This window comes from Apium graveolens, chromosome 1 (assembly GCF_009905375.1).
Source record: "Apium graveolens cultivar Ventura chromosome 1, ASM990537v1, whole genome shotgun sequence".
Taxonomy (NCBI): Eukaryota; Viridiplantae; Streptophyta; class Magnoliopsida; order Apiales; family Apiaceae; genus Apium; species Apium graveolens.
This window is the reverse complement of record NC_133647.1, coordinates 6,626,561-6,698,649: the sequence shown is the minus strand read 5'-3', so window position 1 is coordinate 6,698,649 and position 72,089 is coordinate 6,626,561. Positions and strand designations below refer to the sequence as shown.

The 72,089-nt window shown below is 35.4% G+C and overlaps 6 protein-coding genes and 1 long non-coding RNA gene across 7 annotated transcripts in view; 3 read left to right on the top strand and 4 right to left on the bottom strand.

Annotated features, from left to right (window-relative positions):
- The first annotated feature begins 4,978 nt into the window (after nucleotides 1-4,978).
- LOC141679425 (uncharacterized) lies at nucleotides 4,979-6,855 on the top strand. Its single transcript, XM_074486103.1, has 8 exons — nucleotides 4,979-5,140; nucleotides 5,222-5,443; nucleotides 5,592-5,866; nucleotides 5,958-6,128; nucleotides 6,234-6,335; nucleotides 6,427-6,493; nucleotides 6,580-6,678; nucleotides 6,766-6,855. Exons 1-8 carry the CDS (start codon nucleotides 4,979-4,981, stop codon nucleotides 6,853-6,855), a joined length of 1,188 nt encoding a protein of 395 aa, XP_074342204.1.
- Nucleotides 6,856-10,519: 3,664 nt separating this feature from the next.
- LOC141719070 (uncharacterized) lies at nucleotides 10,520-12,123 on the bottom strand. Its single transcript, XR_012574016.1, has 4 exons — nucleotides 11,982-12,123; nucleotides 11,418-11,496; nucleotides 11,090-11,168; nucleotides 10,520-10,733 (listed from the first exon to the last, which is right to left on the bottom strand). It is a non-coding gene; the product is annotated as an uncharacterized LOC141719070 (long non-coding RNA).
- A 113-nt stretch (nucleotides 12,124-12,236) lies between these two features.
- LOC141719066 (vesicle-associated protein 1-1-like) lies at nucleotides 12,237-18,399 on the bottom strand. The gene is made up of 6 exons (XM_074521450.1): nucleotides 18,197-18,399; nucleotides 17,920-18,065; nucleotides 17,319-17,825; nucleotides 16,308-16,423; nucleotides 16,137-16,223; nucleotides 12,237-12,305 (listed from the first exon to the last, which is right to left on the bottom strand). The coding sequence occupies exons 3-6, from the start codon at nucleotides 17,386-17,388 to the stop codon at nucleotides 12,297-12,299; spliced, it is 282 nt and encodes a 93-aa protein (XP_074377551.1). The 5' UTR covers nucleotides 17,389-17,825; nucleotides 17,920-18,065; nucleotides 18,197-18,399; the 3' UTR covers nucleotides 12,237-12,296.
- A 26,005-nt stretch (nucleotides 18,400-44,404) lies between these two features.
- Nucleotides 44,405-45,876, bottom strand: LOC141719060 (uncharacterized). The gene is made up of 6 exons (XM_074521445.1): nucleotides 45,820-45,876; nucleotides 45,386-45,490; nucleotides 45,220-45,298; nucleotides 45,044-45,148; nucleotides 44,869-44,959; nucleotides 44,405-44,638 (listed from the first exon to the last, which is right to left on the bottom strand). Exons 2-6 carry the CDS (start codon nucleotides 45,478-45,480, stop codon nucleotides 44,607-44,609), a joined length of 402 nt encoding a protein of 133 aa, XP_074377546.1. The 5' UTR covers nucleotides 45,481-45,490; nucleotides 45,820-45,876; the 3' UTR covers nucleotides 44,405-44,606.
- Nucleotides 45,877-47,378: 1,502 nt separating this feature from the next.
- LOC141677892 (pentatricopeptide repeat-containing protein At5g13270, chloroplastic-like) lies at nucleotides 47,379-48,575 on the bottom strand. The gene has a single exon (XM_074484393.1). The coding sequence runs from the start codon at nucleotides 48,573-48,575 to the stop codon at nucleotides 47,379-47,381; it is 1,197 nt and encodes a 398-aa protein (XP_074340494.1).
- Nucleotides 48,576-70,323: 21,748 nt separating this feature from the next.
- LOC141676202 (uncharacterized) lies at nucleotides 70,324-70,986 on the top strand. Its single transcript, XM_074482288.1, has one exon. It carries the CDS (start codon nucleotides 70,324-70,326, stop codon nucleotides 70,984-70,986), a length of 663 nt encoding a protein of 220 aa, XP_074338389.1.
- Nucleotides 70,987-71,883: 897 nt separating this feature from the next.
- The window catches only part of LOC141674945 (uncharacterized), a 6,509-nt gene continuing 6,303 nt past the window's right edge, over nucleotides 71,884-72,089 (top strand). Inside the window, exon 1 of the mRNA XM_074481930.1 lies at nucleotides 71,884-71,986. Coding sequence (XP_074338031.1) covers nucleotides 71,884-71,986 — 103 coding nt within the window. The remainder of the gene's footprint in view (nucleotides 71,987-72,089) is intronic.

Genomic DNA, 72,089 nt, shown 5'->3' with positions numbered 1-72,089 from the left:
AATTCTCAACCAAAATCATAAGGGGACATATCTACGATCATGGTTTTAGTTTGGGGTATGTTGATTGGATTTGGCATGAAGAAAAATCTACTAGGAGTACTAGGTCTTCTATAGGTAGTACACGTCCTGCTTCAAACCAACCTATAGAGCACTTTGTTGCATCAGAAACTGTTGAAGTTTGTGAAGCGGCTTTTAATTTGGGTAATTACGATAAGGATTCATATTATTTTCAGAGGTTTGTTGTTGATGCGGAACAACCGTTTTTTGAAGGCAGCGAGTGCACAAAGTTATAGTCAATGTTAAAATTACACAACTGGAAAGCTAGGTTTGGTATTAGCGACACTGCCTTTACCGAGCTGCTCTCTTCAGTTGGCTCGATCCTTCCCAAAGATAATGTGTTGCCTCCTAACGCATATGAAGCGAAGAAAACTTTATCCGATTTAGGTCTAGTGTATATAAAAATTCATTCATGTCCCAATGATTGTATACTGTATAGGGGCATACATTCTGATACTTCTCAGTGTCCTCATTGCAAGCTGTCATGTTGGAAAGTACGGAAGAATGGCCAACTTAGGGTCAATGTTCTAGCCAAGGTCATGTGGTATTTTCCTATAATTCGAAGATTTAAACGGTTATTTAAATCTCCCTCTACTGCTGAACTCATGACTTGGCATGCAAATTAGCGAATAAATGATGACAAGATGCGACATCCGGCCGACCCTCCTTCTTTGAGGAATATCGATTACCGGTGGCCTGCCTTTGGTAGTGAATCTAGGAATATTAGGTTGGCTTTATCAGCGGATGGTATCAACCCGCATACTAATGGGTTAGTCAATCGATATACATGCTGGCCAGTAGTGTTGGTAATGTACAATCTTCCTCCGTGGTTATGCATGAAAAGGAAGTTCATGATGTTGTCAGTTTTAGTTCCTGGTCCACATGAGCCGGGAAATAACATCGACGTTTATTTACAACCGTTGATTGATGATCTGAAAAAACTTTGGGAAGAAGGTGAACCAAACGTTTATGAAGCCTATAGTAAATCATATTTCACTCTAAAAGCAATTTTATTGTGGACTATAAATGATTTTCCAGCATATGGAAACTTGTCAGGCTGCGTGAATAAGGGTTATAAGAGTTGTCCAATTTATGGTGACGATACTGTGGCTAAATATTTAAGTCACAGTAGGAAGATGTGCTTCCAAGGTCATCGCCGTTAATTGCCTAGGCAGCACCCTTATAGGAGGCAGAAGGCGGCCTTTAACGGACAACAAGAGTTGGGGAACGCATGTCAACCCCTTTCCGGAGAAGAAGTGTTAGCGCGTCAGGAACGAATTGATTTTTGTTTTGGAAAAGAGGTGAAGAAGTCGAAGAAGGTGGAATGTCCATGGAAGAAAAAATCTGTTTTTTTTAGTTAGAATATTGGAAATATCATCATGTTCGCCACTGTCTCGATGTTATGCACATCGAGAAAAATGTGTGTGATAATCTGCTTGGGACGTTATTAAATATACGAAAGTCAAAAGATAGTGAGGCGGCACGTCGTGATATGATTGATATGGGTGTTAGACATGATTTAGCTCCTCAAGTAGGACAAAAGAAGACCTATCTGCCTCCTTCCCCTTTTACTTTGTCGAAGGTTGAAAAAAAGAAAGTGTTGAACTCATTCTTGTCTATGAAACTTCCTTCTGGACATGGATCAAACATAAAAAATTGTGTATCCATGTCTGATTTGAAGATATACGGGCTTAAGTCCCATGACTGCCATATCCTTCTCCAACAACTCCTCCCTATTGCCATTCGATCCGTTCTCCCGAAAAATGTTAGGGTCACAATCATACGACTGTGCTTCTTTTTTAATACTTTATGCAGCAAAGTTGTCGATGTCTCGAAACTCGATAAATTGCAGTCAGATGTAATAATAACCTTATGCGATCTAGAAAAAATATTCCCTTCATCATTTTTTGATGTAATGTTACATCTTATTGTCCACTTGGTCCTAGAAGTGCGTTTATGTGGACCGGTATTTTATAGATGGATGTATGCCTTCGAATGATTCTATAAAGTGCTAAAGAGCAATGTACGAAACTGATATTATCCTGAAGGTTGTATGGAAGAAAGCTACCTTAAAGAAGAATCAGTAGAATTCTGCACAAAATTTATGAGCCAGACTTGTACAACTATCGGCATTCTAGTTGAGCAAGGCAAGCAATCTGGTCCATTATCTGCCGCGATAATAAAGGTCGTGGAAGAAAATGAGCGAGATGAGGCTCATCTGCATGTCCTTCAAAACAATGATGAAGTATATCCCTATATCGTGTACGTTTATTTTATTAACTTGTCCTATTTGTTTGAAGATGTAATTTTTGTTGGTTATTTCTAATATTTATGCATATTCTCAGAATGCACAAGGAGTATTTGGATGAAATTTACCGAGGGAAGAAAAAAAGTGTTCATTGGCTCATGGGAGAGCACAATCGGCTATTTGCCGATTGGTTTGAAAAAAAGTAGGTTTTGTGTATTGTCTACTTAAATAGTTGTTAGTTGTAGTTTGCAACTGATGGATTTTTTTATTATATAATATTATGTATAGGTAAGTAGTGAAATGAAGGGAAATCCCGATGCTATTTCAGAGACGATACGATGGCTCGCTGGAAAACCATCATTTTCTGTTTTAACTTATCAAGGTTTTTAAGTCAATGGAGTCCGATACTTTATGAAAGACCGAGATGATGCGCGGGTTGTTCAAAACATTGGAGTTTCTGTGGTTGCTAAGGCAGTCCAGGTGTCCAGTGCGAAAGATTTAAACCCCATTGAGAGTGATATGACCTTTTATGGCATAATCTTGGAAGTATAGGAGTTGGATTACCATGAGTTCAAAGCTCCACTCTTCTTGTGTAAATGGGCAGAGAATGATAAAGGCATAAAGATCGACGATCTTGGCTTCACACTTGTGGATTTCAATCAAAAAGGCCATAAGAAGGATAAATATGTATCTGTTGACCAAGTCAACCATGTGTTTTACATTAAAGATCTGGTTGATCCTACTTGGTCGATCGTGTTAACTTCCACAACTAGAGACTATCAAGAGTTATATAACGACGATGATTTGGGTGACGCGATCATGGAACATCCTCCCTTCTGCTCTAACATCCCTGTTTCTGATGTGACCAATGAAGACGTTGCGCATAGTATTAGGCCTAATGTTGAGGGAATTTGGGTTAAAAAATGATCCTGTTAATTTAGCTATCTGTACTTTTTGCTTGTTATAATTTAATCAGCATATTTAATTTTCCTTTGTAATTTTTTTGAGTAAATGAATTATAGTGACTAATGCATTTTTTTTTGTAATTTTTCTTTTATAATTTTTTTGTATTTTGTTTTTGTATTTGTTTTGAAATTTTCCAGTTGTAATTTTGAATGCATTTTTATTCATGCATATGTAATTTTGAATGTATTTTAATTCATGTAGAGTTTCATTTATTCAGTGACTAATTATTTCTTGTTTTATTATTCAGAATGAAGGACAAAAATGGCAAAGAAACAGAGAACCAACAAAAGCAAATCTAAAAAAGTTAAAGAGGTCGAAGAACATTGTGATCAGGAGGTTGAAGAGCACTGTGATCAGGATGGACAAGCACCAATTGAACCTCAAACTGAAAAGCAACAGTCTGAACAAGAAACAACAACTAATTCTAATTCTGCGAAAAGAAGGTTGGGAGCTGCATGAGGTGTTTCCTCTCTTAAAAAAGTATTGGTAAGGAAGGCCCAGGGCAAGAGATTTAAAATCAAATACAATGAGTTTGGAGTTCTTGTCGGAGATACTAGGTGTACCTTACAGTCCTACATAGGGCACCTGGCAAGAACTATGATTCCTATCGACATTGACAGCTGGCCAAATGTGGATCGGGAATTGAAAGATAAATTATGGCTTGATATTAAGGTATTAAATTATAGTTGACACACACAACTTATTTTTAGTACTACTATCTAAGCCTTATAAACTTGTGTATTTTATTGTCCATAGGGTACATTTAAAGTTGCTCCGGAAAGTGAGGCTATGGTGCTTAAGTCTGCAGGAGAGAAGTGGAGACAGTTTAAAACTTATTTAACAACTAAACACGTGATGCCATAAGCTGAAAAAAAGAAGAAACTGAAGAGGCCTCCAAAAAATTATCGGTTTGTGGGTCAAGAAGCTTGGAAGAGATTTATCGCGCAGAGGAGAGGTGATAAGTGGCTGGTATGGATGCATTTTCTTTGCCAGTATACCCTTTTTGGATTTAGAATATTTACTTGGATATAATTATTCGTTGTATGATGCAGAAACTACGCACCCTGCAGAGCGAAAGAGTGCATAATCGAAAATATCATCATCGTTTGTCAAGGAAGGGTTACATTGGTTTACAAGAGGATGAAGTAAGAACCTAGCTATAATTTTTTCTCATCTTCAACAAATAAAGCACCTTTTAATTTGTTCTCATCTTAAACAGATAAAGAAAGGCAAACTGAAGCCCGAGGAGAAACCAGATCGGGCAATATTTTGGAAAAAGGCTCGAAAGTCAAAGCTAGATGATGAGGAACTTGATGAAGATAAAGAAGCAGTATTTTCCAGAATTGTAAGTAAAAATTATGAAAAAAATTGCATTTAATCGAGAAAAACAGATTATAATGAGAAATCTGTTTATTCCTTCATTATTCATAATATGTCCCTAAGATCTGATGTGTATTCTTATCTGCATTAGGATGAGTTACTCGAAAAGAAGGAGAAGGGTGAATTCGTACCATCTGGAACTGATGATGTGTTGACTACGGCACTCGGAACTCCTGAGCATTCAGGCAGGATTCGAGGAGTTGGAGGTTTTGTCACCCCAAAAATGTTCTTTAATCTGCCGAAAGAGAGAAACCTGCAATTACCAAGGCGGAGTTTTTGGCCCGTGATAGAGTGCTACAGGAGGAGTTGGTAAGAACAAGGCAGGAAATGGCTGAGCTCAAGTCATTGTTTACAGGATCTAATCAGCAGTCTCCGAATTTTTCGGAGAGAGCAAGTTGCCAACCAGTTGAAGGAGAACCAAAAGCAAAAGAAATATTGGTGAATGATGATTGTCTTGCTTATGATCTACCCCCTCCATCAGAAAAGAAGGTATATTTCACAAATATTATTGTAATTATACAGTTCTTCAAATTGTAGAGTAATTATATAATTTACTCCTTAAAATTATAGGGTCCACAAATTTATGAGCTTTCGGTGGATAGCATCGAAAATAAGGTTGCTTTTGGTACTATTTTCGAAGATGATGAAATGAATGTTTCGGTTCATGGAGTGCCCCTGAAGCCTGGACATGCTCGTGTGTCGGTTGATGGACATATCCAACCAGATGCTTTAGTTCCTGTGCCTATACCTGGTGAAATTGAACATGTTCGTGAAGCCGTTGGTTCACACTTGGCATGACCTCGAAATTTAATCAGCCTAAGGATAATTGTGGTATTTACATGTGCTTGTTGGTTGCTAAAGTTTTATAAAAGTTGAAAAATAGGGGTTAATTAGGTGAATAAATGTCTATTTATATTCTTTCATTTTTTTGTTGAAAAAGAAAAGAGATGTGTCGCAGTCAAAGAACAAGGGTGAGGTGCATAAAATTCAACAAGAGTTCACTCACGTCAAGGTCAGCAAGAAAGTGCCACGCCAATACAAGGTATTGTACAAACATGCTACGACATTTATGAAAGCCAGCGGGGAATCGATCCCTATTCCATATGATTCCGATGTGTTTGGAGTTGAGAAGACAATATATATATTGTATGAGAATTTAAAAGCATTGTTAGAGTTTGACATGATTGGACAAGCTGCGATATCTGCGTATATGGCGTAAGTAATTTATTTTCGTGGTTATAGGTTCTGTTTGAATTATCGCACAACTGGTCTGCTAGTAATTTTAATTTCTCCCACATATATATAGGCACTTGCATAGTACAATTAAGAGCGTTCGCAATAATGATGATCTGGTCCTGTATGGATTTTTTGATCCTGGCGCCAACTTTAATTTGAATGCTGATTTTCAACGAAATGTTGGTAGTCGATTGAAAGAGGGTAATCAAAATCACATATTCTTCCTGCCACATAATCATCAGTAAGTATTTTTAAATACATATTGTAATCTATTAATTTAATTTTCTTTTAGGTTTTTAGGCTATTTTTAAAAATATCTAACTTGTGTAAATTTATAATAATACAGTTGTCACTGGATTCTGGTCGTAATATGGGATGGCGACATTTACATTCTCAATCCTTTGCCTCATCCAACTCATTTTGATGATTTAGAAAAAGCATTATCAGAGTAACATTATTCCTTTTATTTTTTAGGTTGTTTTCATTTATTTCTTGTATTCGAAATATGACTCTTGACACCGTGTCATTATAATATGCAGGACAATAAAACAAGTTAATTCTCAAACAGGAAGGGGTAACAAAGCTCCTAAAATCAAGAATCTTGTAGTAAGTAATTTATATTATAATTTTTATAGTACGACAGTAATCTTGATTTAATTAGTTTGTAAAGCCAGTTTTTTTTATCTTAACAGGGATTCCCGAAACAGCATGGTGGGGTTGAATGTGGTTATGTGGTCATGAGGTACATGAAGGAAATTATTGAGGACAGGGAAATTTCTTTTACTTCTAAGGTCCGTACATTCATTTTTGTATGACTGAATGTGGCATTTTAGATGTATTTTTTAATGATTTCCCTTTTCGGTTTACTCAATTTTTAGTGGGCGACCAAGACTCGCAAGTCTTACACTCTAGATGAGCTAGACCAGGTTCGCTGTGATGTTATCGACTTTATTCAAGACAAAATATAGATTGTAAATTTCCTTGCCTCGCTACTGTAAATTCTGGTTTCATAATGTACTTGATGATCGAATTTGTAAGATGCATGTTTGACAATGTGTTAGAACTATTTTCGCTATATATTTGTTGTTGGTTGGTTAATGTAGATGTTCTGAATTTTCTAGTAGATGTTTTAGGTTGTTGATTGGATAAAAACTGTTGTTGGTTGAATCTGGGTTAATTGTTAGTTGATGGGGTGAAAATTGTTGGTTGGTTGGATGGAAAATTGTTGGTTGATTGGATTTTACCATATGGAGTTTTCTGGTTCATGCAAAAACAGAGATGCTCAGTTTAATTATAATAGAAACAGACATCACATTGTTATTAGAACCGATGTTAAAAAACCATAAATAACATCAGTTTACACATATAAAAGCAATGTCTTAAAATCACAAAGACATTAGAAAAATAAAATATTCGATGTTAATAAAGGAATATTAGCACATGAAACATGGTAATAACATCAATTTAAAAATAAACACCCGATGTCTATTTATCATACTAACATCGGTTTATTAGAAAACAACCGATGTCTATTATCAACATTGACATCAGGTACTTAGAAAATGATCGATGTCTATTATCAATATTGACATCGGGTACTTAGAAAATGATCGATGTCTAATAAGATATAGACATCGGTTTTTTATTTTTAACCGATGTTATTTTATAAATATTGATTGTGTGTTATAATTTAAAACAGGCCTAACCGTCTTAATATTACATTTCTGAACTTGACATTAAACAATTATATAACATCAATGTGAATTAGACATCAGAAATTTTTCAGAAACGATGTGTAATATTACATAGACATCGGTTTTTAACCGATGTCTATGAGAAAATACATTTAGCATCAGTCGCGAAGACATCATACATTTTTTACATAGACATCGGTTAAAAACCGATGTCTAAGGTCTTTTTTCAAGTAGTGTTTTAAGGATTCCAATATAAAAAAAAAAGAATTGATAGCTTGTACTTCTGTTGTATCTATTATCATTTTAACGATCAACTTCTCCCATAATGATATCTATGCTACCTAGTATTGTCATAATATCGGCCAATTTCATTCTTTTAACTAATTGAGGAAGGATTTGCAAATTGATAAAACCCGGTGGTCGGATTTTCCATCTTCAAGGAAAAACACCTTTATCTCCTATCAGGAAAAATTCCTAATTCTCCTTTTGGGGCTTCGACTCTCACATAAAGTTCTTGTTTTGACAATTCAAAAGTAGGAGAAGGTTTTTTACTGATAAATTGATAGTCAAAATCATTCCATTCGGGATCCCATACTTTATCAAAGCGCCGAATTTCTAAATTCTCATAGCCCCCCCCCCCCCCCGAATTCCTTCAAAAGCCTGTTGAATAATTTTTATTGATTCTGTCATTTCACTGATTCGTACTAAATAACGAGCTAATGAATCCCCTTCTCTTTGCCATTGAACTCCCCAATCAAATTCATCGTAAGACTCATAATGATCAACCTTTCGAAGATCCCATTGTATGATGGAAGCTCGTAGCATTGGTCCCGGTAAACCCCAATTTATTGCCTCCTCTCCGCCAATAATGCCTACTCCTTCAACTCGCTCTAAAAAAATAGTATTACGTGTAATAAGCCTTTGATATTCAGTAACTCTTGTTAAAAAATAATCACAAAAATCCAAACATTTATCTACCCAGCCATGAGGTAAATCAGCAGCGACTCCTCCAATACGAAAAAAATTATGCATCATTCGCATACTGGTAACAACTTTGAATAGGTCATATATCAATTCTCTTTCTCGAAAAATATAGAAGAAAGGGGTCTGTGTGCCAATATCTGCCATAAAAGGGCCAAGCCATAACAAATGCGACGCTATACGACTTAACTCTAACATAATGACTCTGATATAGCTGGCCCTTTTAGGCACTTGAATATTGCCTAACTGCTCTAGTGCATTTACAGTTATTGCTTTAGTGAACATAGTAGCTAAATAATCCCAACGTGTTACATAAGGTAAATATTATATAATGGTTCAGTTTTCCGTAATTTTTTCCATTCCTCTATGTAAATATCCCAATATCGATTCACAGTCAATAACATCTTCACCGTCTAGAGTAACAATGTGTCGAAGAACACCGTGCATTGATGGTTGTTGAGGGCCCATATTGACTATCATAAGGTCATTTGATACCCAATTTGGGCCCCACACTTTAGTAACGTGGCATGCTGACGTGGCATTGTGGGGCCGACAGTGGTGACTTGGCATGTGGGTCCCACAGTGCTAGCATCAAACTAGTAGCTGAGGTAAAAATTTGAACAACCTACTGTAACAGTGTACGAAGCTAGTGTAATAATTTACCATAAAGAAAAATGAAAAACTAATATTAGAAAGTGTAAAAATCGACTTCAAATTTTGAAAATATTATACATTAATCTAATACATTCCAAATTTCATAATCTCAACTAAATTCATCACTAGTCTACAATCTACAGAAATCATAATAAATTTAACCAATACAACCAACTAATCTACATCCCAAAACTTGATCCACATCGTGCTAGTAGATGCCACTACACCATAGATTTCTTATAGCAACGCCGAGAAAATATTGCCTAATATGTTATTTATGTTACAATAGAGTCTATGGCAACAAATAGGCCAAAATTGGGTGTTGCATCCTAGTGCGTTGCAATTGCTCGATTTAGCAACGAATATAGCGCCTTATAATAACATATTTAATTTGTTTCAATAAATCCATATAGCAACAAATTGTTGGCTATAACGCCTAAATAGTATTGCATTAGCTTAAAATCGTATCATTTTAATGAACTTAAGGCAACAAAATTAGAGTAACGACAATGATTTTAACAAATATATTGCAATGATTTTGACTCTATAATAATGATTTTGTAACTTTTTAGTAACATTATTCAATGAAATAGAAACAATTATTTTTTAAAAATATTAGATTTTTCCTGTAAATGGTACGAGCCATGCATAAAAGCCACACATTATTCACAAATCACAATCTAAGCATCAACTACCCAACAATCCAAAAGCAGTTCATGACTGTTACACTATCGTCATACAAACATTTTAATCTAAGACAAAATAAATGACAAAGTCGCATACACAAATTAGCTACAGCAAAGTTACAAGAGAAGTTAAAAATAAAGTACTTTAGCGGACAATGGCCAAAAATACATTTTTAAAAAAAAATTGTAACAAGAATACCACTTTTTCAAGTATACGGCCAAAAATATCCATCTAATACGTATTTGTAAAATGGGTAACACTAATAAGCATTTGAGAAATGGGTATTAGGTAAAAAAATAAAATAAAAAAGAAAATAACAAAAACAAAACCAAAGACACGCATTTCTGAAATGCGTATCACCAAAAGTCAAAGAGTGATACGCATTTCCAAAATGCGTATCTCCTTTATATATATTTTTTTAATTTTTTTTTAACATTTTTTACACAAATTACCTATTTACTAAATGCGTATTAGTGATACCCAACTTAAAAATACGTATTGGAGTGATACTTTTGTCATGTACTTGAAAAATTGCCATGTACTTGAAAATCACAATCGAAGCATCAACTTAAAAATGCCATGTACTTGAAAAATTGGTATTTTTGTCACAGACTTTAAAAAAAGTGGTAATTTTGTCATTTTTTCTACTTTAGCTAACTATTAATACATATCCATAATATATGGTAGTATTCATAATCTCTTTATCTCTTCGTTCCATTTCCTGCTTAGGAGCCGTCATTTTCCTCTATTCACGCCAACTGTCCTGTCCTCTTATGTTGGGCCTCTATTCAACAAACTTTTTTCTACTAAGACGTTGCAACTGAACAGAACTACAAAAACAGAAGAATCAGCTACGCACAAATAATTCATGGTCAGGCTAATTACAAGAATTATCATATCTATACAAAACAAATATTTGAACATGTATTAGGGAAGCGTGTAGAGTTGGCCATCTCCGGGATTATAGATTATGTTCCAAAGGGCACATGGTTGCACCCCAAATCAACTCCAAAGATGATGAGTATAATTTTTAAACGAGATCTTTGTTTAAAGCATTTATAGCTTGAAATAGTTTTGTTTATCCTATATTTCACATATTCTATCTATATCCCCTCTAAATACTTTTACTTTGCAGAAAATGAACTTTATATCATATAACCTAGAAACACACCATAAATATACTTACACGACCTTCAGCCCCAGACACCTTTTCCAATTTAAACTCTAGAAGAAAATGGTTTGCTGCTGCTTCAAATCTAAGGACCCTACACAAATTTAAAACCAATAATTACTTCATTCTAAATAATTTTAGTGTTAATTACTTGATCTTCGGAAGAAAGTCTCATGATAAACCTCAAAACAAAATCTCAATTTAATAAGAACACCCAAATTATCACAGAAACTCTAATTAACACAAAGCAAACATACCACATATAAGTACTAAATAGAAACCCACACAAAAACTCGATTACATATACATGAACAAGTATAATCAGTGTGGGGAAAGAGCATACCTTCTTGAACTTGAGTGTTCTTCGAGCTTGAATTGATTTGAGCTTGAATCCGTGTTTCTCGAGTGTCTCTCCCTCTCGCCTATTATGTTGGATGTATTTTGGTCTTAGGTCAAATAATGACATTGGATTTTTTTTCTACTTAACCTCTTGTTTCTAATCCTGGGCAAAAAATTTTAAAAGCCCGCTCATACAGCCCGCCAACATTTTAGGCCAAAATTTGAATTTCTTTGCAACGGTTTTACCGATTCGTTGCAAGCTGTTAATATTTTTTCCAAGAATGTATACTTTTCTAACAATTTTTAAAAACATTACAATAGTTACACATTTATCAAAATTACTTAACAAATAACAACGATTTACAGATAAATTTTGAAGTAGGGGTTGCTATAGCCAATCTATGGTAGTGTGCCGACAACTTGACACATATGCATTCACAAACAAATATATAGTTGTTAAAGTTGAAATGAGTAAGAAACAAAGATTAGGTCATATAAACCCCTATATATATACCCCATGCAAAAGTATTGTACTTCTATATTGTATAACAACTAGTATTTTACATACCTGGTACATATATACATATAATAATGCCGGAAAACTCAATGATGTCAATGTATCTCTACACCTAGCTAGCATCTTTTGCTGCATCAACATGAACAACAGGCACACTCAGAAGCTTCAACAACACTAGTGCCATAATTGATCTTAATAACTGGGAATAAAAAGAAGTGTGGAAAATCAAGAAATGTGACCAAATGAATATAACTTAAATATTGTTAACAAATAATTGAAAATAAAATAAAATACTATACATGTTTTGCCATGCCAAAGACTACGAGCTTGATTTCTCCATTGGGATCTACCAATATGTTTGCACCTTTAATATCCCTGTAAAATCGTACAAATGTTTCGGTTAACTTTATTTTGAAATAAACAAATTATACTAAATTTTCAATGTAACACGGGGATAGCCACTACCAATGTATAGTATTTCTTTCATGTAAATAGGCAAGGCCGGAGGATTTGCGTAGTGTAATTTTATATAACCGGCTCACCAAATGCGTACCTTACTCTTGAAGTAATTTATGTATGGAACCACAAGAAACGTATTCCATGTAAAAAGATTGTATTTCTTCACCCTAAAAGGACTAGTGAGAGTATAATGAGTGGTGAGAAGAAACAAGATATTACTCATATGGACACAATTAAGTAAATCACCTTTAAAGTTGCTATATATAAGTATACATTACATAATGCATAAGTATGCATATTAAATTTGAGGCTAAACTTCTGCGTTGGATTTAATCTCAAACCGAGTAGTATAATAATAATTGCTTGATTCCTGTTTTACGTATGCATTGAGCTGGACTTGGTCGTGCTATGTTCAAGGATAAATTATAGGAGTTTCCATGCTAAGTTGGTGGCGGAATTGGGTAGAGGATTGAATTATTAGTGGTCCTGATTTTCAGCAGTTTATTTGTAATGTCTTTCTTTATATATTATATATTATGTAATGAATAAAACACATCATTGATAGCACTCGTGTAGCTTTGTGTTCACCAGATTTATATCAAACTAGGTTATATATATAATCGTTATTTGCAATATTCTGGACTTAAACACATAAATTTTCAGAAAAAAATTTCACTTCCAAGGTATTGAAAAAATTTGAACATTTTATCACTATACCGGTTCACTTCCAAGGTATTGAAAAAATTGGACGATCGAAGGTTATCAGTCATTAATCTTGGAAGAGAACCTGGTACTAAAGGTTATTGAGTATACAACCCAAACGAGAAACGGGTCTACGTGAGAAATAATATGATCTTTGAAGAAGAAAAACCATGGCCATGGGGAATTGAAAACAAAAATGAGGTGGTGCAGGTGGTGTTTCCACTCGATGCAGAATAATAAAACGAAAATAAAGAAAGTAATGAACAATTTGCTCCTGATAGCGAGGAAGAAAGTGATACAACCACGCCACTGTCACATGCCACGACATCAAGACAAGAATATGGCACAGTCACTCCATTGTCACACAGCTCAAGTTCGAGATTGAACTCAGATAATTATGATGACAATACTGACCCGAAGAAGAGCAGACTACTTAGTGATATATATAATGACACTGAAGAAGTAGTTTTGGATGAAGAACTGTACCTAATGGGGACTGAAGAACCTGCAAATTTTAGAGAAACATCAATAGAAAAAAGATGGAAATGGGCTATGGAAGCTGAAATTGACTCGATTGAAAGAAACGACACTTGGAAACTAACAGATTTACCAGCGGGCCATAAAGTGATTGGACTCAAATGGATTTACAAGTTGAAGAAGGACGCAGCAGGAAATATTAATAAATACAAGGCCCGACCTGCCACGAAAGGATATGCCCAAGAACCTGAAATTGACTACGAAGAGGTTTTTGCTCCGGTCACACGTTTAGAAACAGTACGAATGTTGTTGGCTCTTTCAGCAAAAAACTCTTGGCAAGTTCATCATTTAGACGTCAAAATGGCTTTCATAAACGGAGAAATAACAGAAAATGGTTATGTTGCTCATCCAGAAGGTTTCGAAAAATAGGGAAGTGAACAAATGGTCTATAAGCTAATGAAGGCCTTGTATGGCCTGCGACAAGCACCTCGTGCTTGGTACGCCAAACTAAATCAATGATTGGAGAGATTAAGTTTTGAACGATGTCCTTACGAAAATACAGTCTATACTAGGGGAAAAGGAGGTGATTGTTTGATCATTGTTGTGTACGTGGATGACATCTTGATCACTGGAGAAAGCGTGCAGAAAACTGAGGAGTTCAAACAAGAAATGGGGAAGAACTTCAAGATGACAGATCTTGGCAAGCTCAGTTACTACCTAGGAATTGAGGTGAATCAAGAAGCTGGTTATACTTAATTGAAGCAAGTTGGACATGTTGCTAAATTACTTGAAAAGGCAGGGATGGGAGAAAGCAATCCTACAAAGTACCCAATGGATCCCAAGGAACAAATCACAAAAGATGAGAATGGGCGAACAGTTGATGCAACCACGTACAGAAGCATTGTTGGTGGTCTTCATTACCTGGTTAATACGTGCCCATATATAGCATTTTCTGTTGGGATCGTGAGTCGATACATGGAACGCCCAACGACACTCCACTTAGCGGCTGTGAAAAGGATTTTGCGTTACATTAAAGGGACAATATAATATGGTTTGATATATGCTCAGAACAGCAATAACAATGTGGTTACGGGCTTCTCAAATAGTGATCTAGGAGGAATGATCGATGACAGAAGGAGCACAGAAGGCATGGTTTACTACCTGAATGACAGTTTGATTTCGTGGGTATCACAGAAGCAAAGGGTGGTAGCACTGTCATCTTGTGAAGCCGAATTTATGGCTGCTACAGCCGCAGCCTGTCAAGAAATCTGGGTGCGAAATGTACTGAGTCAAATCACAGGAGAACCTATTGGTCTAGTCACGTTGTTCATTGATAACAAATCAGCAATTGACTTAGCCAAAAACCCGGTGTTTCATGGAAGAAGTAAGCATATTGATATTCGGTTTCATTTTATTTGTGAATGTGTGGAACGCGGGGAAATCATCATGAAACATGTAAGTGGTGATAAGCAGCGAGCAGATGGACTCACAAAAGCTCTGACAACTATAAAATTTGAAAAAATGCGCAACCTGTTGGGAGTTAAGGAGCTGATGAAGTAAGTTTGAGATTAAGGGGGGAAATGTTGGATTTAATCTCAAACCGAGTAGTATAATAATAATTGCTTGATTCCTGTTTTACGTATGCATTGAGCTGGACTTGGTCGTGCTATGTTCAAGGAGAATTTATAGGAGTTTCCATGCTAAGTTGGTGGTGGAATTGGTTAGATGATTGAATTATTAGTGGTCCTGATTTTCAGTAGTTTATTTGTAATATGTTTCTTTATATATTATGTATTAGCTGAATGAATAAAACACATCATTGACAGCACTCGTGTAACTTTGTGTTCACCAGATTTATATCAAACTAGGTTATATATATAATCGTTATTTGCAATATTCTGGACTTAAACACATAAATTTTCAGAAAAAAAAAAGAAGTAAAATTTGAACATTTTATCACTATACCGGTTCACTTCCAAGGTATTGAACAATGGTTCGATGTGACAGCTTACTAAGCAACGCGAACTCCTACTCACAAAAATTAAAATTTCTAGAATTCCACACACTCAATTGAGTAGCCACTTGAAAACATATTATATTTTATCTTGAGGTACACTTAAATAAAAAACCAAAGTTGCAACACTATGGATGGATACCTGGTTCAATTGCTTGAGACATTCTTTGGAAGTTTGGTTCTATATTGCACACATTTGCCCTAAGTATGCTATATCTATATATGTACATAAATGGAGTTCACTCCTACAACTAATTTTTACCCAATATTGTATGCATCAAAACTGATAGTAGAGAAATAACAAAGACCTAGACCCTCGATCTTTAAGTACCATACATTCCTACATAACACAGGTGCGAGGAGCAACCAAATGTAAAACATACCTATGGAGTGTATAAGAAATTTACATTTGTAATGGATATTTCGGACCAATGTACATATTGCGTGGGATGGAAATATACTTCGTATTTAACTCAACACATTCTTAATTGAAAAAATTAGCCTCCTTAAATGAAAAAATTCTTATAAAAATTTAAAAGAAACTCAAGACCAACCTCGAAACTGTTTGAATTTCCATTATCCATGTGCGGGGCCCTTGGAGAAGAGCCTTCTTCTATAACATGTCCTGCCTCCTTAGAGAACTAGAAGCATACAACCTCAGTTAAAAATACAAGTGTAGCAAATTAATCAACCTTTCTTAATGACACAGAAACCTAGTAACATACCATTTCAGGGGTGATCTCCTTAGTTGTTGCTCCAGCAGGTGCAATCACACTCTGAAGGAGAAATTTGTCCTTGCATTGCATTTCTGGAGGGGCTTCCATCTGTGCTTGCATTGTAACTGTTGCAAAGTCGTACATTTTACAAGTTGGTTGCAAAAAGATTAAAGGTAGACCACAAATGTGGCACAATAGACAAAATTAATAGTGCACACAAGAGAGATGAGTTTTCCAAATAAATTAGAGATAGGTAAAAGTTAAGTTTGATAATCATAACAATGAGTGGTCTACATAATGAAGCTTTTTCACTATTTGTTCAAACACAAAATCAATTGTGGCTGGTAAGTCATGAGCTACCAAAGCACCCTATGTTCAGTTCCAATAATCCTGATAAAATCTACAACTGTTAGAATGTTTCTGTAATGTGTGTATGTCTATCTGTAATTTAATGGAATTTACGTTCAAATTTGTATTCACAAAATGTACTTCTACTTGTTAAACTAGAAACCATTATAATCCTGCATAGTTGCCTAATATCGCCATCAAGTGAGTATTCCTTTAGCTCGATTGAACAACCATTTCATTCCATCCTACAAAAGAAAATGTAATATAAAAAATTCATTTATATTAAACTACGCATCCACAACATACACATTGAGTTCTAGTTATTATAAACATGGGATGGAAAACCAACAAAATTACTGAAATATGACAAAAATTGCATAACAAACATTTGTGGATGCAGAATTGAGGCAATTATGTTGCTAAGCATACGACAAGTTCTTTAAAACAATCATGATTAAGTACTAACAACAGTTCATAGTGGAGGACAGTGTCTCAATTGGTTAATAACTAAAATGTTCTTATATAAATATGTTTTGATGATTAAAAAACATTAAGCAATCACATTTCAATAAACATATTAAGCATGTAACTCCATCTTAACAGATACATGTACTGATTTGCTGCAAACCCAAGGTTCAACAGTTAAACAATTTGGTAATGGCATGTCCTTACAGTTATCTCCATATATGGGCTTGCTCCATACAAGTTTAAGGTCTCTGATTGGAGTCCTAAAGGGGAACATGATTTCCGGAAGATAACCTCTCTATTCCAAGCAGCTGATAATTGGTTGCGGCTATTGCAAGTTGATCACCCAGATTATAGATTTTTTTTGGAGAGGGGAAAAGGGACATTCTCACTGTTGCCGCTCGAAGAGGACGGTAGGATGCGCACAACCTTACCTCTACCGAAGAGAGAGCAGAGAAGTTGTTTTCAGAAAATGACCGCTGGCATGTCGTATAAGAGTTAAACCCATGACCACAATTAGATTGTAGGCTCTTTCTAACCCTCAATTCTTTGTGTAGGTGATGAGAACGTGGATAACTGTGTGAGAGATGCAGAATTGAGAAAAGAATTTAATATGTTTTGGGTCCATCTGCAGCTTACATCCTTGTATGACTTAGGTCGCTGCAATACTAACATCTCCTAAACTGGGCTCCCTAAGAATCAGTATCCAACTCTCTGAAAAGATAGTAACAGAACATGCAATCACATTTTAATGAACATGCAATATAGCTAAAGTCATTCTAACAAACTAAATAGTTCCGCCTGATACCTAAGCTTCCGCACCTCCTTTGGACTTTCATCAGCAAATTTCGCCACGTCCGCGTTAAAACCCTCCATTTCCTTCATTTCGGAAGAAAATACATCTCCTTCTCTCTTTCCAACTACTCCATCTCATGCACCTCACACTTCAAAACCCTAGTTTTCGACAAAATGAATATTTAAACCAAAAAATTAAATCAGTACATCTCAACTAACAACTTTAATAATGTAATATAATCACTACGAGAAACAGCTAAAGCGATATAGACGAAACAACAAAGAATAACCTTAACTGTTGCCAAACTTCTGTATACTCGGAACCGAGGAGATCAATTCGAGACAGAAACGACGAAATATCGAAATGCTTACAAGCAATCTGTTGTTATAGATTCAAACACCTATGATCGGTTAATTGAATTGAAGAGATTTTGGAAGCTAACAGTTGAGATATGAGAGAGAGTGATGAGTGTATTGAAAATTTGGGCGCCCAGATGTGGGAACGGGAGAGATTGTTGGAGTCTGAGAGAGGAGTGTGTGAATTAGGGTTACTCAAAATTTGGGCCGCCTTTTACCCAAAATTTGAGAGAACCTTTCAGTTAAAATTTTGCCTGGTTTTATTAGAATTTTACTGTGCAAAAGTTTCATAAAATAATTTATATTTTTTTAATAAATAAAAATTTAGTTTTTATTTTAGAAAAGAAATTAATTACTTATTTCTATTTGTTTACTTTTAAAAATTCGTATATATATGTACTTTTTATTTTTAAGACTTCTATATTATTGCTCATCTTAAAACACAGAGCAATTTAAACTATTTTTACCCTTTTATTACTTTTAAAATATAATTTTTAAGTTATTTAAATTTACTACTTTTAAAAGTTCCTATTTAAAATTTTATTAAACATTTCTTATATCCACATGTATCTCGTTTATTAAATTTGTATATCACCTTAACTATTTTTATAAAATTAATATTTAATTTTAAAAAAATATTATATTTATGTTTTAATACTCTAAGATAACACTGTGATAAGAATGTTACAAGCGGCAACACTTTTTACCTAGTGCAACATCACGATTTGGCTAAGGTAACCCAAAAAATATAATGTTAGAGTAGCTGATGAGTATCATATCTAGGGTAAAATATTAGATAACATTCTTGAATAGAGGCATTGCTATAGGCCATATATGGTGTAGTGGAAGGCATTTGGATGCTCCTTATTCCCTACAACAGAATTGAGAAGTACATCATAGAAATAGAACAATAGTTGCCATGTCGAGAAGTTTTCTTAAGCAAATGAAGTTACCATCTACATTATGGGAGAAACCATTCGGAACGTAGTATACATACTCAACAAGATACCTACCCGAGCTCTAACTACAAGGGTGCCATATAAAGCCTGGTTTGAATAAAAACCAAATATAGGGAATATACCAGATTTTGGGTGCATCGCTTATATGAAAATACCTCGTATGATCACAAAAAAGTTGGATGACAAAAGCAAGCATGTGGTTCACCTTGGAAAGGAGCATGGCACAAAGGCTTACCGATTATAACACTGTGTATATTTGTAGGGATGTCGTGTTTGAAGAAACAAAGGCGTGGGAATGGTCTCTCCTAAAGCATACAAGTGAAGACACTGCAAGTTGGTACACTATTCTTGATACTCATACAGTTGAAGAGAACGTTGAAAACGGACACAACAAAGACATTGGCTCAGATGGAGATTCAGAAATGGCAACAACATAGACACGATCAACGATGCAAATAGTAGATCCAAAGAATTATGATGATATATAGAGCCAAAGCGCTCCAGGTCTGTTGGAGATATTTATTATAACGCTGAAGTTGTTATAAAAGATGATGAACTTTTACTCAAGGGAGTGGATGGACCGAGAATTTCACTCAGGCACCAGAAGAACGTGAATGGAAATAAAAAAAGATTCAATTGAGAAGAAAAACACATGGATATTAACAACATTGCCTGCATGACACAAGGTCAGTGGATTAAAGTGCATATAGCACAACCTGAAAGCTTTGAGAAGAGTATGTAGCACAACCTGAAGGCTTTAAGATGGTAGGAAATGAAAAATTGGTGTACATATTATTGAAAGCGTTATGTTGTTTTCGCCAAGCTCCAAGAGCATGGTATACAAAGCTAAATAATTGCCTTGAATACATGAGATTTTTGAGATGCCAGTATGAACATGATGTATGTGCCAGACATGACAGTAAAGAAATCTAATTATTAGAGTGGCCGTGGATGATTTACTGATCATGGGCACGAGTACTTCACTGATTGATGAGTTGAAGGATCAAATGAATGCTCAATTCGAGATTAATGATTTAGGAAGACTTTCATATTATTTGGGTCTCGAGGTGGAACAGGGAAATGGCCATATAGAGTTGAAATATAGTGTTTATGCTAAAAAAGTTTTGGGAAAGGCTCGAATAGGGGAGGGCAACCATACTAAATATTCCATGATTCCAAAAAAGAGGCTTACAAAACAAGGAGGGAAAGATGATAGGCTTTACTGAATTTAAAAGAATGATTAGAGGACCTAGATATCTTGAGCACAAGCGTTTTGACTTGACATAACATATGGGGTGGGTATAATGAATAGATTTATGGAAAAGCAAACTACATTACACTTAAATGATTTAAAAAGGATTTTACGCTATATAAAAGGCAAATTGGATTATGGGCTGGTGTATTCAAAAGAGGGTGGAAGCAATATATTGACTAGGTACTCGAACAATGATTTTGGTGGGCACATTGATGACATGAAAAGAGCCGGATGTATGGTTTTCTGCTATAATGAAAGTTTCAATACTTGGGTTTCACAAAAGAAGAAAGGTATTTCATTATCTTCATATGAGGCAGAGTTTCTGGAAACCACATCAACTATTTTTTATGTGATTTGGCTACACAATTTACTTGGTCATTGACTGAAGAAAATATTGGTCTAGCGGTGTTGTTCATTGACAACAAATAAATAATAGATTTAGCGAAAAATCCAATCATTTACGGCTGAAGTAAACATATCAACATACGATATTATTTTATCCGTGAATATATCGAAATAGGGAAAACCATTGTTAATCATATTAGTTTCGAGGAACATCATGTAGATTACCTAATAAAGGTGCTTACGACCATCAAGTTCAAGAAGATGCGAAAGTTATTGGAGTTAAGGGTTTTCGTGGACAAGTTTCAGATTAAGGTTGTGATTGTTGGGTTTCAATCTGAATCTTATGATTTATATTGTTCAGATGGCCGGTTATTTTTCATATAGGAATTAGTCATGATCACATAGAAAAATTGTAAGAGCTCCATTGAAAAAAAGTTAAAGGTAGAGTATGAGTAGGAGTTTTGGTTTAGTTGGTCCTAGTTTTAGCCACTACTTTATTTTAGTGCTTGGTGAGAAATAAGCATTGTGACTTTTATGTCCATATATCTTTGTTTTTATCAGTTTATATATATATATATATATGGGCTACTCTAATAGAAACCAATTTAGAATAGAAACTAGAAACTAAATAATTGGGTGTGGGAGGGTACAGAGTAGTTGAGTGGGGTGATTTAGGGGCGGCCATTAGATTAAGTAAATCTAATGGCTTAGATTGGTTCTTAGTTTTTATTTTAATTTTAGTTTGTATTTAATCATTCCCCTATATATATACATATATATATAAACATACATTTATACAGACATACATTTATTTGATAATAAAAATTTTTCATTTATAAATTTTATCCAAAATACAATAATTATTGTTATATCATATCTCCCATTTAAGGAGCTTTTATCATCACGTGCATAGATTTCAACAGAAATTTAGAGTAATAAAACCTTAATGTAAACTATGGGAAAAACTGTGCCCTTACACAACATATTCTTTATAAACTAGTAAAAACTAGTGTTCGTATTGTTAAAAGAAATGTCTCTTATCATCAAAATTTGTAACTAAGTTGACTTGTACTCTTAGGTGTGAATATATTATTACGTTTAAAAGTCTCAAAACTCTTTCAATCATCCTAAAAATGAGAACAAATGAAAAAAGAAAATTATGTTAAAAAATTTAAAAGAAAAATAGTTCCGGTAATAATTTATGAGAAGAAAACAATGTACATATAATAAGTAGTTAAAAAGAAAAAATAAAATATAATCTAACCAAAAATATCTTTAGTTAGACACTAAAAGAAAAAAATATAAAATATGTTAGTCCCTAACAATGCAACAAGAATTATAGAAGGGGGGTTGAATGAAATTCTTGAGACTTTTTCTGAATTATAAAATGTTCTAACTTAAGATATATATATATGGCACTGTTTTGATTTTTAAATTGCGGAATAATAATTTAAATATGAATCAAAATACAAAGTAGTAAAACACAAGTCTTTAAAACTTTCTGGTGGATTTGAATGTATTCAACAGGGATATATATACATATATCAAGAGAACTCTGTGAAGTTTGAATAGCTCACAGCTGCTTACAAGTAAGAACAACTAAACTTACAGAGAAATGCTAAGGATATAGCTTACAAATATTTCTCTGAGAAAATACTTGCTTAGTGTTGTTGTTTTTCTAATTGCTACTCTTGGTTTATATATCACCAAGATTACACAGTAATACGACAAGATAATAAAATAAAATATATCAAGTCTAATATTATGCTACTTCATTACTCTATTTCAGCATCTTTGAATATCTTCATATTAGCATGGAAATGGCAATGCTTCTTTGTTCTGAAAAACCCAGTTGAATAGGCTACCACATTCCTTTTGTATACACTCGACGCATGTGATTGTGTTGTCACTGTCAACGGATGTTTGAATTGATCATCCGTCGGGCAAATGATCATCCGTCGGGTTTCCTTATTGATCATCCGTCAGTGGCTTTGTTGATCATCTGTTGGTGGCTTTGCTAATCATCCGTCGGGTAGCTATTTGGCACTTGACTTCATTTCATTTATGCAGAATTATAAGACATCATCTATGTACAATTAACCAACCTATTCTGCATAACTAAATAAAGTCAACATGACTTATATGCTACTACAGAATCTAAACAAAGGTGTTTGCAGAAATGTGCTACATGACTTATTATTACATAAGCTACTCACTCGATGGATAATAAACCATCATCCATCGGGACTATATTGAGTTATCCGTCGGGACTATATTCCTTATCCGTCGAGTGCTACATTTTTCACTAACTTAAATCTACTAAGCTGTTTTGTTAATCAAATCATCAACTTCACAGCATATTCACAACAATCTCCCCCAACTTATGTCTACTAGAATTGTAGCCATAAATTAAGAGAAACTTGATGATAACAAAACACCCTAAAAATACAGAGTTAAATGGAAGTAGATAAAACTGTAAAGTGCTTCAATCAACAAAGTGTACAAAGATTTGCTCACAATCATTATAACACCCTCCAAATCCGGGGTATAGATTTGGGGCATTATTAACAACAATTACCAACTATACCTGCACAAGCGGAATATTAATATAATAATTACCCCGAACTATCACTACTCAGGATCTTTTAAGGGTTGAGGTTGGAAACAAGAATCATGCACTACACTTTATTACAAACCCAACTAAATAAAAACCTGTCTCAAGAACTCTCTTTATTACAAAACTTTATTCTATCTACAGTTTCACTACGCGATCTTTTATTCAACTACACAAAACTCTTATTCAACCCAACATCACTACTTATCCTGCTACACCTGATCTGGCAATTCAAAGCTCTCTTCGGGAATAGGAAGGAACACTCTTGGTATAAGAGGGTCCCGCTGCTTGACTCGCTTCTTGACTATGCGGGTCCTGATGGGTTTCATTCTCTACCTTAACTGTAAAACAATAGGAGTGACATTAAAAGAAATGAGCCAAAATTGCTCAACAAGCCTGCAACAATATATATATATATTATAAAGAGAGAGAAATAAATGAACCAATAAGCTGCTGGTTTGAACAACCATCTGTATCTGTATATGATAATAATTTGCCAATAATGGCGAGTGCCAAATGAACAAGACTGGAAACAAGAACCAACATATGCACTATAATCTGCTGATCAGTCAGAATATAGTGCGGATCTATACCCAACTGCATAGACCCAACCAACATAAGCAGTACTCAGGCAACTATGGCCTATTAATTAATGGTCTGGGAAAAACCCAGCCTTTATAGTAACCATCCAGTCCAAGGCTGAGCATCCGGAATAATCGGTATGCTATTGATATATCCCAACACCAGGATATACCAGAATATATGTAGGGTAAAGGAATTGAAATATGAACAGGGAATTCAATAAATTGGGTAAATCAAGAATTGAAATGAAATGGAACAAGTGATAATAAATGGGTAACAGTGTATATGAACAATGATTATCAAAGAGAATTGATACGATAGAAAGGAAATATAAATCACTATTCTGAATTTAGAATAGGGGAAAAACTTGTCTTGCGCGTACTTAACCTGGTTTAACTTACTGCCTTCTGACCCTAGCTTGCTCTGCCTTGCTAACACTGAACAAATCATGGAAAGATAGGTGTTTAGATAATTTACTATATACGTGTATCTTGAATTGATATCACGCAACCTTATCAGTCTACCCATGCGTTTCTATCTGACTCGCATATATATATATATATATATATATATTTACACAACACATTTATGCACATAATCACATATAACACGTAACACATAAAGCACATAATTAATTTCTAGATTTATAATTATTTTTAGAATCAATTCTAGGTTTATACCTGCATTACTAGTCTTATCTGATTTTATTATAATTTTTCGGGATTTATTCGGCTCAATTATATCCCTACTAGGACCTACGAACTATCAATTATCACCAAACCACTCTTTTTCAGAATAAATTATAACTTACAACCATTTTTATTGGATTCGTCTCATTTTTCTCAGTCTAGGGGTCTTCGTTTCACTTAAATCGGACTAACGGTTGAATTGTTATGAATTAAACACTGATAATTCAATTTATTATTCAATATAGATAATTATTACAACCTTTTAAATCCTAAAATAATTTTTAAATAATTATTTAAGAAAAATCAAAGTCAAAAATAATTTTTTTATAATTTTTGGAGTTAAAATGAAGAAGTTACGGTTTATTGAAAATTATGTGATTAATTATCGAAATAATTAATCACCTTTTTAAATATTGAATAAATAAATAACTAATAAATAATTAATAATTGCCTATTGAATAATCTAAAATAATAAATCTCTAATTATCAGGATTAATCACAATTTATTATAATATTTATAACGTATCGATATTTATTCGATTAGATCGATTATTTACAAATAATCGATCGATTCTATTAACAGATACGCTATTTATCGAATATCTACTATGTGTTCGAATTATAATCTAACTCAACGATTAATTACTCGTATAAATACGAGCTACTCGCAATCCTCATATAATTATCGAACTTATTACATTATTACTGAAACTTATACGATTCGTTAATCAATTAATTATCGGTATTTAATTATACGATACGAATAATCACTACAATATTATTCGAATAACTATCGCTCGAATAATAATTCCCATTATCGAATTATTACTCGTAATAATAACTAATTATCGAATTATTAATCAGTTTAATCCTTATTTATTAATTAATTACCTAATTATTAATTAATTACCTAATTATTAATTAATTAGATAACTAATAAATAATTAGATAAATAATTAAATAATTAATTAAATAATTAAATTCGAATTTATAAATTAATAAAATAATTTAGAAATTAATAATACTATTTTTCAGAATATAAAACTAATTTTTAATTAATTATTAGAATTTTTAAAACTGATTTTCTGATTTTAGAAAATATAATAAATAATTAATATATCAGAAACATAACACATGTTTCCGGATTAGGGTTTTTAGGATCAAACCCGGGTCGAAACCGGGTTGCAAACCGGGTCGAACCCGGGTCGCGAAGAACACACCCCAGCAACCCAGAATCCGAGGCCGGCGACGTTTCCCGGCGAAAATCCGGCGAGACAAAAACATGACCAAATTGTGTTTTTCAAACTTGTTTCTTCCCCGTTTCTGGTGCACCGCAACACAGACACCTTCTCCTTCCTTCCTTCTTCTCCAGTCGTCGACGTCGTCACCGGAAAACGAAGAACAACAGCGGCGTCGCCGCTTTTCCGACGATGCTAAAACCTCAACCAAAATCGACGAAACCGGTGTCGTTCGAATCCAAAATCGACGATCTAAACGTCTCTAACAACCATAACATCAAACAACAACTGGAAATTCAAACCCGAATTCAAAATTAAAACCCGAAAATACCAATCAAAAATCAACTCAATAATCAATGAAAATAAGTACATGAACAGAAAGTACAGATCACAAGCTTCAAAACGAGTACTCACACGTTCGATTTGGATGCCGGAATCACGATCAAAATTGCCTTTGATCCTCCTGCTCTGTTCTTCACAAACCCTAACCCTAATTCCCTTTTCTGATTTTTTTTTTTATTTTCTGATTTTTAATTATAATTAACTGATTTAATTAATAGTAATTCGGGTATTTATATTTATAAAAATAATACCCCTAAGTAAAATTAAGGGTCTAATTACACTCCTAATAAAAATATTTGGCCCCAATTTTTATAATTTTTGGGTATTAATAATGAATTTTTAAATATCCAATAAATACAAAATAAATACTAAAAATTCCCAAAAATTATGAAAAATACAAAAATACAAAGAAAAATGATATATGATAATTTCATAATCATATAAAATAAGAATGTGATTTTTGTGGGGTTTTTGGTACCCGAAGGGGTCCGGAAAAGTCGTTTTTTCGCGAAAAAGGTCAATTTGTAAAACGTCTAGGGGTTCAGAATAGCGATACGGTATAGGGCATTTTTGGCAAAATAGGGCCAATGATTTTGTTTGAAATACGGGCTTTTAAAACATAGTTTTGAGCTGTACAGGTTTTGATATAATATATATAACTGACGATAGAACGCTCAATAAATATCCAAAACACGTTTGGATCAAAACAACCAACACATAACACATAACAGTTAGGGTTCAAGGACTTAACACATTTAATCACATAATAATACACATAATTTATTATTATTATAATATAATACAAGCGTAATTCCTCGGTCGTTACATTCTCTCCCCCTTAACAAGATTCTGTCCTCAGAATCTAATTATGCAAATAACTGAGGATACTTTTCTAGCATTTCACTTTCAAGCTCCCAGGTTGATTCTTCAACCACTGGGTTTCTCCATAAAACTCTCACTAATGACACAGACTTATTTCTTAATACCCTCTCTTGCCTATCTAGAATTCTTATTGGTTGTTCTACATATGACAAATCTACCTGAAGTTCTACTGGTTCATACTCTATTACATGCCTTGTATCAGGATTATACCTCTTAAGCATAGATACATGAAATACGTTGTGAATGTGCTGCATATGGGGTGGTAGAGCTAACTCGTACGCAACCTTCCCAATTTTCTTCAAAATCTCAAATGGTCCAACGTATCGTGGCTTCAATTTCCCTTTATTGCCAAATCTGGTCAATCCTTTCCATGGCGATATTTTGAGCAATACGTGTTCTCCTTCCTGATAGTCCATATCCTTCCTGGCTTGGTTTGCATATCTGCTTTGTCTGTTTTGTGCTGCCTCGATTCGTTTTCGAATAAGATTAATCTTTTCTTTTGTCTGCTGAATTAATTCTGGACCCAAAATCTTGCGTTCTCCAACTTCATCCCAGTGCACGGGTGATCTGCATTTCCTCCCATATAATGCTTCATACGGTGGCATTCCAATACTGGCGTGATAGCTATTATTATAAGAAAATTCCACTAGGGGTAAATGTTCATCCCAACTGCCTTCAAAATCGATCGCACAAACTCGTAGCATGTCTTCAATCGTTTGAATTGTCCTTTCACTTTGGCCGTCAGTTTGCGGATGATAAGCTGTACTCATATTCAACTTCGTTCCTAGACATTCTTGAAATTGCCTCCAAAATCTTGAATTGAAACGAGGATCTCGATCCGATACAATTGATACTGGTACTCCATGACGCATCACAATTTCTTTGAGATACATGTGCACTAATTTGTCGAGCGAAAATCTTTCATTAATTGGTAGAAAATGTGCCGACTTCGTAAGTCTGTCAATGATTACCCATATCACATCATGATTTGCCCTAGTCCTCGGTAGTCCTACCACAAAATCCATCGCTAGATGTTCCCATTTCCATTCTGGAATGTCTAATGGTTGCAATAACCCACTCGGACGTTGGTGTTCTGCTTTAACTCGCTGGCATGTGTAGCATTTACTCACCCATTCTGCTATCTCCTTCTTCATATTCGGCCACCAAAAGTTTTTCTTCAAATCGCGATACATTTTCGTGCTTCCTGGATGAATGGAATACTTCGAATTGTGCGCATCTCGCATAACTTCTTCTTTTAATTCTGCCACGTTAGGGATCCAGATTCTTGACGCAAAATGTAAAATTCCTTCATTATCTTTCTGAGTTGTAATCTCTTCTCCTGTTAAGTTGTCGTCTTGACTCATCACTTCTTCTTGACAACGGCGAATCTTTTCCAGCAATTCTGGTTGGAAAGTCATAGCGTAGATAGTTTCTGCAGATTCATCGGGAATACAAATTTCGATTTCCAATTTGTCGAATTCCTTGGCTAATTCTTCGCATGAAGTTAACCGATTCAATCTTTCTTTTCTGCTTAGCGCATCTGCTACAACATTTGCTTTTCCTGGATGATAACTAATTGTAACATCGTAATCTTTAATCAATTCCAGCCATCGACGTTGTCGCATGTTTAGTTCCTTTTGCGTGAAGATATACTTCAGACTTTTATGATCCGTGTAGATTTCACATTTTTCACCGTACAGATAATGTCTCCAAAGCTTCAATGCAAATACAATTGCTGCTAATTCCAGATCATGCGTAGGATATTTCTGCTCATGAGGTTTAAGTTGTCTTGACGCATATGCAATGACGTTACCATGTTGCATCAACACACATCCTAAACCACGATATGAAGCGTCACTGTAGATAACAAAATTTCCTTGCTCGTCTGGCAATACTAACACTGGTGCCGTCACCAACCGATTCTTCAACTCTTGAAAACTTTCTTCACACTTACTATTCCATTCGAACTTTTCACTTTGTCGAGTTAACTTGGTCAGCGGTGTAGCTATCTTCGCAAAATCTTTGACAAATCTTCGATAATATCCTGCCAAACCTAAGAAACTTCGAACCTCTGTCGGCGTCTTTGGTCTTTCCCAATTCAACACAGCTTCAATCTTTGCTGGATCAACTTGAATGCCTTCTCTGCTGATGATGTGCCCTAAAAACTGCACTTCTTTCAACCAAAATTCGCATTTGGAAAATTTTGCATAAAGCTGCTCCTTCCGTAATATTTCCAATGTCGTTCTTAATTGCGCTGCATGCTCTTCTTCCGTCTTTGAATAGATCAAAATGTCATCAATAAATATAATAATAAACTTATCCAAATACTTCTTGAATATTCGATTCATCAAATCCATAAACGCTGCAGGTGCATTCGTCAATCCAAAAGCCATCACAAGAAATTCATAGTGTCCGTACCTTGTTCTAAACGCTGTCTTTGGAATATCTTCGGCCTTGATCTTTAACTGATGATAGCCTGATCGTAAGTCGATTTTCGAAAACCATGCTGCTCCTTTTAGTTGATCAAATAAATCATCAATGCGAGGTAAAGGATATTTATTCTTGATAGTTAACTTGTTCAGCTCACGATAATCAATACACAGTCGCATACTACCATCCTTCTTTTTCACGAACAATACTGGCGCACCCCATGGGGATACACTTGGCCTTATAATTCCTTTGTCAAGAAGTTCTTGCAACTGCTTTGCTAATTCCCTCATTTCAACAGGTGCCATTCTATATGGAGCTTTCGAAATTGGTTCAGTCCCTGGCGTCAAGTCAATAGTAAACTCGATTTCTCGATCTGGTGGAAGTCCTGGTAATTCGTCCGGAAAAACATCAAAAATTCACAAACTACAGGAATATCTTCAATCTTCAAATCTCCCTTATCAACATCCCGTACATAGGCTAAATAAGCTTGACATCCTTGACGTAGCAATCTCCTCGTCTGCATTATTGATAGGAATTTCTGCTTTTGCTTCTCACCTTTAAATATTACCGTTTCATTTTCTTCAGTTTGTAATTTCACTCTCTTATTCGCACAGTCAATTTGAGCATGATTACTAGACAGCCAATCCATTCCTAAAATAATATCAAACTCCCCTAACCTAAAAGGTATCAAATCAACTGAAAAATGACATCTCCCTATCTCAATATCACAGCTCGGACATACTCGATCTACTGCAACCTGATCATTATTCGCTAATTTTATAACTAACACTTCATCCAACCACTGAATCTCACAATCTATCTTAGAGATAAAGGCTTCAGAAATAAAAGATCTAGTAGCTCCTGAATCAATCAATACTAAAGCATTTACGGAATTTACAAGAAGTGTACCTGCAACCACATTCGGACTCTGTACCGCTTCCTTCATTGACATGTTGAAAGTCCTTGCTCTGGGCTGATTTTGCTGTGGTAGTGGAGGTGGAGGTAATGCTAAAACTCTTAGAATACTGGCAGCCATTGCAATTCCTCTGCAGTCTTTGGCGATATGTCCTTTTCTCCCACATTGGAAACAAGTAACTTCTGCTTTTTCCATTGGACATTCTCCAGAATAGTGTCCCCTTTGCTTGCACTTGAAACACGTAACATTTAGCTTGTTGCAAACTCCTGTATGCTTTCTACCACACGTTCTGCAATCAGGTATAGGCGGTCGAATAAGCCTTTGCTGAGTTGGGGCAGGTAGTCGATTACCCATCCTCTGGTTGTTTTGCTCTGGCCTTTTGAAATTTACTTTTCCCCGAGCTTGAAATCTCGGCCTTTTGTTGAAACGATTCTGAAAATTCCCTGGTCCTTTCTCTTTCTGAGCTGCTTCGCTTTCTCCTTCAATAATCATAGCCTTCTGAACAACAGCCGTATAAGTTGTCAATTCAAACACAGCTACCCTGCTACGAATCCATGGTTTTAGTCCTTGCTGAAATCTCTTGGCCCGCTTCTCATCCGTATCCACCTGCTCTGGAACAAACCTTGCCAATTCAGTAAACTTGGTTTCATAATCCGCAACCGATAAGTTGTCTTGTTTCAGCTCCAGGAACTTGATCTCCATCTGGTTCTTCATATAAACGAGGAAAATATTTCTCCAAGAAAAGATCAGTGAATCTGTTCCAGGTCACCACACCTTCTTCCAAAGCTTTCTTTGATTCCCACCAGTAATTAGCTTCGCCTTTTAGAAAATAGCTAGCGAAATCTGTCTTCTGCTCTTCCTCAACCTTTAGCAACGAAAAAGCCTTTTCCATCTCTTTCAGCCAAGCTCTCGCTTTTGTAGGATCTGTGGAACCCATAAATTCCGGTGGCTTCACCGACTGAAATTGCTTGAAAGTAGTCGTAGGTGCTGCTGGTGGTATTTGATGTCCTGGATGAGCGGCTTGCTGTAACATCTGTTGCTGGAACTGCTGTTGCTGCTACTGCATTTGTTGTTGCATCATCAACATCTGCTGTTGCATGAGATTAAACATCTGATCCATCTGTTTATTATTGTTTTGGCCCTCGGTGTTTCCATTCGATGAGTCGGGTTGCGCTTTTCGCTTAGGTGCCATTTTTCTGATAAATAAATAATGGACCTTATTTAATAACAGTATATTAAACATATATTAAAACAGTCGATTCGAGAAAATAAAATAACTTATTAAATAACTGAATAGATAAAACAGTATGATAGTTTTAAAAAAAAAAAAAAATTTTTTTTTTTTTTTTACAACATGATCGTGAATAAAACTACATTTGTAAATATGCAATGGTACTGAAATAAATGTAAATGCTTAAATGACTGGAAATAAAATAAAGAAAATGTGCAAAAGATTATCTCATATATATATAGGTAGAACACCAGCTACAGGTGTCAGTGCTTGATACAAAACCCTATGATATAACCGTCGTACTGCTACTACTATCAGTCAGAGTCAGTAGCTACACTCATACAAACTAGTCATACAATACTATGCTGCCTCTATCTACAAAATATACATAATACAACACTCATCGATCTGCTGGTCTCAAAATCCTGGTGGTACGTGGCTCAACTCCTCCTGCACTGCCTCTAGCACTGGTTCTGCCATCTAATCCTCTCCTCCCTCTCTGCCTGAAAGCGCTGGTAAGTCACGGTATGATGCTCATGAAGATCAGTGCTGGAACCTCGAGAAGGTAATGGTCCATCTACCACGATCTCATCCATAAACTCTGGCTGAGGAAACTGATACACTCCTGGAACAGGTGCATAAATGGCTAATGGGGCAGGAAATAAGACAGGCTGCTCCATAGGCGCATACACAGGCGGCTCTGCCTCTGGCTCCATCGGTGGCATCTCTGGAATCTCAACTGGTGGCATAGGAATCTGAGGCTCTAAATCCTCCCACTGCGGAAGATCAACCATATCAGGAATATCAAACATCGGAAACTCTAATGGTGGAATATCTGGTATCTCTGGCTCAAAATATGGAAAATAATCTGCAAAACCTGGTACCTCCGGGGGAAGTGGTATCTCTGGTGCTGGCTCAGGTGGCAATGGAGGTAATATCTGCTCTGACACTGGGGCTACTACCTGTGCATCCACTGGATCTGTCTCGGTCCTCTCCGTAGATGATGATAAAGAAGCCATCTAATATACATAAAAATAATAACACAAAACCATCAAATCACAATCCTATAACTCATAACTTCTAATCACATAAACAAACAATCCTAACACTCTTACCCTCATCCTATCTTATTTTCCTATCTTATCTTAACCCTAACATTCTTGTTTTCCAAGGTCAATCCTAAGCTCTGATGCCAACTATAACACCCTCCAAATCCGGGGTATAGATTTGGGGCATTATTAACAACAATTACCAACTATACCTGCACAAGCGGAATATTAATATAATAATTACCCCGAACTATCACTACTCAGGATCTTTTAAGGGTTGAGGTTGGAAACAAGAATCATGCACTACACTTTATTACAAACCCAACTAAATAAAACCCTGTCTCAAGAACTCTCTTTATTACAAAACTTTATTCTATCTACAGTTTCACTACGCGATCTTTTATTCAACTACACAAAACTCTTATTCAACCCAACATCACTACTTATCCTGCTACACCTGATCTGGCAATTCAAAGCTCTCTTCGGGAATAGGAAGGAACACTCTTGGTATAAGAGGGTCCCGCTGCTTGACTCGCTTCTTGACTATGCGGGTCCTGATGGGTTTCATTCTCTACCTTAACTGTAAAACAATAGGAGTGACAATAAAAGAAATGAGCCAAAATTGCTCAACAAGCCTGCAACAATATATATATATATTATAAAGAGAGAGAAATAAATGAACCAATAAGCTGCTGGTTTGAACAACCATCTGTATCTGTATATGATAATAATTTGCCAATAATGGCGAGTGCCAAATGAACAAGACTGGAAACAAGAACCAACATATGCACTATAATCTGCTGATCAGTCAGAATATAGTGCGGATCTATACCCAACTGCATAGACCCAACCAACATAAGGAGTACTCAGGCAACTATGGCCTATTAATTAATGGTCTGGGAAAAACCCAGCCTTTATAGTAACCATCCAGTCCAAGGCTGAGCATCCGGAACAATCGGTATGCTATTGATATATCCCAACACCAGGATATACCAGAATATATGTAGGGTAAAGGAATTGAAATATGAACAGGGAATTCAATAAATTGGGTAAATCAAGAATTGAAATGAAATGGAACAAGTGATAATAAATGGGTAACAGTGTATATGAACAATGATTATCAAAGAGAATTGATACGATAGAAAGGAAATATAAATCACTATTCTGAATTTAGAATAGGGGAAAAACTTGCCTTGCGCGTACTTAACCTGGTTTAACTTACTGCCTTCTGACCCTAGCTTGCTCTGCCTTGCTAACACTGAACAAATCATGGAAAGACAGGTGTTTAGATAATTTACTATATACGTGTATCTTGAATTGATATCACGCAACCTTATCAGTCTACCCATGCGTTTCTATCTGACTCGCATATATATATATATATATATATATATATATATATTTACACAACACATTTATGCACATAATCACATATAACACGTAACACATAAAGCACATAATTAATTTCTAGATTTATAATTATTTTTAGAATCAATTCTAGGCTTATACCAGCATTACTAGTCTTATCTGATTTTATTATAATTTTTCGGGATTTATTCGGCTCAATTATATCCCTACTAGGACCTACGAACTATCAATTATCACCAAACCACTGTTTTTCAGAATAAATTATAACTTACAACCATTTTTATTGGATTCATCTCATTTTTCTAAGTCTAGGGGTCTTCGTTTCACTTAAATCGGACTAACGGTTGAATTGTTATGAATTAAACACTGATAATTCAATTTATTATTCAATATAGATAATTATTACAACCTTTTAAATCCTAAAATAATTTTTAAATAATTATTTAAGAAAAATCAAAGTCAAAAATAATTTTTTTATAATTTTTGGAGTTAAAATGAAGAAGTTACGGTTTATTGAAAATTATGTGATTAATTATCGAAATAATTAATCACCTTTTTAAATATTGAATAAATAAATAACTAATAAATAATTAATAATTGCCTATTGAATAATCTAAAATAATAAATCTCTAATTATCAGGATTAATCACAATTTATTATAATATTTATAACGTATCGATATTTATTCGATTAGATCGATTATTTACAAATAATCGATCGATTCTATTAACAGATACGCTATTTATCGAATATCTACTATGTGTTCGAATTATAATCTAACTCAACGATTAATTACTCGTATAAATACGAGCTACTCGCAATCCTCATATAATTATCGAACTTATTACATTATTACTCAAACTTATACGATTCGTTAATCAATTAATTATCGGTATTTAATTATATGATACGAATAATCACTACAATATTATTCGAATAACTATCGCTCGAATAATAATTCCCATTATCGAATTATTACTCGTAATAATAACTAATTATCGAATTATTAATCAGTTTAATCCTTATTTATTAATTAATTACCTAATTATTAATTAATTACCTAATTATTAATTAATTAGATAACTAATAAATAATTAGATAAATAATTAAATAATTAATTAAATAATTAAATTCGAATTTATAAATTAATAAAATAATTTAGAAATTAATAATACTATTTTTCAGAATATAAAACTAATTTTTAATTAATTATCAGAATTTTTAAAACTGATTTTCTGATTTTAGAAAATATAATAAATAATTAATATATCAGAAACATAACACAGGTTTCCGGATTAGGGTTTTTAGGATCAAACCCGGGTCGAAACCGGGTTGCAAACCGGGTCGAACCCGGGTCGCGAAGAACACACCCCAGCAACCCAGAATCCGAGGCCGGCGACGTTTCCCGGCGAAAATCCGGCGAGACAAAAACATGACCAAATTGTGTGATTCAAACTTGTTTCTTCCCCGTTTCTGGTGCACCGCAACACAGACACCTTCTCCTTTCTTCCTTCTTCTCCAGTCGTCGACGTCGTCACCGGAAAACGAAGAACAACAGCGGCGTCGCCGCTTTTCCGACGATGCTAAAACCTCAACCAAAATCGACGAAACCGGTGTCGTTCGACTCCAAAATCGACGATCTAAACGTCTCTAACAACCATAACATCAAACAACAACTAGAAATTCAAACCCGAATTCAAAATTAAAACCCGAAAATACCAATCAAAAATCAACTCAATAATCAATGAAAATAAGTACATGAACAGAAAGTACAGATCACAAGCTTCAAAACGAGTACTCACACGTTCGATTTGGATGCCGGAATCACGATCAAAATTGCCTTTGATCCTCCTGCTCTGTTCTTCACAAACCCTAACCCTAATTCCCTTTTCTGATTTTTTTTTTTATTTTCTGATTTTTAATTATAATTAACTGATTTAATTAATAGTAATTCAGGTATTTATATTTATGAAAATAATACCCCTAAGTAAAATTAAGGGTCTAATTACACTCCTAATAAAAATATTTGGCCCCAATTTTTATAATTTTTGGGTATTAATAATGAATTTTTAAATATCCAATAAATACAAAATAAATACTAAAAATTCCCAAAAATTATGAAAAATACAAAAATACAAAGAAAAATGATATATGATAATTTCATAATCATATAAAAATAAGAATGTGATTTTTGTGGGGTTTTTGGTACCCGAAGGGGTCCGGAAAAGTCGTTTTTCGCGAAAAAGGTCAATTTGTAAAACGTCTAGGGGTTCAGAATAGCGATACGGTATAGGGCATTTTTGGCAAAATAGGGCCAATGATTTTGTTTGAAATACGGGCTTTTAAAACATAGTTTTGAGCTGTACAGGTTTTGATATAATATATATAACTGACGATAGAACGCTCAATAAATATCCAAAACACGTTTGGATCAAAACAACCAACACATAACACATAACAGTTAGGGTTCAACGACTTAACACATTTAATCACATAATAATACACATAATTTATTATTATTATAATATAATACAAGCGTAATTCCTCGGTCGTTACAATCATTTTCAAGGTGCTTCTCTAGCCTGAGCAAATTAATCTATTTCCTTGAAGATCTGGATCTCTTTCCAAGCTTTTTATTATTTTCTTCTATCTGATTTTGGAGCTGTCTGTAGAATTCCAGTTCATCAGATTCTGAGAGATTTTGCATTTCTTGCATTTCCAAAAGAGTCTCATTGCTAGAGATGCTCAATTGGTCTTCTAAGCTGAAAAATCTTCTAACTCCTTTATCATCCATGAATTCCATCATCCAGTAGGGTCTTAGATGCACTTTATTCGCTATGTAAGTAATAGTTAGAGTCTTTGGGAGTGCATCTTTGGCTCTAATACTCCTCAGTTCTTCAATCTTCTTTATAACAAGTCTTCTAGCTGTCACATTAAATCCAAACTTCTTCTTGAAGGATGAATAAACCTTTATCATCAAAGATTGGCTTTCTTGAAGGATCCTGTGAAGTGGCCATTGTATCTCTTTTCCTCCCTTGTACTTGAAAACTAACCTTTCACGTAGATTCCTGTAGGCATCAATCCCTCTAACTTCTTCCAATTCATCTAGATAGAGGTTTAGATCAGAGAAGTCCTTGATGTCACAGATGTACATAATATCCCCTTGTTGACTTTGGGTTGAGCTTTGGTTAGGGACTTGAATCTGAGAGTTGAGGGCTTTACTTTCTTGACTGCTCTTGACTTTGTTCTCTTTGGCTTGTTAGGGATTAGCAAATTGAAGTCAGGAATTGGCAGACTTTCCCAGTCTATTGGTTCATCCTTAGGGATAATAGGTTCACCATAAAAATTCTTGGATTGATCTATCTTGAATTCTTCATGTGCCACAGAGAGCATGGATGTTTGAGTTGTTGCAGATGTAGACTTTTTAGGAAACTGATCTTCCAAATCATTTTCATCAAAGTTCACTTTCCTCTTTGCATGAAGTTTGTATCTAAAACTTTTTTTCCGTTGTGATTCTTCTTGCATCTTCAGTTCCTTAAATTCAGTGGTTTCAGATGGTTGTTCAGGAACATATTGTGTAGGTTTCATAGCTTGCAGCTTGGCCAAGGTAGCAGCTTGCTCCTTCTTTTGTTTGAGCCTTTTAGCATCTAGAGCAGCTTGCTTCGTTTCTTGCTTTAATCTTGTCTTTTCTTCCTTTTTTGCTTCGACAAATTGAGGGTGTCCAGCCACCACACAAATTTCCTTACCATTTCTGAAATCTTTGGCAATTCTCCTCTTCAATACTGAATCAGCTGGATCCTTGTAGAATGCAATAAATCCTGACAATAGTTTCTTCTCATCAGGCTTTGGTGTCTTATACACTGTGTCCAAAGGATTCTTTAGTGAAGATTTTTGGTAGTTAACCTTTGGCTTCATGATTATATCTGCCTTTGGAGATTTGATGTAGGATGTTTGGCCTCTCTCCAAATAGTTCATGGTCATATCATTCACAGAAATTTTCCTGACTTGAGAGTGATGAATGGCTATTTTTCAGGCTCATTTGTTAGCCCAAAATTCTTTTGAATGTCCTCATCAATTTTCTCCCAGTTGATTGGGCTAAACTGCTTCTTTTCAGATGCTCTCAATGTGGCTGCTGCTTCATTTATTAGATCAATCTTGTTTGTTGTTGGTGGCTTGGTGAAAGTAATTGTAGGCACAATTACTTTATTGACTTGAATGTTAAGCTGTTGCTCCCCCTCACTTGATCCTTTCTCCCCCTTTTTGTTATCATCAAGTTGTGTGGGAGGGAGTTGAGCTGCCACCGGTTGTTGGAGAAATGCAGTCTGAGCTTCTTGATTGTTTAGTATCTTTGCAATTGACTTCTCTACAGCAAATAGTCATGAGTCCATGGCCTCAACTTTCCTATTTAGATCAGCCTCCTTCCTTAGTTTGTGAGCAATTTCAGTCATGGTGGTTGACGGAAGTCTAGCATCCATCCTTTCCATAACATCCTTCTTGACTTCAGAAATTTCCTGTTTGATGGCATCCATACTCTGACTGTGTTGGAGGGTTTGAATCTTATGCAGCCGAAGTGCTTCAAGATGTGCTTTGAGTAGTTGATTTATGCTAGCATTGGAAGATGCCTGAATGGCTGCTTGGGTGTCATGAATCAGCTTGAAAAGTGTTGATTGCAGGTATGAGTAGGAGCATTCTTTTGTGAACATCCAGGCAGGAATATCTGCATCCCCCCCATGTCCATGCTATCTTCCTCATCATCACCACCAGCATCTTCAAAGGAAGTCTCATCCAGTTCCAAATCACTTCCAATGTTGGAAGGCATATCAGTGATTGCATCATTTTCTCTTTGTAAAGATTGTGTTGTATGCACCAAGTTTAGCAATCTTTCAGCCTCCTCATTGCCCTGTACAGCTAGAGTCTGATAAGCTGGCACAGGGTGAGTAAATGTCTCAGCATCCAGGGAAATGGAATCTATAACAGCTTGATATAAGCTTCGGGTGAGCTTGTGTCCCTTACCCTTTTGGATTGTGCTCTTGGCTGAGAGCTTTGTTCAATAGTCAAATCCTTTTGGGAGGATGCAACTAGTAATGAACTTATATCCTTATTAAGCACTGTAGTTTGTTGAGAAACTGCAGTGTGGCTAGGCTGGGAAATACTCACCTCTCCATCCTTATCCTTAGGATTTCTTTGATGTTCACCCTGTCCCTCACCTTTCTTACCCACCTTCACACTCCCCTCTTTTAGTTTGGTGGATTTTACAACTGGCATCTTTTGAGAGACACCAGAGGGGGCTTTCTTTGTCTTTTTTTTGAAATTTTAGGTTTGGTAGCTTGGGTAGGCAACTGTTGGGTCAATGACATAGTTGCCATAACTACACTAGAATGTAAAGAAGTTTGTGAGGTTGGAAGAGTAGAGACAGTTGAAATTACCTCACTTACCTGAGGTGCCTCCATAACAGGAAAATAGAAGAGTGGCACATCTTTGTGATGGCTTGCCCTGTTCAAATCTGCAATGATTCTTCTTTCTTGAACCCAGCAATTTAATTTGTTGGTTGGGTTCTCAAGCACAATATTCTCAGATAGGTGTTTAGCAATCATCATTAAAAATCTAGCATAGTAAACATTTTTACCTCTCTTATTTAACTCCCCTAACTTAAACCCCAACTCAATTAAGACAAGATCACTAAATTTAAAAAATTTATCAGTCACTAGCATGTAAAGCATGTTAAGCATAGAGATATTAACTGAATCAAAATTACTGATTTTACCAGAAAATACCTTAGTAACTACATCACACAGAAAACCCCATTCCTTTCTAAGACTCAGCCTCCTAATTTCACTTAATTTTGAAGTGGAGAGTGCATAGCCCATGGAGTTAAGCATATTAACAATGTCAGTGTCTGTGTGTGGTGAAGTTACAGTATTATCAGGAATTTTGAAACATGCTTTAACAATATCACTATTAACACAGAATTCCTTACCTGTAGTAGTGAATGTGATAGTCTTATCAGTTGAGTTGCATGATGCAATCGTCCACATTTCATCAACAACCTCACAGTAGATGGTGGGTGATTCCAGCATGGCATAGTTGAGTTTGCAGTTCTTCACAAAATCCATCATTTTGTGGTAGTCACCTGACTGTTGAATCCCCTTGTTCAAAAGAACAGTGAAATTGTTCTTCTCGTAGATAAATCCAGTTTGAGACATGATCTTGACGACAGGTGCCATTGTCAGAGAGTGAAAATTGCAGAGAGAGATGATAATTGCTTTTGAGAAAGAAAGAAATTAGAGCAGATGATTTGAGAATGATAAAAGAAAAGCAATGAAAATGAATTATGCTTTTATACTATCTTAGAAATAACTATCAAAAATAATAAAGTAAAATAAATTAACCAATAAGAATTGCCCAAAATAGCCATTTTAAAAATAAACTGTAAAAATTCCATCAATTATCCGTCGTGTTATGCTTACAAACTGTAAGTATACTCAATGGATAATGTTCAGAGAATCAACGGCTAAGAATGAGATAATTCAATGGATGAGGATAAATCAGTTATCCATCGAGTCATAAAAATATTCCAGAAACATAATTGATTTTATTAACAAATTGTACACCGACGGATGATCAAATTCGATGGATAATGATCATCTGTCGAGAAGTAAATTTTGACTTAGCCAAAATTACATCTAAGACTGAAAAATCAATTAAATTTATGGTTGCATTACAACTTGCAAATTATCTGTAAAAATTCAAGAGTAATTTAACATACCTAACTCACTTACCAACGTTGAAAAGGTGGATTCATCCGGTGGCTTGGTAAATATATCTGCAAGCTGTTTTTCACTTGGAACAAAATGTAGTTCCACAGTATTATTCATTACATGTTCCCTTATGAAGTGGTACTTGATGTCTATGTGCTTTGTTCTTGAATGTTGTACTGGATTTTCAGTGATGGAAATAGTACTTGTGTTATCACAGAAAATGGGAATCTTTTCCACTTGCAGACCATAGTCTAGCAATTGGTTTTTCATCCACAAAATCTGTGCACAGCAACTGCCAGCAGCAATATATTCAGCTTCAGTTGTAGAAGTAGAAACTGAATTTTGTATTTTACTGAACAAGGACACAAGCTTGTTTCCTAGAAATTGACAGGTTCCTGTTGTACTTTTTCTATCAATTCTACAACCTGCATAATCTGCATCTGAATAACCAGTTAGATCAAAACCAGAATCTCTAGGGTACCAAATGCCAAGTTTTGGTGTTCCCTTGAGATATCTGAAAATTCTCTTAATAGCTACTAAATGAGATTCTCTAGGATCAGCCTCAAATCTAGCATAAAGACATGTAACAAATATTATATCTGGCCTACTAGCTGTTAAGTATAGAAGTGAGCCAACCATACCCCTATAACTTGAAATATCCACAAACTTTTCAGTAATGTTTAATTTAAACTTAGTTGCAGTGGCCATTGGAGTTTTTGCAGATATGCAATCCATTAGATCAAACTTCTTTAAAAGATCATAAATATATTTAGTTTGACTAATGAATATTCCATCACTAATTTGCTTAACCTCTAGTGAAGTGATTCTCTAAAATAAACTTTGACAAAGTGTCATACCAGGCTCTAGGTGCTTTCTTCAGTCCATAAAGTGATTTCAAAAGATAGTAGACATATTCTGGAAAATTTGGATCTTCAAAACCATGAGGCTGACTGACATAGACTTCCTCCTCCAAATCTCCATTTAGAAATGCACTCTTGACATCCATTTGATAGACTTTGAAATTGGCATGGGCTGCTTAGGCTAAAAAAATTCTGATGGCTTCAAGTCTTGCAACATGAACAAAAGTTTCATCCAAATCTATTCCCTCTTATTGGCAATACCCCTTAGCAACCAATCTAGATTTGTTCCTGACTATTAAGCCATTTTCATCCATCTTGTTTCTGAATACCCATTTGGTATCTATTGGATTCTTTCATTTAGGCTTGGGCACCAGCTTCCATATATTTTTCCTTTCAAATTGGTTTAGCTCCTCCTGCATAGATAAAATCCATACAGGATCCAACAAAGCTTCTTCTACCTTCTTTGGTTCTTCCTTAGAGAGGATGCTGTTGTATTGACATTTTTCCTGAGTTGCTCTTCTTGTTTGAACTCTAGAAGATACATCACCAATGATGAGCTCAAATGGATGATCCTTTGTCCATTTTCTTTGTTGTGGTGGATTAGCTCTAGATGAAGAGGCCTCATTGTTGTCTTGATGTGTGATTGAGTTTTGATTATTAGAAACTCCCCCTAAGTTAATGGATTTTTGATTTGAGAAAGGGGAATTTTCTGTAAGTGATCTATTCTTACTTTCAGCTTCTTTTGAACACTCGACGGATGGTGAATTTTGAGTACCGACGGATGAAGCTGATTGTCTCCCAACGGATAAAGCAGATTATCTCCCGACGGATGAAGCATTTTGCAACTCGACAGATGTTGAATTTTGTGCTTCATTGGTAGTGGATTTTTATGTATTATCCTTTGATACTGTTTCTTGATCACTTTCATCATCACTGTCATCACTAACCATCTCCACATTGTCAAATTTGAGGCTCTCATGGTAATCTCCATCTTGCACTCCTTCAATCTTTTTATCATCAAACACAACATGTATTGATTCCACAACAATGTTGGTTCTTAGATTGTAGACTCTATATGCTTTACCAACAGCATATCCAACAACAATTACTTTATCTGCTTTAGCATCAAACTTCTCATTCTGATCAGTTTGATTTCTCAAAATATATCATTTGTAGCAAAAGACATGAAGAAAATTTAGAGTTGGCTTCTTGTTCTTGAACAATTGATAGGGAGTCATGCATTTTGCTTGATTAACCAGAGAAATATTATGAGTGTAGCATGCAGTATTTACAGCTTCAGCCCAGAAATATATTGATAACTTAGACTCTTCAAGCATTGTCCTTGCAGCTTCAATAAGTGATATGTTCTTTCTTTCTACTACTCCATTTTGTTGTGGAGTTCTTGCTGCTGAAAACTCATGCAAAATCCCATTTTCTTCACAAAATACTCTCATGACAGAATTCTTGAACTCAGTTCCATTGTCACTCCTGATTCTTCTAACCTTAAAATCGGGATGATTGTTGACTTGCCTTATGTGATTGATGATGATTTCACTAGCCTCATCTTTGGACTTAAGGAAATATGTCCAATAGAACTTTGAGAAATCATCAACAATTACTAGGTAAAATCTTTTCCTTGAGATGGAAAATACATTGAATGGTCCAAACAAATCCATGTGTAGTAGTTGTAAAGGTCCTTCAATTGTTGAATCAAGCTTCTTTAAATTATGCTTTAATTTGCTTTCCCTTTTGGCAAGCATCACGCAGTCCATCCTTAGAAAACTCCACTTGAGCAATGCTTATAACCAGTTCTTTCTTTACAAGTTCATTCATTGTCTTGAAGTTTAGATGGGATAGCTTCTTGTATCATAGCCAACTTTCATCTTTACTTACTTTACTGAGAAGACAAGTAACAGATTCTGCATTTGATGAGTTGAAGTCAGCTAAGTACACATTTCCTTTTCTCACTCCAGTGAAAACCACTTTGTTGCTCCTCTTGTTTGTCACAACACAGGTTTCTGAGTTGAAGGTTACTGAATTGCCTTTATCACAAAGTTAGCTGATACTCAACAGATTGTGTTTGAGACCATCACTAGTGCAGACTGGACTTTTAGCGTCGGTTAAAACAACACTAAGGCGTCGGTCAAGTGGTGAAGTAAGTGTGGGAGACGCTATAGGTATGGACCTACAGCGTCGGTTAAACGAGCGACACAGAAACATTAATTGCGTCGGTTAAACGACACATGTCATAGGTTAATCAACTGACGCTATAGGTTGACTTATAGCGTCGGTGTTATATCAAATGCCGACGCTTTTGGTTTGATTAATTGCGTCGGGTATATCAAATGCCGACGCTATTGGTTCTCACCTGTTGCGTCGGTTCAGTAAAATGCTGATGCACTTGCTTGTCACCTGTTACGCTGGTTCAATTGTTTGTTAACCGACGCTATTGCTTCTCATCAATAGCGTCGGTTAGCTAGAATGCCGACACTTTTTGTCACTGAAAAAATAATTTTTTTTCGTGTTTTCTATTGATATTTTATATATTTTATATAAACATGTTTCATTATACAATTAATACTAGCATCCCAAAAATATAGTACAACAAACAATTAAATTGTACAACTTAGAAATTATATATTACAATAAATTTAGAAAATTTAAATATACCAATCTTGGAAGAAAAGTATATATTGAATTGCAAATACTATCCAACTATTTCTATTATGGCTCCCTTACTGATAAAATAACACATAATGTGTCTCCCCTAACAAGTACTTCAAAATCTTCAAGTCCCCCTTTTTTGACACGAACATGAGATGCTTTTAAATGCTTGACCATCCGTTCTCATTTTTCTCTGAAATGTTCAATAAATAATAAATTCATAATCACAAAAATTATAACCAACACAAAGATTCTATATTTCAGTTAAATGTTTATAATAGCAAGGTAAGAAATGTTTTTATGCTTCTCCACACATATTGTAAACAAATAAAATCACCCAACACATCCAATTATAAAATGGTTATATGATTCTATCAAGTACTTATAGCACAAGTGGATGATCTAAAAATTTAAAAGAATTACCTTGTTCGAAACATTCTAAAGTAAAAAATTGTGCCCAAAGCTCTCGTATCTCTTTAATTTCCTTTTTGGTATAGTTCCTTGAACCAAGACCCTCCAAAATAAGAAAGAAAGGGTATTAAAAAAAATCTCTATTTGATCAATATTTGTAAAACAATGTGAATATTATTTTTCTTACCACTTTCCAATTTATGGTGGAATTTTTTTGAGAAAGCATGATTATATCGTGCATGTACCTCATAACGAAAAAACCACACTCCGTGCCTCCTTCTTGTTGAGGACACTACGCGTAAAGCAACATAATTTTTCAAGTTATGTATAAAAAAAAAGATCAAACATGTAAACAAGTAATACCTGAACCTCAGAATGATGCCAGCGAAATTCTTTTCTATTATTCATTAATCCACCTTCTCGTACGTATAATTTATACGCCCTGTGAATTAAGCATACATCATTATTCACATTTATTATGAAATTAGAACAATAAATTATGCAAAACTAAAATTCATATTTAACTTACGTCAGGGAAGGTGTTGCCAAGCGTATTTTCCTTTCTTGTTTCAATGGATCAAACACATATATAGCGCTTTCCTTGAGACAAAACAGGAGCAACATCCAATGGTTGCTACAATGATACAAACATATGTATAAATATTTTGGATTACACTAGTAATAAAATTAGTGATAGAGACTTATTTTGTTCGTACTCTTGGATGTATGGTGCTAGGATAAAAGGTTTTTTTTTTATTTTCTACCAAAACATTTGTCATGTAATTAGCTGCTTCCCGTTGACGTTGATAGTCACGATTATGTGTTATGGCTAATCTAGATGGCAACATGAATCCAAATGTATCCTTTCACAAAGTGCTAACATACCTACAAAAAGTACTTATCAAAAAAGCATGTGTGTTGATAGATTTTAAAGTAATTAAGGAAGGAAAAACTTGGTCTTACTTTAGAAATATTTCCAAAACGGATATGTTTAACCAATTTATTTTCAAAAATTGATCAACGTCTTCAAGCGTGATGTATATTGGATCCTCTCCATTTTCTTCATACTTAAATACCTCACTTTTTTTAGTGGGAGGCCTCTTATTAAGCAAGAAACGTAGAGATCGATAATGCACACTTGAGTGTATGTCATTATCAAGCAATGGTGGGGTTTTCTTTATAGGAGTCACTGAACCTTTGCTTTCAACTTTTTCTGGCACCTGCACATTTTTCTTGAGGCTAGTATCACTCTTGTTCTTCTCCAATAATATCGGCTCCTATAGTAAAAAACAATTACAAACATGAAAAACTGTAAATAAATGAGAAAAAAATTTTTGGAATAAACTTTCACCTCACAAGACATATACTTACCCTAATGTCACAAGATCCTTCGGCCATTGAACAAAGCTACCCGCTGCATTTCCTACCGTCTCATGTTCATCACATGGCACAGGAAGTGGGGTTAGTTGATATTCAGCTACAACATTATCAAATGATACTTTGACATTGTGAGGCACAATTGGGCTATTATGTATCATATTAACCCCTCCACTATTTAATGGAAAAACAGTCCCCCTTGCTGCAATAACTCTCTTTTCCTCCAGATGTATCACCCAAAGACAACAAAGTGTTGGAGTCTGGAATACATAAATTAGCAAAAATACCAAATAAAAACTATCAAACCGCTAGAATCCTCTTTGTAAATTAAGAATTAACATTTAACCTTGGTGTTTAGATATTCCGAATAGAAAGGTTTATTTATTACCTTGAGATTTGTGAAATGATCTTCTCCATGTACCGAATCATGTACCGACTGACAACTGCTTCGAATAATTTCATTTTTTGGTGTAGCAAGATTATTCACAAACTGATCACCTGAAATTAACACACCCATCTGCTTCAATTGATTAAATATACCTTCAAGCTTTGAATTCATCATTTCATTCATCTTCTCCTCAAACTCCTTATAAACTTTCTTAGTAATTTCTTGTGTAATTGTGGCCAACTCATCTACGGAGACGAGGCCACTATGTTTAGTTTTCCCTGATCCAAATACCTCTTTAATTTTGGCTCCTCCACCAACCCCACTAACACGTCCTCCATGCTCTTTCTGACCAAGTGCACGTGACAAAAAATCATCGTGGCCTTCTGGAGTCCATGACCCATCTGAAGCCTGCCTCTGCAACTCTCTCTGTTCATAATATTCATAAGAAAGTGAAGCAACATTAACCTTCAGTACTATATGTAATTTAACACAAGAATAGTTTAGTAATTTACCATTTTTTCAAACACTTCCTTCGTCTTGTCATTTGGAAAGTAATAACCTCCGCTCTCCCGAGGTTTTGTACGTGCTCTAATCCAATCATAGCTACGTCCGGTAAGCTCACTCGATAAAGCTGATGAATTAATGGATTCATAACCGGTCAAAGAAGTTATTGGGTCATCAACACACCACTTTGTCCTTCTTGCCTACGGGAAGCAATCAAGCAGAGTATACATTTGCCCTAATATCCAGAGATTAATCAAAATCCTGTGATGCCTGATACATGCTTTGCAAATTCATGGCAATCTGTACAAGCCCTTAGATTCTTAAAAATCATAATAGCTGTGTCACTTGGAACTGAGATAAGGCCATAAGCTATTGCAAGTCTCTCGCTGTGGTCAAGAAGTTGCTCTTTCCGCTCTAACAAATCATTGCCTACATCGTCCTCACTTAGTATTACATGTTCATTTTTTGTTGGAAACTTCAGTTCATTTAATTTCGAGTATATCGCTTCTGTTTGAGGATGGTATTTATCACCCACGATGAAGCGGTGTACTTGTCCCTTGATGGTAATCCAACTACAACCAACCTCCTTCCGTAGGTCCCTCCCAGCCATCCTCCTCCTAACATCTGCTGCTTCATTCCATTTTCCAGATGAAACATATAAGTTAAACATATGGACATAAGCAGTGATGTCTTGTGGGTCCAGTCGAAGAAGCTCCTCCGCTGCAATTTTTCCAAGCTCAAAATTGCGGTGAACAGAGCAGCCACCCAGTAAAATTTTCCAACTCATTGCATCAGGCTGAAATGGCATATAATTTATCAGTTCATATGCCTTGTCTAGTAAACCTGCACGAGCATAAATGTCAATCATACAATCATAGTGATCAACAGTGGGCTCTACGGCATATGCGCTGCTCATAGCTTTTAGATACTGCTCAGCTTCTCTGACTAAACCTGAATGACTACAAGCAGTCAAAACTGCTATAAATATAACAGCATTTGGCCCAACCCCACAAGCTTGCATTCTTCTAAAAAATCTAAGAGCTTCGGAAGCATGACCATGGTATGCACAACCAGCAATTATAGCAGTCCAGGCCACAACATCAGGCTCATCTATTGGTTCAAAGACCTGATAAGCGTAATCTAACCTACCACACTTTGCATACATAGTTACCATAGCACTTTCTCCATGTAAATATGAAATTAAACCCCTTTTTATTGCATCTACATGTGCTTGGGTGCCTAAACTGAAATCTGCAACAGCAGACCAACATTGCAGTATGCTGGTATACATGAATGAATTCAAAAGAACGGCATTATTCCTTCTTAGAGATGTAAAAGTTCTAATACATTCCCCAAACTCACCAATTCTACAATAACCTGAGATCAAAGCATGCCAGGAAACATCATTTGGCTCAATTATCCTTAGAAATGCTTTACTGGCAGATTCCATACTTGTACATTTAGCATATAGCAATGTATATTGATTTGTTTTTAGCGACAAACATCCACAATTAGTCACTATACATGTATATTGGTAAAAGATTAGAAAAAATGCAGAAAGTAACTATACAAAAAAGCTCATTGTGCATGTACTACTAGTGAATATGTTATATTTCAAAACTCAAAACATCTACCAACTAATACAATCTTGTTTCTTATGACTTCATTTCAACAATTTTACTATTAGGCACAGTCTACAGGTTTCACAAGGAACAATATTCTAAAACAATATTATATTCACTGGAAAACAGTCTACAAGCACAGTCTACAGGTTTTACCATAAAGGCGAAAACAGAGCATATATTATATTCACTGGAAAAAGTACTACCTAGTAACCAATTACAAAAAAACAAACAAACAAAAAATCAAACAACAATTAGGCAGGGTTTCAACTTCCAAGCCAAGAATATAATGTGTTTCCGACAAAAAATAAACATGTGAAGATGATGAATGCTGAGAAAACGCAACAGAATGGCAGGCTATACTCAGGTTACAGAACGAAATTAGAAAGCATCAAACAGAAAGATCAATAAAAATCAATCAGGTAAGAAGAAGAGCAAGTCTCATTAAATAAGAAGTGAAGAAGCTTGATTATAAGCTTACTGTACAGTAAACACAAGCATGCGAAAAAAGGTTTAAAGCAAAGAGATAAGCTCTTCAGTCTCTTTTATAATATCCTCAGGCGTCAGCCTTCAGACCCCCTAGCCCCCCACCCAACCCCACCCTTCCTTTTCTTTATATCCATTATTTCTCACTTATTTTTTAATAGGAAGTTGTTCAATCTTTTTCAAGACATTCAACGAAAAAACCAGCAGATATATCATACATGTGTAATATCAGAAGGTCACACCTGCTATTTCCAGTAGTTTTAGTTAAATATTAATGTTTGTACCTTAATATCATCCCACATGGCATCTTTCAGTCCTTGATCAACTTGATCCCAACTCTCTATATTAATATCGACTTGTACTCTGGCCACTGATCCTATATAACTCCTGAAATCTTTAAGCATGACCCCGATTGGGTCACCATATTCGTCGAAAGAAATTCTACACTCCAAGTTCTGATTTACCATCCTTCTTTTAAGTTTTGTGCACAACGTCGGACCTCTGGTCCTTTTCTTGGATACTCCTTCAGAATTCTGCTCGTTATTATCTTGGTCTTGATCCATGTAAAACACCTAAAACATAATAAAGGGGACAAGAATCTGTTATAATGTATACCTAAACCAGAATAAAAAAACCACGAAGCTACACCTGATACAAATAAAAAGAACAAGTTTTGGTTTATATTTAAAAGACAAAAATATTCATAAGGAAGACTAGACCATTAAAAATGAAACCTTAACTTTTCAGAATCTGTGTTTTAGTTGATCTAAAAAGAACGCAAGGGAGATGGGATAAAATTTACTAAAACAAAGGAATGGAATTATAGATTCCAACAGAGTCCAACCCGAAAGAGAAAAGTCACTATCTATAGATAAACATCACCTTCTTTACATAAAGTTATTTCAACTCATAATTGACCATCAATCCATTGACCTTCATCATGATCGTTACGTGCATAATTTGTATCTGTATTGTCTTCCCTAAGTGTGGTTTGTATTCCAACTGAGAAAGGGGGATTCTCGTCAAATTGATTATATTCTTCCTCGTCTTCTACATTATCAATACCAACAATACGCCGCTTACTTTAAAGAACAAATGACCACCTATGATCAGCGGGATCTCTTACATAGAAAACCTGCTTAACTTGTGTAGCAAATATGAACGGATCATCTTCATAACCAAATCGATCAAAGTCTACCAAAGTGAAGCCCGACTCATCCACCCGAACACCACGACGAATATCAAACCATTTACACCTAAAGAGAGCAACTTTGAAATCTTTGTAGTCAAGCTCCCAAATTTCTTCGATCACCCCGTAGTATGACTTCTTTATATCTCACGATGTGATAGAATTTCCTCTTTCAAATTCTGTTGATGAAGCTTCTACAGATACCCCGTTATTCTGTACAGTGCTCTTGTCATCTTGACACTTTGTGTAGATAATATGCCCATTAACATCAAATGCTTGGTAAGATCTCACGGGTATGTCAGGGCCATATGCTAACCATTTCAATGTATTGGAAACGCTGGAATGATTTTCCGAATATTGAGACATCACTCAATTTTTAAACCATTAACCAAACGATCGGTTGTGTTCACTTGTAACCCATTTTCCACTCTTAGAAGGATGTATTTGTCGAATCTCGACTATGTGCTCTTGTAAGTAAGGATTAACTTCTGTCATGTGTTGCAATACAAAGAGATGGGCTTTATCAAGCATTTCGACACTGGGAGATATCATTTTGTCGCCCAATGTCCCTTGTCCTTGAAGTCTTCCTTCGTGACGAGATCTTGGAATTCCAACTGAATTGGTAGATGCTAAATAGTCTGTGCAAAATTCAATGGTCTCTTCAACCGAATATCCTTCAAATATGCTGGCTTCAGGTAGATATCGATTTCTCACATATGCTTTTAAGATACACAAGAATCTCTCAAAAGGATACATTTGACGCAAATATAAAGGACCACAAATTTTAATCTCACTCACAAGATGCATAACTAAATGGACCCTAATGTCAAAGAATGAGTGTAGGAAATACATTTCAAATTCACAAAGTGTGACAATAATATTAGCTTGCAACTTATCCAATGTCATGGGATCAATGACCTTACTGTTTATAGCATTAAAAAAGTAACACAATTTCGTGATAACCACTCTAACATGTTTTGGTAATATGCCTCGAATTGCAATCGGTAGTAGATGTTGCATTAACACATGACAATCATGTGACTTTATACCGACTAGCTTCAAATCTTTCATTGAGACAAAAATTTTCGGGTTTGAGGAATATCCAGATGGAACTTTCACACCAGATAAACACTCACAGAAGCTAATTTTCTCTTTCCTTGACAAAGTATAACACGCCGGAGGTAGATATGCACGTTTACCAGATTGTTGTGGTGCTAACTCTGTTCGTACACCCATCTCTTGCAGGTCTAATCTGGATTTCACCCCATACTTTGTCTTACCAGGTATATTCAAAAGTGTTCCGGTAATGCTTTCACAAACATTTTTTTCGATATGCATAAAATCAAGACAGTGTCTAACTTGCAAGTGCTCCCAATATGGAAGATCCTAAAATATAGATCTTTTCTTCCAAATGCTACTGGTGGTTGGCTTTTTATACAGCTTCCCAAGTACAACATTAATATTTTTAACTCGTTCAAACACCTCCTTCCCGGTTAGAGGCAAACGAGCCACTCGAGTCTCGATAGTCCCATCAAAAGACCTTTTCCTCTTACGATAAGGGTGAGCAAGGGGAAGAAATGTACGATGACCCATGTATACATTTTTTTTGCAATTTTTTAGACGAATGTCAATAGTAGAATCTTCACAAATCGGACATGCATTAGCTCCTTTAATAGTGTACCCTGAAAGGTTTCGATAGGCAGGAAAATCACTTTTGGTGCAAAAAATCATGGCACGCATGGTAAAATCTGCTTGCTTGTATGCATCATACACCCTCTCGCCTTGATCCCACAATAACTTCAGATCTTCAATAAGTGGGTGAAGATATACATCTATGTTATTTTCGGCTTCTTTTGGACCGGGGATGAGCAATGTCAACATGATATACTTGTGTTTCATACATAACCAAGGAGGCAAGTTATAAATTGTTAGAAGAACTGGCCAAGTGCTATGTTGAGAGCTTAGAGTGCGATATGGGTTCATGCCATCTGCACAAAGTCCAAGTCGAAGATTTCTGGCTTCTTGACCAAATTCCGGGAACTTTCCATCAATAGTTCTCCACTGTGGAGAGTCAGCAGGGTGTCGGAACATCCCATCTGATTTTCTTCCTTCCATATGCCACCTCATAAGCTTTGCATCATTGATATTTGCAAACATGCGTTTAAATCGTTCCACTATGGGAAAATACCGTAAAACCTTCACGGGGGGCCTCTTCTTGTGACTAGCAGAAGAATTACTTCCCTCCCGCTTGTACCTAGAGGCTCCGCACTTTGGACATGTGTGCAGATGTTCATGCTCATTTCGAAACAGTACACAATCATTAGGACATGCATGAATCTTTTTTACATTCATACCCATCGGACACAGTATCTTCTTTGCCTCATAGGTAGAAGTGGGAAGCTCGTTATTTGGAGGAAGCATGTCTGATAGAAGTTTTATCATTTCCGTGAAACTCTTATCACTCCACCCGTTTTTTACTTTGAGCTTACACAACTTCAAGGTCGTTGATAACCTAGTAAACCGATCAGTGCACCCTGGATAGAGAAGTTTTTTGGAATCACCAACCAAGTTCTCAAGAACTTTCGGTTCGTGCATTAGAAGATCTTCAACATCGTGGATCATCTCATCAACTATATCATTTTCCTCATCATCTTCTTTATTGATAGGAATACTATCTCTATTACTTCCATAATCTTCATCAGGTTTATTTGTATTTTCAGAATGTATTCCTTCGCCATGCCAAATCCACTTAGTATAATCATTCATGAAACCATGATGAAATACATGATCACGCACTGTCATAGCACTAGGATACTTTTTTAAATTAAAACAATCACGACATGGACAGGTGATCATGTCTTCTTTTCCTAATTCCATTTTTTTTCTTTACATTTACCTCCGCACATTCAATGATCTTGTCAACTCCATCAACATACTCCTGTGATATACGTGGTATTTTGTACATCCATGTATGGCGATCCATTTTACATTTCTAAACAATATACATAAGACAGGCAATATTTTTAATATCATTTTTGTTAGACAAAATTTAGGAAAGCTGATATTTCATTCAAAGGAAGAGCTAGGAAAGCTGTCAAATATCAAGAAGAAAGTGATACAGAGAGTGAAAGTAATTTGATTCATTATTTTAAAATGATGTGCTTTGCAAGTGGCTAAATTCTTCAGTATCTTCCTGGTTCTTTTTTTATGTTTTGACTTTATACTATATTTTACTATGAAATTTGCAGACCTTGTTTGTTAGTACTTTCTAATATTTTTCCAATTTCTCTAATTTTTTTTTCATATCATAAAATTATTTAGGGATTTTTACTACGTACGGGATTCGATATATTCTTTTATTAAAAAAAAGTAATTTGTTACTTTAAACATCATGGTCAGTTGAGAATCTTGGGACACTAATTCCTATCATAATATCTATTTATGAAGTTTGTTCGGTCAATGCAGCTAATTCTGAGCCCGAGTCTGCAGAATCTGATGATGAATTTCAGATTGTTCGGTCAGAGTTATTTTTAAATCTAAAAGATTTCCTGCATACAAATTGATTATGTTGTTCATGTGACAGCATGTTGAAAAGTTTTAACAAGAACTGTAAGTCACTACAAGCAAACAACTCACATAACTCTGACTCGTGGGTGTTGATAAAAATACATCAATATACAGCAATTGACTAGAGGCTGGTTATAGAAACCTTTTCTAGGTTCAGGGGGGACTAGAGGCTGCTGAAGAAGAGGTAACTGACAAAAGAAACATTCATGATTGTCTAAATCCTGTCGCCTTCCCTGATTCTCTTTCTTTTTCGTGTAAAATTAATATACCAAATCAATCATATCTCATCTTAAGCAGGATCTTGAAAGCGAAAGTCCACAACCATTCAAGTTTGCGGGCATTGGTGGACTTTCAGAGTTCCTTGGGTATGTTACATGGATATAAAGTTTACTGCATTTTGTTTGTGTACATATATACATGTATATACACATATAGAAAAGAGGTAGATTCTTTGTTATTTCAGATACATTGTCAAGATTATGGGTTAAATACTATTTCAAATATATATTATGATCTTTTATCCTTAATTGTAGGAAAGGAAAAAATTGCTACAATGTTCATGTTGCAAACAGCTTATGCGAATAATATACAACTAACATACCAATAATATACACCAAGACACATACCAATATAGTTCTTTAAATCTTAAATTCAGAATTTTTTTTCTTATGAGACCTTTATCAAACAGTTTGCAATCAACTTGTATATGTAGATACATACAACACTGTGGTTTAAATTTCTTGTATATGTAGATACATACAACTTTGTGATGTAAATTTACCTGAAAGGAGTTCGATTTTGTTGACTGACCGTCTCTGTCGCCGCCGCTAAACAGTGTTCGTCGCTGGCTCCGTGGGGTTTCTATTTCTGAGTCTCTTGTGGTATTCATTCTGTTCTAATTTAAATTGTATATGAAAAGTGTTAAATTGTTTTCTATTTCAAATAAAAATTGTTTTCTATTTAAAATATAATATACATATATGTGTTCTATTTTAACTTGTTTTCTATTTCAAATAAAAATTATTTTCTATTTCAAATATAATATGCATATATGTGTTCTATTTTAAATTATTTTCTACTTCAAATATAATATGCACATATGTATTTTATTTTAAATATAATAAATATTATCAAAATGACTACTAACCAAATTTTTATTGTTTTGTTTTTAATATAATAGTATAGATGGATACGACAATTCTTTTATAAATATTATTTATTAGTTTCTATGTAATAATTAGTTAGTTATTTTAAATTTTTGTTTTTCAAATAATTTAAAAAAAATACTCCCTTGGAGCTTAATTATCAGATAATACTTGTACATATCTATTATATACAATTATATGATTAATGGTCATTATTGTCATTTATTTTGCTTATTCGATAAATATCAACGTTTTTTTTGTATATTGTATTCGCTTAGTAGTAATTTTGTATTTATTTTTAAATCAATATATAATATAATTAATGTAGCTGTAAAGATGAAAATTTTGATTCATGTTAAAAAAATTAATATGAAAGATTTTTTCAAAAAAGACATGTATTATTACTACTACAAATTTACACTTGCATAGCATTTTATTGACACTTAAATAACACATTTTGAAACTCAATACAAGTAGGTGTCATCTAAGTACAATTAAAGGTAGGGGTGTACACGGTTTGGCCAACCCGACCAATCCAAACCGAACCGACCTTATTTCGGCCGAACCAAACCGATTTTTTTCAACCCGATATATAGTTGGGTTGAAAATATGTCAACCCAATTTAATTGGGTTGTATATGGTTTTCGATAATTTTAAACCAATCCAACCCAACCCAATTAAAATATATATGTACATGCTAATAAGTTAATCCAAAACTATGTTTAGGCCATTAATACAGATCCATATATTTAATAAACTGATCAAACCGATCCAAACCGAACTATAACCGAAGTATACAAATTGGTTTGGGTTACAAATTTAAACGGTTTGGTTTGGTTTGAAATTTTGAAAACCCGAACTAATTTGGTTGGGTTGCTAAATTCTCCCAACCCGCCCAACCAGATCCGTGTACACCCCTAATTAAAGGTGTCATCTAAGTACAATTAATTGGACAATGTTTTGTAGGTCCTATGCAAGTGATGTATTCAAAATATTACATCACTTCAATAGCTCAAATTCGATTTAAAAGTTCGGGACCAAGCTCTGATTTGATCGATCTTTTACTTTTACGCTTAAAATTCGGCTCATAAAAAGTTTAATAGGCTCAAGTTCAATTCGAAAACTCGTATCACTTTCAATAAATGTCATCAAAAATTAAATATGATCGATTTGGCTTGAGTTCAATTGGATCAAATCTATTAAAATTAAAACATATAATTTTAAAAATCAAAATAATATTTTAAAAAATATTGCTTTAATCAAAATTATTATCAAGTCAAACATAAATATTTTACGAGCCGAGTTCTCGTTTTCCTATTAAGTTCTAAAAACGAAGTCCGAAACTCCTTTCTCTATGCACTCCACTGCAAAACACAAAAAAGCTTCAAACTTCACCAACTATGCCATCCATCTCATCCATCACCAAAAACTTCTCTATGGTGACAGGGGGTGTGCGGGGAATTCGTATAGTTATAGTGTTTTGATGGCGGTGTATTGTGAGGTTGAGAGGATGGGGGATGCTTTGAGGGTGTGGGAAGAAATGGGGATGAAGGGTTTGGAGCGTGATTTGGTTGCTTATAATACGATAATTGGGGGGTTTTTTAAGGTTGGCGAGCTTAAGAGGGTTGAGGAGTTTTTTGGAAAGATGGAGTTAAATGGGGTCGATAGTAGTTGTGTTACATATGAGCATCTTGTTAGTGGATATTGTAAGATTGGGATGTTGATTCGGCTTTGCTATTATACAAGGGAATGTGTAGGAAAGGTTTTAGACCAGAGAATTTTACAGTTGATGAAGTGATTAACGGACTTTGTGGGCAGAATACAGTTTCTGAAAAGTTAGAGTATCTAATGGTTGCTGTCAAGAAACTTGATAGTGTTCCAAAGAATACAGTTATGAGTTTTGCTTCAAATGTGCTGTGTTCTTATTTCACCAGTCAAAAAAGGACCCTTTATTTGAGCATCCAGGTCATAAACACCCATTAGCCTTAATCGAGCATCCATCCTCATTCAAATGTTATGCTTGCAAAGTAAATGATAATACATTAGACTCATCTTATAGATGCACCAAATGTTAGTTTTGGATTCACAAAAGTCTGTGCGAAGTTGCCTAGAGTGATCGAGGATCAACCTTGGCCAGGTAAAATGTTATTGGCATATAAGCGTAGTGACCCAGTCAAGCTTTTCCAGTGTGATGGATGTGAAGTTTTGTGCAGTGGTATATCTTATAGCGATGGCTTTACGTTGCTTCTTATAGCGATGGCTTTACCTAGATATCTTATAGCGATGGCTTTACGTTGCTTCTTCATATTGGATGGCTTTACCAACTCAATCACATTTTTGAAAGTGATTCACATCGGGCTAATTGTAATGCATGCGATTGGTGTTATCATCCATCTAGGTACACATGTGAAAAGTGCAGATTCAATATATGTGCAGAAAGTATTAGGAAGGCAAGAACATACAAACACAGATGGGATCCTCACCCCCTGGACTTGATATATGATGTTGGCATGGTCGAATAACATGAGCATGAGTTTGACTGTGAGTTTTGCCCAACTATTTGAGTGTTTGCACACAACGAAGATCAGTTCATGGGAGGGGTTGAGTGACTAAAGGCGGCTATCATATTAGCAGCAGCCTGCTGGTTGACCATTAGCAATGTAACCAAATCTTTGACTAAAGGATTCAGACCCATTGCTGTTACGAGTTGTGTCCCCGGCATAGGTATCAGAGCAGTTTGGCTTGAGACAGGGTACGGGTGCATCTGGAGTAGAGCTGAATTCCTATGCAGAAGGGATGGCAGCCCATTTGGTGGTGGCTGTAGGCTTGCGGTTTGTGGCAAAGAAAATATAGCCACTGGTGATATTGGAGGTTCCATTCTCATACCAGCGACAGTTCCATTATCATTGATTGGACTCTCAATCTCCATATCTGATTCCCAGTTGGTACTTGGTGAGGAATACAGAGGTGACATTGGGGCCATTGTTGCTTCTGGTGATGGTATGTCATTGTTAATTAGACTCTTATTGCTGCTTGATGTGACCATTGAAGAAACGGTTATTGGAGGGGCAGAGGATTCACCAGTAATACAATGTGAATTATGTCCAGGAGCTGTATTTTCCCTTGGAAAGGTAAGTAACGATTCAAGAATGGTTGCGATGGCACTGGCACATGACCTCCCTTTAGCTATCGAATCACATATTTTTATCAGCTTGTCGACGTCTCCTGGGTTCTGTAGGAGACGCACTAGCAAGTCCAGGTCAAGAACATCCTGAGCAGGCACCGAAGATGTCCAAACAATGGGTTTCGGGATGACCACTCCAGTATTTTCTCAGACACGGTAAAACTGATCAGGGTTTTCGCTTGGAACTGATTTTGTTGCCTCGATTCCAATGAAGCTTTGCCCGCTGAAAAACTTACGAACAGTATCTGTGTTGAGCCATTGCATGAACATGCCCAAACCAACTGCAGGTTTACCTTGCCCCAATGCCAAGCCATTTAAAGCATTTACGGCATCAATTGCGAGGGCCATTAAGTCCTCCAATGTGCACCATGTAATAGTACCATAATATGCTACCGGTGGGGGTGGTGTGGTCTCGCAAACATGTTAAACAGGAGAAGAGAATTGGCAAGTTTATTATGAAGTTAGTTTTGTCTGAGAATGCTAATTTCCAGATGGTCAAGGCTGTTTATCAAGACAATGTGTTGACTGTTCCGGTGGATAAGTTGCCACCTCCAGAGCCGAATAAACCAAAGATCATGGAGGTGAAGATTTCTTGATTGATGATGCTTTAACATTTGTTTTGACATGTTCTTTAGTTTTCAAAAGTTGCTGATATGTGCAAGTTTCTTATATAGTTCAAAAAAATTATGAACTGAGATTTTATTACCTGTAAGTTGTTGAGTATGTGCAAGTTTCTTATATAGTTGATGAGTGATTAAGATATATAATCATCTGATCGGTAACATGAGCCGTAAATCACAATATCATTACAGCTATATAGTCAATAAATCTTTAGATATTGGTGATCAGTGATTAAGATAGATATGTTACCATAATAATTCCCTACAGATTGCTTGAGTTTTATTAATCCGCCTCTTATCTGATCATTGGTCTTTTCCTGCTTCTGATTGTAGCATCAATACAAATCGTCTTAGTGCTTTTGAGTGTGTAGTGACTCACCTGGGGCTGGTTTGCATAGTTACAGATAGTTATGGGGCTTCTTACCATGCACTCTCAATCATAAGCAAAAATTAAATTTACAGAAGACTTGGTTGAAAAACAGAGATATTTTTTGTAAAATATCAATTCTTTTGTAACTATAAAATTATTTTATTAATTTAGAGTTTAGTATATATCATAGATATTTAATTTTCTACTATTTTACAATGATAGTAATAATATCCCATCCACAATTTTATTAATTTTATTTCATATTTTATAACTATACTTAAATTTTTTATTATTTAAATTTTTTCTTAAAATTATTTTAAAAAAATAACAACCTATAGTGTCGGCATTCAGAAGACGACACTTTAAAGCAAATCTACAGCGTCGGCAATTACACGTCGACGCTCTAAACCAAATCTGTAGCGTCGGCATTTACAAGCCGATGCTATAAACAAAACCTAAAGCGTCGGTATTTTAAATGCCGACGTTGTACGCATAAGTTACAGCATCAGCATTATAAAGACCGACGCTATAAAGGATTTTAGGCGTCGGCATTTTAAAGCCCGACGCTACAGATTGTCAAAAGCATCAGTTATATCAATGACCGACGCAACAGATCATGCACAAATGCCTTAAGGCATCGGTTAAAGTTACAACCGATGCTTCAAGTGTGTTTAAGTGTTGGTTGTATATTCAACCGATGCAAAAAAGTGCGACGCAGATGGACCTTTCTGTACTAGTGCATCCACTAAGGCAACCTCCTCAATGATGACATTGTCTTTTGAAATCAAGTCATATCCCACAATATAACCCTTACTATCATCTCCAAAAGTAATACCTGGGCCAGCTCTTTCCTTGAACTCTGTTATATGTCTTAAACAACCACTATCCAAGTACTATAGATTCTTTCTGTTTCCCCGATTACTTGAAGAACTTGTCTCTGTTTTATCAGACTTGGCCATTAGGGCTAGATTGACATAGCTGACATCCTCATCCTCATCCAGACCATCTGCTGCCCAGTCATTTTCTTGTGTAATGAAAGCACTTTCCTTTTGTTTGAGCAACTCAAAATATTTCTGTTTATAATCCACAGGCTCAAACTTCTTCTTGCTGGAATCTGACTTTCTACACTCACTGGCAAAGTGCCCTGCTAAGCCACATTTGTAACATTTGAATTTTGATTTATCTACCATGTTTCTATTTAGCTTAGCTGCTCCAAATTTCTTCTTGAACTTGAGCTTGGCAAATCTTCTGGAAAGAAATGCTAGATGTTCATCAATATCATCCATATCATCTTGGCTCAAAGAATCTTTATTTTCTGCTACCAGCCCCCCTGCCCTTATTTTCGCAGACCTTAGAAGTAGACTCAACAGCTTCTATCTTCATCTCCCTCTCTTTTTCCAACTCAGCAACCAGTGCAATGGATCCTCCTTTCTTCTATCCTCTCTCCATCCTCTCATCTTGCTCTATTTTAAGCTTATAAGTTTTCAGGATGCCATAGAGTCTCTCCAAAGTAAACTCCTTGTAATCTTGAGAGTTTCTCAATGAGACTGTCATTGGTTTTCATTCCTTTGGAAGAGATCTAAGGAACTTAAGATTGGAGTCTTTTGTCTGATAGACTCTTCCATACAACTTCAGAGCATTTAGTAGTTTTTGAAATCTACTAAAAATGTCACTGAGAGACTCACTATCTTCACTATAAAAGTGCTCATATTGCTGAATTAGCAGCTACATCTTGTTTTCTCTAACTTGTTCAGTGCCATCACGGAATCTGAATTGTATCCCAAACTTCCTTGGCAGTTTTGCAATTGATGATGTTGTCAAACATGTCACCATCAACTCCATTAAACAGAATATTCATGGCCTTCTTGTCCTTCCCGACTTGTTCAATATCAGGATCTGACCATTCATGCCTTGGCTTGGGAACTGATGGTTCATTTCCAGTTGCAGCTCTCATTGGTACATAAGGGCCTCTCTCTATGCAATCTACATAGGCCTCATCTTGAGAAAGTAAATAAAGATGCATCTTTACCTTCCAGTGATGGTAATTGTCTTTGTCCAGAAAAGGAATCTTGACTCTAACATCTTCTCGTTCATCTTGCTGTTTGTTGTGATCTTTAAACTCTTTGTTCTTTAAGAGCTTGCTCTAATACCAATTGTTAGTCCCTAACAATGCAACAAGAATTACAGAATGGGGGTTGAATGGAATTCTTGAGATTTTTTCTGAATTATAAAATGTTTTAACTTAAGATATATATACATATATATGGCAGTGTTTTGATTTGCAAATTGCGGAATAACAATATAATATGAATATATGTATGTATTGATGTGCAAAATTAGGTTAAAATAAGGTAAAAAGTTAAGAAAGGTGACGTGGATGTGACGTGGATGTTTTAGCTAATGGCTACAGGATTAACAGATATAGAAGATGGAATACATGATATCTAAATTTTTTGCTAACACGTAACATGGTTGGAGTAGTATATTTTTTAGCTAATTTGTATATAAATGTGCGACATAGACTTTTTAGCTAACAGGTGGTGATGGTTGGAGATGCTCTAATGTTTATCTAATGAAATAATATATACTCTTCCAGTACCTTTTTTCTCTTATATAATTCATGATATGTTTAACAAATTGGTATCAGAGCTGGATTCGATTAGAAACTGGGCGTAAAGAACAGCAGTAGGCGGAAACAACACGTCAACAGACAAGATCAATTTATATATTGATGATGTAGTTGATATGTCCATTACAAATATGGCACAAATACAACCACATGTTTCTGTGTAGTCAAGACAGAGTTTTTTGAAGGTAACCCTTGAATTTCTCATTATTTATTAATACATGTAGACACTAATTTTAAGAAAATTTATATTTCCCTAATTTCATCAACATCAACAAGTTTATTTGATTAACCTAATTTTGTGACAGTCTGCAAAAACATAGGGCAAGAACTAAATTTAAAGGAGCACCTTCTGGAGAGTCAGATTTTACACTTGCATATAGAGCTCAAGAGGTTAAATACATTCAAATAATTTTTAAGTTATTTATTGTATTATTATTCATAAAATTTTATGCATCGTGATTAAATATTCAAATAAAGGTATTAATATTTCAAATAATAAATTATGAAGGATAGGGTTGGAGCAAGTTTTGAAAAATAAAATGAAGATTAGGCAGCTAGGATTAAAAAAAATAGGAGATGGTCTCAAGGCAGTGAAGTAGAGGGTAAACAAGAAAATGCCTACCGCATATAAAATATCGGGTCGTGTATGAAGTAAATACCTTGTACTTCCAACAATAATATGCATCTTTATCTAACTACAACTTTTGCTCCATTGGAAATTCTGATGAGTTACTATTCTACATTTCTGCTTTTTCCATAATTTTCATGGTATACGTGGACTGTTTCAGTGCAGTGAACATCTTCCCTTGTTTAGCATCAATATTGGGAAAATAAAATAGTAAACCCAAGTCGCTAGTCTCAAACTTTTTATTCATTTTTTACTGATATTATTTGATTTCATCCTAAATAGAACCTGCCACTAATAGGTCTTCTACCTAAACTACGAATATTAAAATGTTCTATTTTTAGCACTTTAATTTGTATGTACAGCTTATTCATGTAAGCATATATCGAAACCCCGGTCCTTCAGGCATTTTTCCAGTCTTACATTGCAAGCTCTGGCTTGACGTAATACGTATAGAGCCATGCATTGACAATTTGCACAATTCTGTTCTTGTCCTTTCTTTTTGAATCCTTCTGGCTGCATAACATACACCTCTTTGAGGAGCTCTTTGCTTAAAAATGCTGATTTAACATCTAAATGGTGTACTTCCCAATCCTCTTTTCGTGAGAGTGCTATTAATAACCTTATGTTTTCACGACCTGCCACTAGAGTGAACATTGTTAGAATTTAAACCCTACATATTAAATAAGTCACAAGAATTATAGATTTCTAGACTGGTAAACATCTAGCTGGAGATTAATATACAGAAGAAAAGGTTTCAGCAGAGTTATAAATGAAGCAGCTATTGAAGATACCTGAAGCAAGAAAGTAAAACTGCACAGCTAGACATTTCCTGAATATACGGTATGCTAAAGTTAAGTTGTCAAACTACTGTTATGATCGAGCAGGTTACATGGTCAATACGCATTAGAAGAATTGTAAGCTAGCTGGTTTGAAGTCAAATTAGTAGGCTGGTAATTAATATATCATGTAAGCCATGATGTAAGGTGCTAATATGAGGCCTATATATTGTGTTTGCTACTGTGCTAGTAAGACACCAACAGCTAGAAAAACCAGAGTAGTAAAACAGAGCCGAAACTCTTCCCCCTCGTGTGTCTCAATAAATTGGCAGTATTCTTATTAATATATACATGTAATCCTGTGTGTTTTTATACTAAGTGAAGGCCATACACGTTTCCAACAAGTTGCATCAGAGCTAAGGTTCTGTTTGTGAAAAATGGCGACGATGGTGCAACCAAATATTCCAAAATTGACGGGTACAAATTACGGGAATTGGAGTATTCAAATGAAGGTGTTACTCGGTTCCTACGACGATTGAGATATTGTCGAAAGCGGGTATGACGAGCCCACAGATGCAGCCGCTGAAGCAGCCCCGTGAAATACCAAGATGACGGTGTTAATGGAGTCCCGGAAAAAAGACAAAAAGGCTTTTTACAGGATTTTTGAAGGTATCGATGAATCCACCTTAGAAAAAATTTCGGAGGTTAAAACATCAAAGATTGCGTGGGAGATTTTACGAAAATCATTCCAAGGAGTTAAAAAAGTTAAAAAGGTGCAGCTCCTGGTGCTACGCGGGGAGTTCGAAAATTTAAAGATGAAAATTCTGAAAATACTGTTGAATTTGTTATGCATTTGAAAATTGTGACAAATGAGATGAAAAGAAACGGGAAAAGTCTTGATGATGTTCGGTTCATGGAAAATTACTTCATTCATTGACAAGGAAATTTGATTATGTTGTTACTTCTATCGAGGAGTCAAAGGACTTCTCCACAATTTCCATTGATGAGCTCGTAGGTTCACTTCAACCTCACGAGCAGCGGATGAACTAGTATGATGATACAAGCCATCTAGAGAAGGCGTTGCAAAGTAAAGTATCCATTGGCGATAGTTCTGGAAGTAGCAGTTCTGTCCGTGGAAAAGGTGGCTTTAGAGGTGGCTATCGAGGTGGACGAGGACGTGGAAGGCAGTCTTTCAACAGAGGCCAGAATTCTGAATGTTATCAAGCATCTGGTCGTGGTTAGAATTTTAGAGGCCGGGGAATAGGTGGATTTCAACGAGGTGACAAATCTCAATTTCAATATCATAATTGTAATTAATTTGGTCACTTCAGTTACGAGTGTAGAACACCAAAAATGGAAAAAATAAGTCATTTTGTAGCAGTAAAAGATGATGAAGATGTTGGTACTGCTATGTTCCTCATTTATAAAGGAGACGAGGAGAGCAAGAAGGATGTTTGGTATCTTAACTCAGGAGCCAACAATTATATGACTGGCCATAAAGATTTATTTATGGAGATAGACGAGACCATCAGCAGAGTAGTTACTTTTGGTGATTCTTCAAAGATTCTGGTCAAAGAGAAAGGTACAATTACGATTGTGACAAAGAATGGTGAGAAAAATATAAAAATGATGTTTATTTTATACTTCCTTTGAAAAATAATATCATGAGTCTTGATCAACTCGTGGAAAAAGGATATAATATACAGATGCAGGATAATTCTCTTACCATCAAAAATCAGGTTCGAGAATTGATTGCTAATGTGGAGATGTAACAGAATCGCCTGTTCACACTCATTATGCAGACGAAGGTGCAGAAGTGCTTAAATTCGATCATTAAAAATGACTCGTGGCGGTGGCATTTGAGATATGGTCATCTTGGATTTTCTAGCTTAAAATTATTGTCAAAGACAAAGATGGTGGACGGTTTGGCAGAAATCAATGAACCGGAAAATTTGGGTGAAGCATGTGTCAAGGGGAAACAACACAGACAAAATTTTCCCGCTGAAAAATCATGGAGAGCCGGGAGGCCATTGGAGATAGTTCACACATATATAGCTGGTCCATTTGATATCCCATCACTTGGAGGTAATAGGTATTACCTAATATTTATTGATGATTTTAGCGGAAAAAATTGGGTGTATATCATCAAATAAAAATCGGAGGCTCTTGATAAATTCAAGGAGTTCAAAGCATTGGCGGAAAAACAAAGTGGACATTATTTGAAGGCACTCAGATCAGACAGAGGAGGCGAGAGTTTCTATTGAGCACATGGTAAAAATCATCAATTGACAACGACATATACTCCTCAACAAAATGGCATTGCAGAAAGGATGAACTACACGATTCTTGACATGGCAAGGAGTATGGTGAAAGCAATGCACTTGCCAAGAACTGTCTAGGTGGAAGCTGTTTTATGTGCAGTATATTTGTTAAATCGTTGTCCAACAAAAAGTATCAGAAACAAAACACCAAATGAAGCATGGAATGGGAGAAAATCATTAGTTGGACATCTCAGAATTTTAGGGTGTATTGCTGATGCCCGTGTTCCTGATCAAAAAATAAAGAAGCTAGATCACAAAGGCAAAAAGTGTATCTTTACTGGATATGATAAACTGAGCAAGGCGTACAGACTCTATAATCCCCTAACGAAGAATTTAATCATTTCTAGAGATGTTGAGTTTGATGAATCAGATTACTGGAGATGGAGCGAGGAAGAAAGAAAAGTTGTCGGTTTATTCTTTAATGATGATGATAATGACATTGACGACTCCAATATTGAAGATGATGGAGATGATGATCCAACTCCTGCACAAAGTTCGACTCAACAAACTCCCGCATCAACAACATCAACCGGAGGAAGCAGCAGTTCAGGGGGAGCGCCAAGAAAGATACGAAACTTGGATGATGTTTATGTTGAAACAAGTCCAACTGAAAATTTTGATTATTCTCTATTTTGTTTAATGGTTGAATGTGATCAAGTTACATTTGGAGAGGCTTCTGAAGAAAGAAAATGGAATAAAGCCATGGATGAGGAAATTGGTGCAATAAATAAAAATGAGACTTGAGAGCTCACAGATCTTCCAAAAGGACACAAAGCAATTGGTGTCAAGTGGGTCTACAAAACCAAGATGAATCAAGATGGAGCAGTGGAGAAATACAAGGTGAGGTTGGTGGCCAAAGGCTACAAGCAGAGATATGGCATTGACTATGACGAGGTATTCGTGATAGTTGCAAGAGTTGATACCATACGACTTCTGACAGCAATTGCAGCTCAGAACCAGTGAAAAATATTTCAGATGGATGTCAAGTCAGCATTTCTGAATGGTTATCTTGAAGAAGAATTCTATATTGAGCAGCCACCCGGATATGTTCAGAAAGGCCGAGAAAATAAAATATACAGACTAAAGAAAGCCTTATATGGTCTGAAGCAAGCTCCGCTAGCATGGAATACAAGGGTTGATGAATATTTTCAGAGAACTGGTTTCGTGAAGAGTCCATACGAGCATGCCCTCTATACGAAGATAAATTCAGAGGGAAATATTAGATCGTGTGCTTATACATGTATGACATGATCTTTATACCCAAAATAATTCTTGTATGTTCAATAATTTTTAAGAAGGGTATGACTAATAAATTTGAGATGATAGATATTGGTAAAATGTCATACTTTCTTGAGTCGAGGTGAAGCAAAACAAAGAAGGAATTTTTTTTTCTCAGAAAAAATATGCGGAACAGATTTTAAAGAAGTTTAGAATGGAGGAATGCAAGCCAGTAAGCACGCCAGCAGAACCGAGCATAAAGCTCAGAGTTGATTCAACAAGGAAGTCGGTAAATTCGACGTTGTTCAAAAGTTTGGTCGGAAGTTTGAGGTACCTAACTTTCACTCATCCCAATATTAAATATTAAGTATGCAGTTGGATTGGTTAGTAGGTACATGGAAAAATCGAAGTAAGATCATTTCATGGCACCTAAAAGAATTTTGAGGTAAATAAAAGGTACACTTGATCATGGCTTATTTTACATGCATTCTCAAGATTTGAAATTAGTTGGCTATTCAGACAGTGATTATGGTGGTGACTTGGATGACGGGAAAGAACTTCGGGATATGTTTTTCATATCGGTTCAGCGATATTTTCATGGTCATCAAAGAAGCAGCAGACAGTTTCTCTATCAACATGTGAGGCGAAATACATCGCAGTAGCAGCAGCATGCACATGTCAGGCTATATGGCTAGGCTACATATTGGGTGAGTTAAATCTTCCGAAGGAAGGTACGGTTAAAATTTACGTGGATAATAAATCCGCTATTTCTCTCACGAAAAATCCAGTGTCACACAGTCGGAGTAAGCACATCCATATTAAATATCATTTCCTTCGAGAATAGGTGAACGATAAACTTGTGGAACTGGTGCACTGCAGGATAGAAGACAATTTTGCGGATATATTTACAAAGCCATTAAAGCCGGAGATATTTCATAAAATGAAAAAGAAGCTCGGAATGCAAATTCGGGTTTAAGGGGGAGTGTTAGAATTCAAACCCTTCACATTACTAATAATCAGAGCTCGGCTAGTTAGCATCAAGAAAAAAGTCTATACAAAATAAGCCACAAAAATTATAGATTTCTTGACTGGTAAACAATTCTAGCTGGAGATTAATATACAGAAAAAGGTTCCAGTAGGGTTATTAAATGAAGCACCTATTGAAGACACCTGATGCAAAAAAGTAAAACTGCACAGCTAGACATTTCCTGAATATATAGTGTGTTTTAGTTAAGTTGTCAAACTAATCTTATGATCCAGCAGTTTACATGGTCAATACGCAGTAGAAGAATTGTAAGCTAGCTGGTTTGTACTCAAATTAGTAGGCTGATAATTAATATGTAATATGTAAGCCATGATGTAAGGTGCTAATATGAGGCCTATAAATTGTGTTTGGTGCTGTGCTGGTAAGACACCACCAGCTAGAAAAACCAAAGTAGTAAAACAGAACTGAAGCTCTTCCCTCTCGTGTGTCTCAATAAATTGGCAGTAGCCTTAGTGTTTTTATACTATGTATATCTTACACAAATTCCAAGAAATATCAAGTTAAGGCCATACATGTTTCCAACAAACACTTTGTTATAATTAATTCCTTTTTTCCGAATAAAACCTTCTGCAACTAAATGAGCTTTATGCTTTACAAACTTTCGCACTTAATCCTTATTTAACTTGTACACCCAGATTATAACAATGAGCTTGTATCACTACAGTGAATCTGTGAGTACCTAAGTCTGGTTCTTTTTTATTGTTTCTATCTCTGTATTCATGCAACATTGCCACTCATCTCCTTAGTTGCTTCACAATATGATGTAGGTTCTTCTTCCTTTAATATCAAGATTTCATCCAATATCTCTATAAGAGTTCTCGAGAACTAAGTATGTTGGCGGGAAATGGAATGAGATTCCAGAGTATATTGAATCTAACAGATTTTCATATAGTGTTGTGATAAAGTACATGAAGGACAATTTGAAATATGGATAAATTGGTAGAATTTATATGAAGAAAGCGCTAAATTAATTGATAATGATCATGTTTTGATTGAATTTGCAAAAGATGTCCAATGAGACAAGATCAATTTATATATTGATTATGTAGTTGATAGGTCCATCACACATATGGCACAGATAAACCACATGTAACTGTGCAGTCAAGGAAAGCTTTTTGAAGGTAATCCTTGATTTTCCCTGTACGCACTCATTATTTGTTAATACATGACATTGATTTTAAACAAATTTATAATTGCCTAATTTCATCAACATCAAAAAGTTTATTTACTAAACGTAATTTTATGACCATTGAATGGCTATAAAATTGTAGGGCAAGCAGAGGAGCACCTTCTGGAGAGTTAGATTTTACACCTGCATATACAGCTCAAGAGGTTAAATACATTCAAATCTTTTTAAGTTATTTATTGTATTATTGTTCATAGAATTTTATGCATCATGATTAAATATTCTTATAAATGTATTACTATTTCACAAAACAAATTATGAAAAGAAAGGGTTGGAGCATGTTTTGAAAAATAAAAGAAAGATTAGGCAACTAGGTGTTGGATATTTAATCCAAGCATATATAAGTGTAATAAACGTGTTAATAGCTGAGGTATATAGCTGTTAACATGTGATTTGATTTAGTCTTTATACCAGTTGAGAGTTTGTAGGATTAGTGGAATAAGGATAAGGTGGTAGAGTAGAAGTAGGGGTCTTTGGTTTATCACGTTGGTACGGGTTTCTAGCTTTCTGTTTTGCTTTCATTCCTATATATGTATTGTAACTGCACTTCTGGATTAATAAGAGAGAGTACATCAAGTAGTAAACTCTTCTGTTTTCTCATTTATCTTGCTGCGTTAATTATTAAACACACAGCCATATACATCACGTGGTATCAGAGCCAACCAAACAATGTCGACCTCATCAAATAGTGATACAAGCAAACCTAAAAAAGGTACGTTTGGCTTAAGTTACCCTATGCTGACAAAAACAAATTATGCTGCATGGGCATTGAAAATGAAAGTCTTCATGAAAGCTCACGGAGTATGGGAAGTGATTGACCCTAAAGATCCAAAAGCTCCTGTTGAAGAAAAGGTGGATAAACGGGCATTGGCAGTCATATATCAAGGAATACCAGAGGCGTTGCTACTGTCAATAGCAGAGAAAGACACAACAAAAGAAGCTTGGAATGCCATCAAAACAGTAAGTTTGGGAGCTGACAAAGTCAAGAAAGCAAGGGCGCAGACATTAAAAGGTGATTTTAAATCATTGAAGATGCGAGATGGAGATCAATTGGATGATTTTTACATGAAGCTGAATGGTTTGGTGACTAACATTAGAGCGTTGGGTGAGAAAATGGAGGAAGCCTATGTGGTAAAGAAACTACTTAGGGCCGTTCCCTCCAAATTTCTTCAAATTGCCTCAGCTATTGAGCAATTTTGAAACTTGGAAGTAATGTCCGTGGAGGAAGTTGTGGGTTCATTAAAGGCCCATGAAGAAAGGCTTCGTGGTCAAACTGAAGTGAATCAAGGACAACTCCTGTTGACAGAGGAGGAGTGGAGAAAGAAAGAAGGAAATGCTCAGCTGCTATTAACCCGTGAGGAGTGGTTAAAGAAGACAAGCAAAGAGGGAGCTCGAGGAAATTCAGAATTTCGGGGAAGAGACAATCGTATGGGAAGAGATAAAAGTAGGGTGAGATGTTTCAATTGCCAGAATTATGGAAATTTTTCCTCGGAGTGTCACAAACCGTGTAGAGATGTGAGGGACTCACAAATGGAAGTCAACCTCTCGAAACTGGAAGAAGATGAGCCTGCGCTCCTTCTCACAGAGTGTGAAACCCAGGAGTTTGTACTGTTAAATGATGAAAGAATGGTACCTGATTTAAAGGTTGAAGATGATAGAAAGGAGTCACAAGTCTGGTATCTGGATAACGGTGCGTCAAGCCACATGACGGGACAGAAAGGGAAGTTCAAAACTCTTGACGAAAATATGACTGGACTAGTAAGGTTTGGGGATGGATCAACCATGAATGTAAAAGGAAAGGGTACACTGTCGTTTATGTGCAAAAATGGCGAAGAAAAGCTGTTGCGGGATGTTTACTTCATTCCGAATTTATGAAATAATATAATAAGCCTGGGGAAACTCACAGAAGACAAAAACAAGGTGGTAATTGAAGGAGAGTATCTGTCAGTCTATGATGAGAAAGAAAGGTTGTTAATGCGAGTAAGACGATCAGTAAACAGATTATACAAAATCTGTTTGGAGGAAAGCAGACCCATGTGCCTAGTAATAAAAGCAGAGGAGAACTCACGACTGTGGCACACAAGACTAGGACATGTGAATTTCCAAGCTTTAAGTCAGATGTCTAGAGATGAAATGGTGTACGGGATGCCAAAGATTGTGCAATCAAGAAAGATATGCGAAGGGTGTTTGATGGCAAAGCATCCCAGGAAGGCATTTCCACCACAAACCAGTTAGAGATCTAAAGAATGACTAGAGCTTATACATGGTGACATTTGCGGTCCAATCTCTCCCTGCACGCCTGCTGGAAATCGGTACTTTCTTTTGCTAGTTGATGATTATACACGAAAGATGTGGATTTTTTTGTTGAAAGAAAAAAATGAAGCATTTGAAGTTTTTAAAAATTTAGACCATTAAATCAAAAGGACTACCTTTTAAATCAAGAGTGGTACATAACATAACTGAAGCCAAGGTGTAGAAGCTCAAATTCAGTAAAGTAACAATATAAAAATTTGGCAAGTAGGTGTCAATATAAATGTCCAGTAGGTAATTAGGCGAACCTTCATCACTACTTTTGGAATTATCTTCTTCAAATGATGGTCGTGTGGATAGAATGTTGGTTGTGTCCATTTCTTTCAGGCTGTAGAAACATGTTCGACAAATCATAATATTGAAGCCTTAAAATTGTAAACAGAAGTCAATAAATTCACCTGCATATAGGTGGTATATCATCATCATCCTCTTCCTTGTTCATAATTGACCTCCCCATAACCTATGAGGCATCCACAAACAGGGAAGGCTTCACTCACCTCGTTTGTGCCGCAAAAAGTCACATTCAGCACAATATTAGCTCCAGTGCTTGGAGTCCAACGACGTGGTACAAATGTTCGTACCAGTGAAAAAAAATATCTCAAGTTCTACAAACAAAAAAGGATTAAAATCGTCAAAGACAATAAAACTAAATAATAAGAAACAAACTA

Bases quoted from the DNA above. Each gene is read 5' to 3' on its own strand.
- LOC141677892 (XM_074484393.1), bottom strand. From the start codon at position 48,575: ATGGAATCTGCCAGTAAAGCATTTCTAAGGATAATTGAGCCAAATGAT.
- LOC141676202 (XM_074482288.1), top strand. From the start codon at position 70,324: ATGTCCGTGGAGGAAGTTGTGGGTTCATTAAAGGCCCATGAAGAAAGG.
- LOC141719066 (XM_074521450.1), bottom strand. From the start codon at position 17,388: ATGTTCCCCTTTAGGACTCCAATCAGAGACCTTAAACTTGTATGGAGC. The intron at 16,424-17,318 runs GTAAGGACATGC...ACTTTGCAACAG, and splicing joins GCCCATATATGGAGATAACT to TTACAATGCAAGCACAGATG. The intron at 16,224-16,307 runs GTATGTTACTAG...GTATGCTTCTAG, and splicing joins AGGAGATCACCCCTGAAATG to TTCTCTAAGGAGGCAGGACA.
- LOC141679425 (XM_074486103.1), top strand. From the start codon at position 4,979: ATGGCTGAGCTCAAGTCATTGTTTACAGGATCTAATCAGCAGTCTCCG. The intron at 5,141-5,221 runs GTATATTTCACA...TTAAAATTATAG, and splicing joins CCCCTCCATCAGAAAAGAAG to GGTCCACAAATTTATGAGCT. The intron at 6,129-6,233 runs GTAAGTATTTTT...ATAATAATACAG, and splicing joins TTCCTGCCACATAATCATCA to TTGTCACTGGATTCTGGTCG.
- LOC141719060 (XM_074521445.1), bottom strand. From the start codon at position 45,480: ATGTTGCTCCTGTTTTGTCTCAAGGAAAGCGCTATATATGTGTTTGAT. The intron at 45,299-45,385 runs GTAAGTTAAATA...CTTAATTCACAG, and splicing joins TTGGCAACACCTTCCCTGAC to GGCGTATAAATTATACGTAC. The intron at 45,149-45,219 runs GTATTACTTGTT...CTTTACGCGTAG, and splicing joins GGCATCATTCTGAGGTTCAG to TGTCCTCAACAAGAAGGAGG.